This window comes from Sturnus vulgaris, unplaced genomic scaffold (genome assembly GCF_052056855.1).
Source record: "Sturnus vulgaris isolate bStuVul1 unplaced genomic scaffold, bStuVul1.hap1 Scaffold_195, whole genome shotgun sequence".
Classification (NCBI taxonomy): Eukaryota; Metazoa; Chordata; class Aves; order Passeriformes; family Sturnidae; genus Sturnus; species Sturnus vulgaris.
Genome location: NW_028276170.1, coordinates 17,109,741 through 17,179,995, shown reverse-complemented (window position 1 = coordinate 17,179,995; position 70,255 = coordinate 17,109,741). Strand labels below are relative to the sequence as shown.

Below are 70,255 nucleotides of genomic sequence, written 5' to 3'. Positions count from 1 at the left end.
AACTGCACAGCCACCAGGGCTTTTGCAACTCCCTGCCCCATGGCCTGGGCCTGTCCTGCTGCCACATTCATCCCCAGACGATTGCACGCCTCGATCATCTGGAGGATCATTGGTGGTGGTTCTCGTGGCAGGGCGTGCAAGACCTTTGGACACTCGGAGTTACCATGAGCTACTGCCAATGTCTCTAACAGCTTGTTCCTGGTCCTAGCATCAGGGATTGGTTTTTCCAATGCTTGTTTTAACCGCTCTATAAATTCCATGTATGTCTCTCCTGGCTCTTGCCTAATATTAGTATACTCCAAGTTAGGATTGCTGCCATCTGGTACATGGACCAATGCTTTAAACAAAAATCTTTAACTTCACCACGTACTTGCCTGGGGACTGCTGCTGCTTGCTCCTCAGGTTGGCTAAATTGTCCTTTCCCAGTTAGGTGGTCCATCATTAATGCTGCTCTGGCTGTGTCATTCAGACTTACCTGAAACTTAACCCAAACTTTACTGAAGCAAGCCCGCATTGGCTGCCTGTCACTGCGGTATCGCTGTTGACGAGTCCCTTCACAGAATCAGCTCTCTGATCCTGTGGTGTCCATGCATCTCCCCAGCCAATCACTGCCTCACACACGAGGTGACCACCACCCCACTCTCTGGCCATCTGACCCGCAGCTGAGCCCTTCCCAGAGTGCCTTTTGGTGGATAAAAGTGAACGGAAGTGCACAGGATTTAACAAAGATAGAAAAGGTCCTTATTCTGTAAGGCGTTCCTTCTTTCCTACAGTTATGGTCATCACCATTATCTCATGCTCATGGTCACCTAATGGTCATCTCACAGTCACCTCATGGTCACAATCATCTCACAGCCATGGTTGTGTCATGATCATCTCATGGTCTTGATCAGCACACAGCCATGGTGTGTTGTGGTCATCTCATGGCCACCTCTAGGTCAAGATCCTGTCATGGTCATCTCACAGCCTTCAGTATTTCATGGCCATGGTGGTGTCAAGGACATCTTGTGGTCATCTCATGGTCACCATCATCTTGTGGTCATCTCATGGTCATGGCCATCTCATGGTCATGGTCCTTTCCTGATCACCATCATCTTATGCATGTGGTCATCTCACTGTAATGGTCACCTCATGATCATGTCATGGTCACCTCATGGTCATCACATGGCCATGATCACATCAGGGTCACCTCAAGGCCATGGTTGTGCCATGGCCAACCCATGGTCATCTCTTGGTCCAAATCATTTCATGGTCAGGGCCGTGGTTGTGTCATGGTCACTCTCATCTCACGGCCATCTCGTGCTCGTGTCATGGCCAGGGAACTTCTCCAAGATCCCGAGCCGTGATTTTGGGACACTCAAGGACCTTTGGGGACAATGAGGCCTGGTCTGACCCCTCCCCCCATCCCACTGCCCCTCCAGGAGCCCAACGTGGCCAAACCCTCCTGGGGAGACCTGGGATATGGGACACGGAGCAGGAAATGAATCCTGGGGGATGGAGTTGGATGTGGCTGGCAAGTCCCTATTCCAATCCGGCTGTCATGGTCCTGCTCGTGCTGTTCCCAACCTGTTCCTGGTGTCCCCATTCCCGTTCTTGGTGTCCGAATGCTCTTCCTGGTGTCCCCATTCTCATTCCTGCTGTCCCCATCCCTATCCCCAGTGTCCCCATCCACGTTCCTGGCTCCCAGAGAGGAATTGCCAGACACTGGAGGAGGGAACTCAGATTTATTGCCCCAAGCAGGATTTACAGCCCCAAACCAGGATAATTTCACAGCAGAACTAAAACATTGGGAATATTTGTGGTTCCAGGCTTCAAAACACTGGAAAATCAGAAATGGATCCATTAGCAAAAGCTGTGGGTGTGTGGGAGCAGCAGGATGAGTTCTGCTGGCAGCCCTTGGTTTCCTGGGAAGAGGGAAGGGGCTGGATCCAGCTCCATGGATCGCTCAGGCGGTGATTCCTGCTGGGATGAGAAAGTGTCACGGTGCCACCCTGTCCCTGTCTGCATCCCACAGGATGGACCTGGCTGGAGCCCATGGAGAGCAGGAGCTCCTCCAGAATTCTACCTGATCCCCCTCCAATCCTGCCCGAGTAGACCTCTGGAATCCCTCCCTCATCCTGCCCCATCCATCCATCCATCCATCCATCCATCCATCCATCCATCCATCCATCCATCCATCCATCGCGATCCCTATTTCAGAATCCAGCCCCAATCCCACTCCACAATTCCATCTGATCCTGCTCTGATCCAGAATTCCTCCATGATCCCAATCAGTCCATCCTGCCCCAGTCCTCCTCTAGAATCTCACCCTGATCCCACTCTGTACCTGCATTCAAGCCGTTGGTTCCCACATCTTTTCCTGCAGAAAGAGAAGATCCATGAGATTCCAGCATGGATCACACACTGGGATTAACCCCAGGGTCCATCCTAGGATCCACAAAGAGGGGATCCAGAGCTGGATCCACCACTGGTACTCACCGGCTGCTATGTTTCATCCAGTCCTGTCCCTCCTCCCTGTGGAAAAACAGTGGGATCAGTGTTGGTGGCACAGGATTCCCAGAACAGTGCCAGGTGGATCCGTGCCCCTTCCCGGCCCCCATCCCGTGTGTTACCGGATTGGTGCTTCCAGACAAAGATTCCAATGAGGGCATTGAGGATGATGATGGCAGCGATGATGGGCACAGCGTCCACCACGATGAGATTCCTGCCAGATGTTGGATCTGGGAAATGCAGGACGGTGAGGCAAGGGAGGGAAATCACCATTTGGGAATTCCAAATTCCCAATTCCCACATTCCACATTCCCAGCCTCACCCCAAGCGTAGATCCCGGGCCCCGACATTCCGGGATGCTCCACCCGGCACCGGTACTGCTCCCGCTCCTCCGGCCGCGCCTCGATCCTGGCCCAGGTGTGGAAGGTGCCGTCGCTGTTGGGAACGATCCCGCCCCACTCCGTCTCCTGATCCCAGATTTCATCCCCCTTCATCCAGTTGACTGCGATGGAGCTGGGGTAGAATCCGTACGCGTGGCAGGACAAGATCAGCGTCCCGTGTTCCTCTTTTCCAGACACATGGACATCAGGGGGCTCTGGAATGGGATAACGGTGAGAGACATCCATGGAATTCGATTGAGTCCATGGGTGAGATCTGGCCCTGGAATTCCCACTGGAATGGGATGGGGATGACATCTCCCCATGGAATTTCCACTGGAATCAGATGGAGGAGAGATCTAACCCTGGAATTCCCACTGGAATGGGATGGGGTTAAAATCTGCCCATGGAATTCCATGGGAATGGGACAGGGGTGAGATCTGCCCATGGATTTCCCACTTGAATAGGATGGGGGTGAGACCTGCCCATGGAATTCCTACTGCCATAGCATGGGGGTGAGATCTGGACATGGAATTCCCAGTAAAACGAGATAGAGGACACATCTGCCCATGGAATTCCCACTGGAAATTGATGTGGGTGAGAACTGCCCATGGAATTCAGATTGGAATGGCATGGGGTTAAAATGTACCCATGGAATTCCTTGGGAATGGGACAGGGGTGAGATCTGTCCATGGAATTCCCACTGGAATGGGATGGGGGTGAGATCTGTCCCTGGAATTCGGGTTGGAATGGGATGGTGGTAAAATCTGCCCCTGGAATTCCATGAGAATGGGACAGGGGTGAGATTCAACCATGGAATTCCTACTGGAATAGGATGGGGGTGAGACCTGTCCATGGAATTCCCACTGCAATGGGTTGGGGGTGAGATCTTTCCCTGGAATTCCCACTTGAATGCAATGGGGGTGAGACCTGTCCATGGAATTCCCACTGGAATGGGATGGGGCTGAGTCCTGTCTGTGGAATTCCCACTGGAATGGGATGGGGGTGAGTCCTGTCTGTGGAATTCCCACTGGAAGGGAATGAGGGTGAGATCTTTCCCTGGAATTCCCACTTGAATGCAATGGGGGTGAGATCTTTCCCTGGAATTCCCACTGGAATGGGATGGGGGTGAGACCTGTCCGTGGAATTCCCACTGGAATGGGATGGGGGTGAGATCTTTCCCTGGAATTCCCACTGGAATGGGATGGGGGTGAGACCTGTCCATGGAATTCCCACTGGAATGGGTTGGGGGTGAGATCTTTCCCTGGAATTCCCACTTGAATGCAATGGGGGTGAGACCTGTCCATGGAATTCCCACTGGAATGGGATGGGGGTGAGACCTGTCCATGGAATTCCCACTGGAATGGGATGGGGGTGAGATCTTTCCCTGGAATTCCCATGGTCCCAAATCTTCCATATCCCACATTCCCACAGGAATTCTGCTCCCACCTTTGCGGTCCAGCTCCTTCTGCCCGTATCTGACGTATTTCTGGAGCCATTCCGGGCATTCGTGCCCCAGGTAATTTATCCGCCTCTCAGCCTCGTTCTCATGTTCCCAGCGCCTCCTGGTGATCTCAGCAGCGCTGTCGGCCGCCACCAATCTCCCGGATCCCAGGTCAAAGGAGATGTAATCCCGCCCATCGTAGCCATCCTGGTAGGATCCACGGATGCTCCCGTCAGACAGGAGGTCACAGCCGTAAACTATCAACAATGTGTGGAGACCTGGGGGGATTGTACCCACAGAGACCCATGGAATTGTGTCCCAGCCCCACAGAGCCCCATTCCAACCCTATGGTGCCCCAGAGTCTGATGGAGACCCACAGAGCCTCATCCTAACCCCATGGATCCACATCCCAACCCATGGATCTCAACCCCACAGATCCCATCCCAACCCTGTGGATCCCCACTCACACCCACGGACCACAAGATATCCCATACCAACCTAATGGATCCCTAAGTCAGCCCCTTGGCACCCTGTGAATCCACATTCAGGCCCTATGGATCCACACCCCAGCCCCACGGATCCACAACCCAACCCATAGATCTATCCCAGCCCCACAGATCCCATCCCAGCCCCACAGATGAGGCCACTCACCCCTGCTCTGGTTGTACCGGTCCTGCAGTGTCTCCAGGTTCCAGGCATCCATGTGCTCATTCCTCTTGCAGGTCTCAGTCATCCTATCCCAATATCCCGGCTCGACTCCATCCTTTATCCACTGTGTCAGTGGCTCCATCCGGCCCCGCTCGCTGTCGTAGCGCTCGAAGGGGATCCCATCCAGGTACCCAACGGTCACGTACTCAGGAATCCCCGGGCTGGGCTCTGACACCGCCACAGACAGGTAATACAGGGAGTGGAGAACTGGGGGGACACAGAGATTTAGGGGGGTTGAGGGGGTCATGGATCAATGAAAGAGGAACTGGGAGAGGTGGGAAGGGAGTGCATGGGGACCCAGTGTCCAGGAACGGGTGCTCAGGGGACGCCCAGTGTCAAGGAAAGGGGAATACAAGCATGGGGAGAGGTGGGATGGGGGTTCCAGGGGATTCCTGTGCTGAGGAAAGAAAGTCCAGGGGTCCCCAATGCCAAGGAAAGAGGAGTCACAAGGCAGGGAGACCCGGGATGGATGGAATGGGAAGCTCAGGGAGTCTTTGATGCAGAGGGAACGGGGAGCAAGGGGCTAAAAAAATCAGGAATGGTGGTCCAGGGGGTCTCAGTGTCAAGGAAAAGGGGAGTCTGGAAAAGGGAAAGATGGGATGGATGGGAAATGGGTGCAGGAGGGAAATGGTACTGGATAATAGAGTGCAGAGGGGTTCCAGTGCCCAGGACTTAAAATTCAGGGGGTCCCAGAGCCCAGAATCCTCCCTGAGACCCTCCACGACCCCCCAGGGGCCTTCCTGGAGCCACTGGGTCCCCCTGCAGAACGAGGAGGGGGTGAAGAACGGGGGGATGCAGAGATTGGGGGGGCAGGAAGCAGAATGGGGAGACCCAGGAGAGCTGGGAAGGGTCCAAGGTTCAAGGAAAGGTCTGGGAGAGGCGGGATGGGGGATCCAGGGGGTCCCTGTGCCCAGGAAAGAGGGTCCAGAGGTCCCCGGTGTTGAGGGAATGGGGGCCCTGGGAGCTGGGAAAGGCAGGAATGGGGGGGCAGGGGGTCCCTGGGTCACGGGAAAGGGGGGTCTGGGGATGGGAGAGGCGAGCGGATCCTGAAGGCTCAGCCTGGGAGACAGGAAAGAGACCGAGGGAGAGCGGTGGGGGAGGGGATGGGGGAAAGGGGGAATTCCAGGGAGTTCATCTGGATCCCATTGGATCCCCGCTACGACCCTCCTGAGACCCCTGGGTCACCGGGGACCCTCTGGGACGCCGTTTCGGGAAGCGGCGGGAGTGGAAAACGGGGGGGGACACGAAAGTTGGGAATTCTAGGAGGTCCAAAGATCAAGGAAAAGGGCGGGAATGGGGCCTGGGAAAAGCGGGATGCCGGAAAATGAGGCGCAGGGGGGTCCCAGGCCCGGAAATGGAGATTCAGGGATGTCCCAGTGCCCAGGAATGGGGGTCAGAAGGGCTCCCATGCTGCGATTCGGGGTTTAAAGGATCCTGATCCCTAGGGATGAGGATTCAGGGGGGTCCCGGTGCCAGATAAGGGGTTCCAGGGGGGTCCCTGTGCTGGGGAAATGTATGGGAAGCACAGGACCCAAACAGGGGATTCAGGGGATTTTCCCTACCCGGGAATGAAAGTTTAGGGGGTTCCCGCTGCCCAGGAAGGGGGGTTCAGGGGGGTTCCTGGTCTGCAATTCGGGGTTCAAAGGGATCCTGATCCCCGGGAATGGGGGTTTATGGGGGTGCCGGTGTCAGATAAGGAGGTACAGGGGGATCCCGGTGCCCGGAAATTGGTGCTCATGGGGGTCCCCGTGCCCAGGAATGGGGGTACAGGGGGGTCTCCGTGCCCAGGAATGGGGGTACAGGGGGGTCCTGATGCCGGGAAAGGGGATGGGGGGGTCATAGGACCCAAAATAGGCGAGGGGGGTATTTCCCGTACCCGAGGATGAAGGTTAAGGCGGTTCCCGGTGCCCCGAAATGGAAGTTCAGGGCGTTTCCCGGTCCGCGATTCGGGGTTCAAAGGGATCCTGATCCCCAGGAATGAGGGTTTAAGGGGGTCCCGGTGCAAGATGAGGGGGTTCAGGAGTGTCCCACTGCCCGCAAATTGGTACTCAAAAGAGTCCCCATGCCCAGAAATGGGGGTACAGGGCGGTCTTGGTGCTGGGGAAGGGGATTAAGGGGGGGTCACAGGACCCGAAATGCGGATTCCAGGCGTTCCCCTACCCGGGAATGAAGGTTTAGGGGTTTCCTGGTGCCCGGAAACGGACGTTCAGGGGGGTCGCGATTTCAAGAGTCCCACTCACCTTTCCTCGCGCTCCCCGGGCCCCCCAGGAGCCCCAAGAGCAGCCCCAGCGCTGCAGTCATGGCGCTACCCCGCTTCGAGCCCGCCCGGACCTGACCCAGTCTGGCCCCGCCCCAGCTCTGGCCCCGCCCTCAGAGCCGCCTCCTGCCTCGCCATTGGCGGCGCTCTTTCCTGTTCGCCAATGGCAGTCCGACATCTGAGTGACGTCACCCGGCGCCGGGTAGATCCCGGTCTCTCAGGTTGGGACGCGGAAGCGAAAGAGCCCGAGAGAGAGCGCGGGGGGGGAGGGGACGTCGGAATTCCACAGAATTCCTCTGGATCCCTCTGGATCCCCGCTGCGATCCCCCGGAGCCCTCTGAGAGCCACCTGGGACCCCCTTAAGAAAGCGCCGGGTAAGCCGTTTCGGATCCTTGTTATTAAAAATGTATAAATTGAGAACCAAAGCAATATTCGATTAAATGATCTGCTGTTACTGTCAGAGACAAAAAATAATTTATTGGGGAAGGATTTAATAATAGCATTGGATTTGAAAATTGAAGTATCCCAAGGGCAACTTAAAATTTATGCCTTAACCAAAAAGATGAGGAACAAATATGTGCTGAGGTGTGGTACACCCCTGGGGAAATAGGGAAATTGAAAATGAAACCTATCAAAGTGAAAATCACTGACCTCGATTTGCCAATCCGAGTTTGTCAATATCCAATATCATTAGAAGGGAACCCGGGCCTTCAGCCTGTTACAGAAAACCTTTTGCAACAAGAGATTTCAGAACCATGTATGTCCCCACATAATACTCTTATTCTGCCTGTCAAAAAGACAGACGGGAATTACAGATTGGTACAGGATTTGAGGGCTATAAATCAGCGAACTGTCATCAAATTTCCAGTAGTAGCAAACCCTTACACCCTCTTAAGCCAGCTGTCCCCTGACTACACTTGGTATAGTGTAATAGATCTAAAAGATGCCTTCTGGGCATGCCCGTTAGAGGAAAGTAGCAGAGATTGCTTTGCCTTTGAATGGGAAGATCCTGATAAAGGCAGGAAACGACAACTGCGTTGGACACTATTGCCTCAGGGCTTTACAGAATCCCCCAATGCCTTTGGGCAGCCCTAGAAGAATTAATGCAATCTTTTGAGCTACCAGAAGGGGTGAAATGGTTACAATATGTAGATGATCTATTAATAGCACAAAAAAGACCAGAAATCTACTAGAAATGGGACTATATGACTTTTAAACTTTTTGGCACAGCAGGGTTTGAAGGTATGCAAAGCTAAATTGCAATTCACAGAAGCAGAAGTAGAATATTTAGGTCATTGGTTAAGTAAAGGGAAAAAGAAATTGGATCCTAACAGAGTGTTTGGATAACTAAGCCTGGGACCTCCAAAGACTAAAAAAGAAGTGAGGAAAATGTTGGGACTGCTGGGATACTGTCATCAATGAATAGAGGGATTTAGTGAGAAAGTGAAATTTCTATATAAAAAACTTACCAGTAATCGCCTGAAATGGGCAGAGGAGGATGACAAAAGTTTTGAAAAGGTCAGACATGCTTTAATTCAAGCCCCTGTACTCAGTCTCCCAGATTTGGAGAGACCATTTCAATTATTTGTAAATACCTCTGATCAAACAGCACATGGGGTGCTCAGCCAGGAATGGGCAGGCAGTCGAAAGCCAGTGGGATTTTATTCTAAACTGCTCGACCCTGTCAGTCGGGCTTGGCCCACATGTCTGCAGGCCCCAGTGGCCACAGCACTTTTAATGGAAGAAGCCTGAAAAGTCACCTTTGGGGCGACCCTAGTGGTCCACACCCCCATAATGTGAGGGGAATTCTGAATCAAAAAGCCGAGAAATGGTTAACTGATGCCCGAATATTAAAATATGAAGCTATTCTAATCACTTCCCCAGACTTAGAGCTAAAAGCAGCAACTGCTCAAAGTCCTGGACAATTCCTGTATGGGGAACCAGGAGAAAATTTAGAATGTGATTGTGTGGACAATTACTCTTCAGTAAAAATAAGCGATAAAGAAATTAAGGGCAGAACTGTATGAGAATTAATAGGTTTCAGCAGATGGCAGGGAAAGTTTACTCAAAACCCAGGCCAGACAAATTACTGAACAATTACATCAACGAACTCTTTGGCGAACGAGAGTGCTAGCAGAACAATTTTTACATTTTTTTGGATGCATTGGCATTTTTGATATTGCAAAGCAGAGCATCCAGACTTGGTTAACTTGTTCACAAAATTAATTAAAAGTTATGCTACAAGGTCCATCAGGAGAATGGAAATTTGCTTACAGACCCTTTGAAAGAATACAAATAGATTTTACAGAATTCCCAAAAATAGGAAGATGGAACTATTTACTAGTAATGGCAACAAATTAACCCACTGGGTCGAGGCACACCCTGCAGCTAGAGCCACATCACAAGTGGCAGCCAAAATATTGTTGGAACACATAATCCCAAGGTATGGCCTGGTTCGAGCCATAGACTCAGAGCAGGGGACGCACTTTACATCAAAGGTGCTGCAGTCACTGACCCCGGCACTGGGCATCAGCTGGGAGTATCACATACCTTGGCACCCTCAGAGTTCTGGCAGGGTTGAAAGGATGAATCAAACATTAAAACAACAGCTGTCAAAATTAATGATTGAGACTAAAATGCCATGGACAAAGTGCCTCCCACCAGCCCTGTCTAATATACGAACAATGCCAAATTGGAAAACAGGGATTTCACCATATGAAATGCTGTATGGTATGCCTGACCCTAAAGGAGAACAACTTGATCCAGCTTTAGTTCAGGACCCTTCCCTCCAGAATTACGTAATAATGATCAATAAAAATTTGTAAGAATTAAGGGAGAAGGGAATTTAAGCTCAAACCGTCCCTCTAAGATTTGCCATAGATAAGATTAGGCCACGACAACCTGTGTTAATTAAAGAAGAAAATCTAGATCCAAAATGGGAAGGACTGTATTTGGTTCTGTTAACAACTGAAACAGCTGTGAGGACAGCTGGAAAGGGATGGACACGTGTGAGTAGAGTCCAGGGTCCTGTAACCCCTCCTACTGCAGGTTGGGCAGTGACATCCGAGCCTGGAGACCTCAAAGGGCGAATCCAGAGCTCTCGATGTTGGCACCGGATCAATTTGTCTCGAAGGTCTCCCAGTCAGGACTGAAAGTCACCTGTCCTGAAGCCAGGTGTGATTGTAACCTGTTCATCAAAAAGAGTTGTCCATATTGTCCTGAGCTGTGGTGGTCTCATCCCTATGGTGGGTATCTCCCATTCACATTATGTGTCCAATGTAGAAGAAAGGAACAGAAGGAAACTGTTAAGGTGCTAAATACCCTATCAGCACGAGGAAAAATCGAAATTGATGATCATAACTGGTGGGAGTTATTTGAGAGTGGAACAAGAGGAGAAAAGAGAGCCAGAGCAGAGGTATTGGCAATAGAGTGTCAGAAGGGTTGTGTATACCGAGCTGTTACTGCTGTACCTCGTACTGGAATGTTAAAGCTAAATTTGGGACAAAATTAAGAAACACTACCAAAAGAGAAAGACAAAGTGGGAGAGCCCAGGACATATTCCCTGCTGCCGAGAAGATGAAACAAACCTCGGCTACTGGCAGCAACCCCGTAGGCCTTGAGGGAGGCAGAGGGATGAAAATGGTCATGGGAGTCATCCCATTGCTAATGATGATAAAAGGAAATAATGCTGATGCTTGTTCCAAGTGTCACCAGACAATTGGGTACGGGGATGCACGGTATCCACCCTTGCCTTCCACACACACATCGATTCCTGCTAGAATCAGCAGAAGTTGGAAACGTGTACTATTATGGGAAAAAGTTATTGGGTGGCCACCAATTTGGGAAAAGGAGGGTGGGCTCCATCGGCATACCAAAGTTGCCCAGTAGGAGAGACACAGCTCTGCTTCCCAAAAGAAGGTATGTGGGGATATTCAGATGAAGGAGGAGTGCGAGATCACTACAAGGAGGAATTGATAAAACATACAACTAAAGCGTTGAAAGGAACAAGGACAAATGTTGTGTTGTTTAATGTTAATTTTCCTTCTGTGTTGATGGTTCGTCCCAGTTTCTTTCCCTTAAGTTAAGTACATAATGGTTTTTCCCTTTCATGCCTTGGGCCTACCCCTCCTCTTTATCTGGAACCTTCCCTGTCCCTCACCCTAAACCCTGCCCCACGGGATGTCCATCCTTTGTAGCCCCTCCCTTTGTTCTAGAAGTTTCTGTGTCAAGCATTCCCTCTTGTATCCATGATTGGTTATCTTGTATGTATCCCCACCCTCGGTTTGCCTTATTGGCTCAATGTACCCCTTTCCCCACCTTCTGTACCTCCCCCCGTTAACCGTTATTGGCCAGAGTTTTGTGCCTTCCCCTTGCTCCTCCCCTGTACTTAAGCCTGTGTAGAACCCCCTCAAACTGCCTTTTGAGGTTTCCCCCCAACCTCCGGACCTGTTACCTTTTCCTTCAATAAATCCCTTCCCCCAGAACCGTAAAAGGTCTCTCCTGCACCTCTTTATCCCTCCCTGACGACTCGCCCAGGCGTAGCTGTTGCTACGCCCCTTCTGCGGCTCCCAGAGTGGTGCCGGGGAGGGGCCACTCACCGACGCAGGCTTCCAGGAGCTGTTAGCCCAGGTGAGGGGGGAAGTGGGTGGAAGAAACGTCAGACAAACCGTGGGGTAGCTTTAATTTGTATGAGAAAATAAAACAACAACTCAGTGAACGGAACTTACCCCCCTTGGGAAAGAATTTATTTGTGGAATTAATGCGAGAAATTACTACTGAACTGAAGTCACTGTTGGATCACTGTGGAGGAATGCAGATGACTGAGCAATGGCCATGGAGGGGGGAGGGATTAGGCCCAGATCAATTATTACAGTGGAATCAAACAGAAATATTGATGGGAATCAATAGACCTGAAGGGTGGGTTCTGAGTCATGAGGTAACAGGAGAAGCATCTATAACACGTCAGGGAAGTAACTTTACCCAAGATGTGGGGCACACCCCCTGTAAGACTCTCCTGACTACAAATGCAAGCAATCAGTCTTGGTGGCCCAAAACTCTAAAAAAATATTGAGGAAAGCTAAGTAAGGGTAATTGTATAAAGAACAATTTTACAGGACTCTGCTGGTATAATAAGAATAGTGTAAGAATCTATTGGCAACGACCTGAATCAGTTCAGCTAAGCTGGAAAGTCCCAGATGGAATATTTTGGATCTGCAGGAAAAGAGCTTCTAATACCCTACCAAACAGATGGAGAGGGACATGTACCTGAGGGATTATCCAGCCTGCAGTTTTTACATTACCAGAAGAGAAAGACAATCAAGTGTTAGGAGCTCCCTTGTATAAAACTTTGCCTCCAAACAAAAAGAGCCCATCCATAGGGGTAACACAAATCTGGAAGGATGATGAATGGCCCCCAGAACAAATTATTGAGTACTATGGGGCTCAAGATGGAAGCTGGGGCTATCTCACTCCAATTTATATGATAAATAGAATTATCAGGCTACAAGGCCTGGTAGAAATTACTTCCAAGCAAACAGCCCGAGCAATGGAATTGATAGCTAAACAACTTACCCAAACTAGAGCAGCAGTATATCAAAATCGACGAGCCCTGGACTATCTGTTAGCTGAAGAAGGGGGAGTGTGTGGGAAGTTCAATAATTCTGAATGCTGCATAGAAATTGATGATAATGGTGAAGTAATTACTAAAATTGTAGAAGAAATATAACAAATAGCCCATGTACCTGTATAAACCTGGAACTCTGTGTTTAATGATAATTGGTGGAATAACCTGTTGGGGGGAGATTGGCGGAAGGAATTAGGGTTTATGTTAACATGTGCATTATTAGGAGAACTGTTCATCCCTTGTCTTGTTCCATGCTTCATTCGACTAATCCAGTCGGTGGTTCAAGGAATGCAAGTTGCTACAATACCAATAGACCCTGAGAAGGCAACAAAACTAATGGCAGTGAATCAATTAAATCTAGTACAAGAAGTCCTGTCAAAATTTGTAGCCAAAACATGAATCAATGGGATAAAAGAAAAGAAGTGGTGAAATTGTGATAATTAATAAAAGATTTGTGTTACTCACGAAAGAATTGGGATTTGAATGAGACAGAATACTAAGGTCTGAAGTGAAGCATGGACACTAGATAACAAAAAATATATTATTAAATCATTCTGTTTTAAATCACCGTGTTTGTTATGTTATGTTATGTTATGTTATGTTATGTTATGTTATGTTATGTTATGTTATGTTATGTTATATTATGTTTCTTATGTTATGTTATGTTTTTCAAATAAGTTACATCAACTGCCAGCTTGCAAAATCACACTTTTGGATAGTCCTTCCAGCCTTTGTTTGATCACTGCTGCCTCTCTCAAGGACCAGACTTGCAGATTTCCCTGGTGGTTGTCTACAAAGACCAGATGGTTATCTGTGAGACTGACTATCGCCCAGAGGCTTTGTGAGTTTGGATGCAGATGCTTCTTCGACCACCACTGCTTACCTGCCAAAATTATGACAGGAAAAAAACAAAAATTATTGATTACAACGAGAAAGCACAGTATAAGTAGAGACTGCAAACCAAGGTTGGAGGGAGTGTGGAGTGGACGGTGACCTCTCAGGTTCCCAGCGCTGTTTGCTCTTTCTCTATCAAATAAAGCAATCTAAATTTTGCTGAATATCGAGACTGTTGTTTCTCATTCATAACAAGCAGGAGGTGAGGAGAGTGGCAGGATCTGAGGAGATCCAGACCACAGCCGGGTCGTGGTCATCTCATGGTCACTCATGGTCATCTTATGGTCATCTCCCAATCACCATCATCTCATGCTCATGGTCACCTCATGGCCAGGATCATGTTATGGTCATGGGCATGCCGTGGTCATCTCTTGGTCACAATACCTCATGCCCATTTTCATCTCACAGTTGTCATCATGTCATGGTCACAGTCATGGACATTTCTTGATCACCTCATGGCCATGGTTGTCTCATGGTCATGGTAGGGATGCATCATGATCCTGGGCACCACATGGCTGTGTGTTGGCTATCTCATGGTCACAGCCCTGTCATGGTCCTCTCTTGGTTTCAATATCTCATGCCCATGGTTATCTCACCATCAAAGTTGTGTCATCATCACAGCCATGGTCATTTCCTGACCTTCATCATCTTATGCTCATGGTCAACTCAGCCTAATGGTCATCTCATGGTCACCTCATGGTCACCTCATGGTCATAATCATCTTATCACCATCATCTCATTATCATGGTCATCTCCTTATCACCATCATCTCATGGTTGTAGTCTTCCTGTGGCCACAATTATTTCACAGCCATGGTCATATTGTTGTCACCTCATGGTCATCTCCTGATCTCCAACATCTCATGCTAACGGTCATGGTTTTGTCACGGTCATGGTCATCTCATGGTCTTGGTCATCTCCTGATTCCCATCATCTCATGCCCATTGTCATCTCCATGTCGTGGTCATCTCATGGTCACCTCATGGTCATTTCAAGGTCGTGACTGTGTCATGGTCATTGCATGGTGTTGGGGGTTGAATTGTTCCCTTTTCTTTCTGTGGAATTTTTCCCATTGTTATGCTGAGTATTTGTGGCTACACCTTAGTAGCAGTAGTTTTCTCTCACGGGGGCGTGGGAGATAGCGGGAGACTGGAAAAGGAAAGGTGGGACAGGGGCCTGGGCTCGCTCTCATTCTCTCCTTCTCTCGCTCGCTCATGGAAAGAAGACGGTTGGGTCTCCTACCAAGCATCCTCCCCGCCATCCCAGCGCCGGGAGCCACGTTCCCTGCTGTCGGACATCGCTCTGCTGCTTTCCCACTTCATCCTACTAACTCTGGGCACTCTGCTGAGCACCACCACCAACACCGTGAGGGGGGAGTCGCTCCTCCATCCCTCTCACCCCTGGGCCGCTGCCACCATCACTCCAGCCCTCCTCAACTGCGTGGGACCTGCCCTGTCCTCAGCACCGGCAACTGAGCGCAGGGAGAGGGAGCCTGTGGCCATAAAGGGATTGGAACTGAGCTATACTGCTCTGTTTTGTTGTCAGTTTTTATAGCTGTTGTTGTTTCTGCTGTTTGCCTTGTTAGATATATCAGTAAAGAACTGTTATTCCTATCCCCATATCTTCTGCCTGAAAGCCTCTGATTTGAAACTATAATTAGAAGGGAGGGGGTTGAACTCTACATCTCAGAAAAAGGGGTTCTCGTCTTCCCTTAACAAATACCTGTCTTTGAAACCAAGACACATGGTCATGGTCATCTCATGGTCATTTCATGGTCATCTCATCGCCACAATCACATCATGGTCATCTTACAGTTGTGGTTGTGTCACAGTCATGGTTCTTCAGTGGTTGTGGTCATCTCATCATAATGATCATCTCATGGTCTTGATCACCACATGGCCATGGTGTGTTGTGGTCATCTCATGGACATCTCTTGGTCACAATCATCTCATGCTCATGGTCATCTCATTGTTACCTCATGGTCATCTCATGGACACAATCACATCATGGTCATCTCACAGCTGTGGCCATGTCATGGTCATGGTTGTCCCTTGATCAACTCATGGTCAGAATCATATCTTGACCTTGATCATTCCATGGCTGTGGTTGTATTATGGTCACAGTCATGCTCATCTCATGGTGCTGGTTCATCTGGTTTTACAATGTGGGGCTTAGCACCATTAGATGTTACCAATGGAACTCTTTTTCTATAACGAAAGCTATTGCAGTAATCCATTTGAACTGAGCCAAACAGTTCCAATTCTTGACCCTCTAATGGTGCATGTGGAAGATTGAGAGACCACGAATCCCAAAAATCTACAGGATTGTATTTCAGCTTACCAATGGGACTGTTCCTTTGTATATTACAGATGGCCTTTTTATTTACTGGCCACTCATCTATGGCCAGACATACCAGCCATGTTGAAAAGGGGTTATTTGGGGTGGCAAGAGATAAACATAAAGTCTCCTGGGGTGTTATGTTCGCTAAAGGCTCGCTGTTAGGAGTTGGGAGTACTGGAACTTTCTGGTGGGCAGTCCTTTAATGGCTGTAGGTAAGGTTTGATGGTTTTGGCTGGTATCCACCAAGGTCCTCTATCTGTGGAGACACAACCGTATCCCTCCCCCAGTTATTAACTGAAATGGTCCTAACATTTGATTTGTTTCAGGCTCTTTTACTAACACTGATGGTCATCAGCATCATCAGCTTGTGGATTTCTGTCACAGCGCGAGGCTGGCTCGTGCTCCAGTGCAAGTTTTTTTGATGGCAGCCTGGGGAAATTGCCTTTAGAAGAAAACTGTTTAGCCTGGGGTTGGTTTTGACCAGGAACTGGGTATCTCCCTTTTCTCTGTGGACAGTCTTTTCAGAAATGTCCCTGTGGAACACATCGAAAGCAAGTGGGTTGTTATTGTGATTGTGGTGTTTTAAAAGGAAACTGCACAGCCACCAGGGCTTTTGCAACTCCTTGCCCCATGGCCTGGGCCTGTCCTGCTGCCACATTCATCCCGAGACGATTGCACGCCTCGATCATCTGGAGGATCATTGGTGGTGGTTCTCGTGGCAGGGCGTGCAAGACCTTTGGACACTCAGAGTTACCATGAGCTACTGCCCATGTCTCTAACAGCTTGTTCCTGGTCCTAGTATCAGGGATTGGTTTTTCCAATGCTTGTTTTAACCGCTCTATAAATTCCATGTATGTCTCTCCTGGCTCTTGCCTAATATTAGTATACTCCAAGTTAGGATTGCTGCCATCTGGTACATGGACCAATGCTTTAAACAAAAATCTTTAACTTCACCATGTACTTGCCTGATGACTGCTGCTGTTTGCTCCTCAGGTTGGCTAAATTGTCCTTTCCCAGTTAGGTAGGTCCATCATTTATGCTGCTCTGGCTGTGTCATTCAGACTTACCTGAAACTTAACCCAAACTTGTCTGAAGCAAGCCCGCATTGGCTGCCTGTCACTGCGGTGTCGCTGTTGACGAGTCCCTTCACAGAATCAGCTCTCTGATCCTGTGGTGTCCACGCATCTTCCCAGCCCATCACTCCCTCACACACGAGGTGACCACCACCCCACTCTCTGGCCATCTGACCCGCAGCTGAGCCCTTCCCAGAGTGCCTTTTGGTGGATAAAATGAACGGAAGTGCACAGGATTTAACAAAGATAGAAAAGGTCCTTATTCTGTAAGGCGTTCCTTCTTTCCTACAGTTATGGTCATCACCATTATCTCATGCTCATGGTCACCTAATGGTCATCTCACAGCCACCTCATGGTCACAATCATCTCACAGCCATGGTTGTGTCATGATCATCTCATGGTCTTGATCAGCACACAGCCGTGGTGTGTTGTGGTCATCTCATGGCCACCTCTAGGTCAAGATCCTGTCATGGTCATCTCACAGCCTTCAGTATTTCATGGCCATGGTGGTGTCAAGGTCATCTTGTGGTCATCTCATGGTCACCATCATCTTGTGGTCATCTCATGGTCATGGCCATCTCATGGTCATGGTCCTTTCCTGATCACCATCATCTTATGCATGTGGTCATCTCACTGTAATGGTCACCTCATGATCATGTCATGGTCACCTCATGGTCATCACATGGCCATGATCACATCAGGGTCACCTCAAGGCCATGGTTGTGCCATGGCCAACCCATGGTCATCTCTTGGTCCAAATCATTTCATGGTCAGGGCCGTGGTTGTGTCATGGTCACTCTCATCTCACGGCCATCTCGTGCTCGTGTCATGGCCAGGGAACTTCTCCAAGATCCCGAGCTGTGATTTTGGGACACTCAAGGACCTTTGGGGACAGTGAGGCCTGGCCTGACCCCTCCCCCCATCCCACTGCCCCTCCAGGAGCCCAACGTGGCCAAACCCTCCTGGGGAGACCTGGGACATGGGACACGGAGCAGGAAATGAATCCTGGGGGATGGAGTTGGATGTGGCTGGCAAGTCCCAATTCCAATCCGGCTGTCATGGTCCTGCTCGTGCTGTTCCCAACCTGTTCCTGGTGTCCCCATTCCCATTCCTGGTGTCCAAATGCTCTTCCTGGTGTCCCCATTCTCATTCCTGCTGTCCCCATCCCTATCCCCAGTGTCCCCATCCACGTTCCTGGCTCCCAGAGAGGAATTGCCAGACACTGGAGGAGGGAACTCAGATTTATTGCCCCAAGCAGGATTTACAGCCCCAAACCAGGATAATTTCACAGCAGAACTAAAACATTGGGAATATTTCTGCTTCCAGGCTTCAAAACACTGGAAAATCAGAAATGGATCTGTAGAGAGCCTGGTGCAGGAATGGCTAGAAGAGAGAGGCCATAGTCAGATCAACTTGGTAAGGCTAAGAAAGTAGGCCTCAGCCTCAAGGGCACAGTGTCCTTGAATAGGGGAAGGCACGTAGAATTGAGAAAGACAGGCTGCAGAAGAGGAACTAAAAGAGCTCTGCTAGCCACAAGATTACAGAAGTGCTTAGCCAAGCAGCACAGTGACGCAAATGGCAGGTCGACCAATGAAGAGCTAAGATTTTGCACTATGCATGAGCTAATTAAGCACTGTATTTAATCACCACTCCATGTACCAATAAACGAGACTTTGCTGACGACCACCTGGTGTCCGTGTCTCCCTTCTCCGACAAATGGTGACCCCGACGCCGTCCCTCCGTCGCTAACAAGAAAACGGGGGAGAACGCGCCACGGTCGGTGAAGTAGAGTTGGGGCCTGCTGCAACCGGGTCGGTGTCAAATGACGTAGGGAAGACACCCCCAGGAGCTACAAAGGTGGTCCTGGGCCATACGTGCTGCCGAAGCCGGGGAGTTGCAACAGCGCTGACGACAAAAAATGGACAGGCAAGCAGCATATGATTTATTTATAGTACATATAGATAAGTTAGGGTTGAAAGAAATTAATCCCAGGAAGGACATACCGGGGTTGTTAGCCTGGGGTTTCGCTAAAGGCTTATTCGCTAACCCTCATACCGTGCATGATTTGAATGAGTGGCGTAAGTTAGGGGATGCACTGTGGGAGGCGGTATTAGAAGAGGATAAAACAGCAAAGAAACTAGCGAAGGTCTGGCGGGTGGTCCACAATGCACTGTTAAAGCAGCAAGCTGAGAGAAGGGCGGCACAGCAGGCAGTAGAGGCATATAAAAGAAATTCTCAGTATGGCGATAATGAGCCCCGCGCACCAAGTGCAACTAGAGTTGAAATACCTATCTCTAGGGACGTGGCAGGAATGGCAGATGGGACTAGTTGCGCCTGGCCCTCTGCACCCCCCTTTGAGGAACTGGGGGATAACGCTGCCGAAGCAGCAGAGGCAATCGCAGAGGGCGAAATACCCCAACCTCGCGGCGCAGAATCCCCTTGCCGGTCTGAGCCTAGCACCCCTAAGCCTGCCGCAGAGCCAGACCCTGTCCCTGGGGCGGAAAGCAACCTGTGGGGGGAGATGGCAAAGCGACGAAGGGAGGCGTGGAATATGCTAGCCAGACACGGTTTGGAAACCGGGGACGAGGCCGCTGTGGATGCAGCAAAAGCCTGGGCATTCCCTGCGACTTTTAACCAGGGAGTAGACCAACAGGGGCAAGCCGTCCAAGTAGGAGAATATGAACCTCTCGATTGGAAGCTGTTAGTGCAGTTACGACAGACAGTAAGTCAGTTCGGATTTCGGAGCGAGCCAGCTAAACAAATGCTAGACTTTTTATTCGACACGTACCTGCTACTGCCAAATGATATGAGAAGCATAACGAAACTGATTTTTACACAACATCAGCAGATGCTGTTTAACGCCCACTGGCAAGCTCTTGTTCATGAGGCAGTTGCGGTACAGAGGGGTGCTGGCGATCCGTTAGCTGGAATCACAATAGATGAGTTAATGGGAATGGGCCTATACCGCAGGACGGAAGCTCAATTGCTCTCAGGACCCGATAAGGTCAGGGAAGCCATGCGTCTGGTAAGAAGCGCCATCGATCAGGTTAAGGATAGCTCAGGGATACCCATGTATATGGGAATAAAACAAGGAAGGGAGGAGTCCTTCGGGGACTTTGTAGATAAAGCTGCTGCTGCTATTGAAAAGGCAGGAGTCCCAGAGTATATGAGAGGGGCGCTGTTAAAGCAATGTGCGTTGCAGAATAGCAATGAGACAACAAAAAGGGTATTATCTACTTTGGGGGCCAATTGGACGATAGAAGAGGCATTAGAAAGGATGGCGCTGCAGCCGTCAGGGGCGCAGGCCTTCTTGGTAAACGCATTAAAAGAAATAGGCTTAGGACTACAGAAACAAGCCGAGTCCACACAGTCACAGGTGTTAGCCGCTCTTGCTCCGCTCCGTGCTTCTACAGCGGCCCCGGCCACGTCGGGTGATCACCGGCCTCCTTCGGCGCGATGCTATAGATGCGGAAGCGGAGGCCACTTCCGACGGGACTGCCGAGCCTCAGGAGTGTGGTGCCAAAACTGCCAGAGCAACACGCACAACACGTCAGCTTGCCGCCGCAAGTCGGGAAACTCCCGGCGGAGCGCGCCCGGCAGCCGCGCCCGAACACAAGTAGCCGCCGTGACATCAGCGCCATCTCCTGTCTACAACCAGCCACAACAGGGAGCCTGGGACTCGACCTGGCAGCCGCAGTAAAAACATCTTTGATAACAGCTCGCCCTGTCAAAGTCCCAACTGGAGTTTATGGCCCGATAAATATCAAAGGACAAGCTTATGGAGGACTAATAGTGGGACGCTCGTCGAGCTCCATTGTAGGACTGTTTGTGCTACCAGGTGTCATCGATGCAGACTACACGGGAGAAATACAAATAATGGTTTATACTCCTTTTCCTCCTCTGACAATTGAGGCAAGTCAGCGTATTGCTCAATTTATTCCACTTCCACAGTTGAGCCGGAGTGTTCAACCACAAAGACAAACCCCACGCGGAGACCAAGGATTCAGATCATCAGGTATTGCTATGCTCACAATGGATCTCCATACCAGACCCAAAAAGAAGGTGAAACTAACCTATGCAGGACAGACAATAGAAATGATGGGACTCCTAGACACTGGGGCAGATACCAGCATTGTCTCTCCAGAAAAATGGCCCCACAACTGGCCATCACTGCAAACTACGGATACCGTGACAGGCGTCGGAGGGTTCACCCTTGCTAGAAAAACACCTCCAGTAAGGGTCACTATAGATGGACAAGATTTGGTGACTGTGTTGTCCGTAGTTGCATTACCACCATCGGTACATTGCTTGATTGGAAGGGACATCTTGGCTCAGATGGGGGTCGTTTTATCCAACGAGCACCCTTTGGGGTAATTGCCATTGCTTGGACTTTCCCGATCCCAATCACCTGGACTACCAATGAACCGGTGATGGTTAAGCAATGGCCTCTAAAAAGGGAAAGTCTAATACAAGCACACCAACTCGTGAGGGAACAATTCCAACAAGGACACTTAAAACTCTCCACGAGCCTATGGAACACGCCAATCTTTGTAATCAAAAAGAAATCAGGGAAATATCGCCTTCTGCATGATTTAAGAGCAGTAAATGATCAAATGGAAGCAATGGGAGCGTTGCAACCGGGACTCCCCAATCCAGCCATGCTCCCACAACATTGGCCTCTTTTGATTATTGATTTAAAAGACTGCTTTTTTACTATAGCCTTGCACCCCCAGGACACTAAAAGGTTTGCATTTACCTTGCCAGCAATAAACAGGGGGGAACCCGATAAAAGATATGAATGGACTGTTCTTCCACAAGGTATGAAAAATTCGCCTACTCTGTGCCAATTGTATGTTGATGCGGCCTTACAACCCCTGAGGGCAAGATGGCCCGACACAATTATTTACCATTATATGGATGACATCCTATTCGCCCAAGAAGCCGCATTTACAGATGCTCAGATGCAAGAGATCCAAGCCACCCTGGCAAGCGCGTCCCTTGTGATAGCCCCAGAAAAAATACAGCAATCCACACCATGGAAGTACCTAGGGTGGACTATTACAAATCAAATCATACAGCCGCAAAAACTTCAACTTGCAACAAAAATCACCAATCTAAATGAAGCACAGCGATTGCTAGGAGATCTGCAGTGGCTTAAACCAATTGTTGGGATACCTAACTCCCTGCTAGATTCCCTCAGGCCACTGCTTAAGGGGACCGACCCAACCACACCTGTGACCATGACCCCACAACAAAAGGACGCTCTTAACGGCATTATACGCTGTGTTAATGAAGGGTTTGTCTCCCGCCGAGATGTATCCTTACCCATAGATCTCACCATTTGGAGTACTCCTGACCACCTACTCGGAGCACTCACACAGAGGCAAAAGAAAACGGGGGAGATGCAGGTACTAGAATGGATAACCCCACCTTTACAAGCAAAAAGGACAATCAGCACAAAAATCGAACAAGTAGCCATCTTGATTCGTAAGGGTCGGGTAAGGATTATGGAAATCACCGGACTAAGCCCGACAGTAATCTATTCGCCCATGAAGAAGGAGGACTTAGATTGGTACCTCCTCAATTCAGGAGATCTACAGACGGCCTTGCTGGAAGTTGGAGCAGCCATCCACACTGGACCGCTGATGCCACGTCACCTTCAGTGGCTAGGAAATTGGGACTGGATAGCGAAGCCACTACGATCGGAGCAGCCGATAGCGGGTGCCACCACAGCCTTCACGGATGCCGGGAAAAAGACGAGAAGAGCAGCGATCACCTGGAAAGAAGGCCCTCGGTGGAGGAATAAAACAATAGATGCAGCCCCAGAGGACAGCTTACAAACATTGGAATTGCTTGCCGTTGTGTGGGCACTAAGTGAACTGCAAGGGCCTTTGAATGTGGTCACTGACTCATTTTATGTGGCAGGAGTAGCACAGAGAATTGAGGATGCCTCTGTAAAAGAGGTGCTAAACAGAAGACTTTACGAGCTTCTATTACAGCTGAAGCGGGCAGTAGGAACAAGAACGAAGCCTTATTGTATCATACATATTAGGAGCCACAAGTGGGATGTAGGCTTGGGAGAGGGCAACGCTAGGGCAGATAGACTGGTTATGAATGTAGCAGATGATAGGGGGATTGAGGCAAGGGAGTCACACACACGGTTTCATCAAAATGCTAAAGGTTTGGTGCGCGAGTTTAGAATAGGCATACAGGAGGCAAAGGCAATAGTGAGAGCCTGCCCCACCTGCAGCCATCACAATAGTGGGATAGGCCTTGGGTGTGGGGTAAATCCTCGGGGTCTGGAAAGTAATGAAATTTGGCAAATGGACGTTACACATGTAGCAGAATTTGGTAGGCTCAAGTACGTGCACGTTACAATAGACACCTATAGTAAGTATATCTGGGCTACAGCACAAACAGGAGAAAAGGCAATCCATGTAATCAGGCACCTGACAAGTTGCTTTGCAGTCATGGGGACGCCTAGGGAAATAAAGACCGACAACGGGCCAGCCTATGTCGGCAAGAGAGTAAGCCAATTTATGAGACTCTGGGGAATTAAACATATTACAGGGGTACCACACTCGCCCACGGGACAGGCCATAGTAGAAAGAGCCAATGGGACACTCAAACAATACTTACTCAAACACAAATCCGTAGATGATCCACAAGAAAGACTAGCCAAGGTTCTTTATGTTATGAATTATATGTGTGTGTTTGGGGAAGAGTCAGAGCCGCCTGCAATCAGGCACAAAGGTAAAAAAGAGGGTAACAAGAAGGGAAGCGCAAAGGCGTGGGTAAAGTACCGGGATCCAAAGACAGGAATATGGAATGGCCCCGCTGAAGTGATATACTGGGGCAAGGGTTATGTCTGTGTTTCTACCCCCACAGGAACACTTTGGGTCCCTACTCAGTGGGTAAAGCCCATTTTAGATGACCGAATTGGTGGAAAGATTCCTGAGGAGGCGACTGGCTCCAGACGATCAAGAACGGATCCAGCAGAAGTTGGCGGTGACCTTACGGCCCTATTTACAGAGACTGGCACCGTATAGCCGCGTTGCCCGCGAGGCACTGCAGCGGCCGCCGTTGAACTGGGCTGATTGGATCGAGAGCCACGCCTACCAGGAAGAACAGCCCCTCAATAGCTGTCCATGTTGCGCGTGTGGGGGGGCGTGGTGTGAGGCTTGGGTGGCTTTAAAGTGTGGGCGCTGTGGGGACTGCTCCTGGGTAAGACAAAGTGTAGTATATAGTCTATGGTGCGCAAAGTGTCAAGGTGAAGACATAAGGCGTTCAAGCTGGGGTCAGACCCTAGAGGGAGAAGCAGGGGTACCATTTGCACAGATCCGGAGCGTATATGAAGCACCAGAACAGCTTCTGTTAGCTTGGGCCCGATGGGCGACTACTAGGTGGCTCTGGAGGCAGCGCATCGGTGCGAAATCTCGCATTGTCGCTGCCAGATGTATGAAGAAGGTGCCGCACCTGCCTTTCCCTCGGGTAGGACCAGTTAAGCCAGGTACCGACCCAGAGAAGGTGTTAGATCAGTGCATAGAAGAAGTAAAGCAGTGGCACATAGCAGCAGGCAACCCAAAGCACAGAAGGAATAGGCCACCCAAGCAATCAAAATGATACTCATCACACTGCTTACGCTTACTAACTTTGCTTGCACAAACTCTTTTCCAATGCAGCATGCGCCTCGAGAAAATGTATGGGTGACATTTGCTAACGTAACAAAGCAAGAATCAATCTGCTTAAGCTTAGGAGGAGTGCAGAACCCCTTCAGAACCTGCCTTGTAGGACTGCCAGTCTGGAAGCCAGGAGAATTCGCAAGGTATGTGAGCGATGCTAGCCTACCCGCAAAGGGGGATGGCGACTTACTACAAGGCTGTGCCAACCCCGGTAGCCATCCCTCACAGCACGATGGATGCTGGCAATGTAAAATTGTCCTAGCTTTGAACAGAACCCTAGCCTCTCCTCCGGAAGAGATTGACCTCTTCGGGAGTACCGACGCCACAATAGGAAACAACACGGGAGGGTGGTTCAGTTTCAAACCCCTAAATACACAGAACCTTAACGTACATCGTAAGTACTGGGCGACCCTTGACTCGGCCCTTGAACCAACAAAAATTTACACACAACTTTACTCGCAGTGCAACGGTAGTAATATTACCGAGCCCAAAGCGTTACCCCCAGGAATATTTCTAATCTGTGGGGACCGTGCTTGGAATGGCATCCCCGTAAAACCACAAGGAGGACCTTGCTATCTAGGGAAACTAAACATGTTTCACCCCAATGTAACTACCCTCATGCAACTCGCGAATAATTCAAATAGATCAAAACGTAGCTTACACGACCTTGACTGCGCCGACATAGGGCAACCAAACTTTTGGAATGATTTCACACAGGTAGCAGTTGCCACACTCCTCCCTGGGGCAGCAGCCCTCAAAGCTATGACCCTGGCCAAGAAATTAGGGTGCTGGGCAAAAGATGAACTCAATACCACCTCTCAGGTGTTAGACATGATGGCCAAGGATGTCTCAAGCGTGAACCACGCAGTATTGCAAAACAGAGCAGCCATTGACTTCCTACTCCTAGCGCAGGGACATGGCTGTGAGGAGTTCGAAGGAATGTGCTGCATGAATTTGTCTGATCATTCTGAATCCATTCACAAAAAGATACGAGACATACAACACAAGCTACATGACCTAAAGGAGGAAGATGGTTGGGGCATTGATGAATGGCTAAAGAGTCTAGGCTTTGGGGGATGGATTCGGACCATCATTAAGTATGCTATCATGATTTTAGGTATATTCTTATGTTTAGCTTTATTGCTTCCCTGCTTGATAACTTGCTTGCAAAATTTTATCCAAAAGACTGTCAGTAAAGCTTGGCATGCCACTCTTCTAGCTCAAAAAGAAAACGGGGGAAGTGTAGAGAGCCTGGTGCAGGAATGGCTAGAAGAGAGAGGCCATAGTCAGATCAACTTGGTAAGGCTAACAAAGTAGGCCTCAGCCTCAAGGGCACAGTGTCCTTGAATAGGGGAAGGCACGTAGAATTGAGAAAGACAGGCTGCAGAAGAGGAACTAAAAGAGCTCTGCTAGCCACAAGATTACAGAAGTGCTTAGCCAAGCAGCACAGTGACGCAAATGGCAGGTCGACCAATGAAGAGCTAAGATTTTGCACTATGCATGAGCTAATTAAGCACTGTATTTAATCACCACTCCATGTACCAATAAACGAGACTTTGCTGACGACCACCTGGTGTCCGTGTCTCCCTTCTCCGACATGGATCCATTAGCAAAACCTGTGGGTGTGTGGGAGGAGCAGGATGAGTTCTGCTGGCAGCCCTTGGTTTCCTGGGAAGAGGGAAGGGGCTGGATCCAGCTCCATGGATCGCTCAGGCGGTGATTCCTGCTGGGATGAGAAAGTGTCACGGTGCCACCCTGTCCCTGTCTGCATCCCACAGGATGGACCTGGCTGGAGCCCACGGAGAGCAGGAGCTCCTCCAGAATTCTACCTGATCCCCCTCCAATCCTGCCCGAGTAGCCCTCTGGAATCCCTCCCTCATCCTGCCCCATCCATCCATCCATCCATCCATCCATCCATCCATCCATCCATCCATCCATCCATCCATCGCGATCCCTATTTCAGAATCCAGCCCCAATCCCACTCCACAATTCCATCTGATCCTGCTCTGATCCAGAATTCCTCCATGATCCCAATCAGTCCATCCTGCCCCAGTCCTCCTCTAGAATCTCACCCTGATCCCGCTCTGTACCTGCATTCAAGCCGTTGGTTCCCACATCTTGTCCTGCAGAAAGAGAAGATCCATGAGATTCCAGCATGGATCACACACTGGGATTAACCCCAGGGTCCATCCTAGGATCCACAAAGAGGGGATCCAGAGCTGGATCCACCACTGGTACTCACCGGCTGCTATGTTGTATCCAGTCCTGTCCCTCCTCCCTGTGGAAAAACAGTGGGATTAGCGTTGGTGGCACAGGATTCCCAGAACAGTGCCGGGTGGATCCGTGCCCCTTCCCGGGCCCCATCCCGTGTGTTACCGGATTGGCGCTTCCAGACAATGAATCCAATGAGGACAATGAGGATGATGACGGCAGCAATGATGGACACAGCGACCACCACGACGAGATTCCCGCCAGAACTTGGGTCTGGGAAAAGCAGGATGGTGAGGAGAGGGAGGGGAATCCCCATTTGGGAATTCCAAATTCCCAATTCCCACATTCCACATTCCCAGCCTCACCCCAAGCGTAGATCCCCGTCCCCGACATTCCGGGATGCTCCACCCGGCACCGGTACTGCTCCCACTCCTCCGGCCGCGCCTCGATCCTGGCCCAGGTGTGGAAGGTGCCGTCACTGTTGGGAACGATCCCGCCCCACTCCGTCTCCTGATCCCAGATTTCATCCCCCTTCACCCAGTTGACTGCAATGGATCTGGGGTAGAATCCGTACGCGTGGCAGGACAAGATCAGCGTCCCATATTCCTCTTTTCCAGACACATGGACATCAGGGGGCTCTGGAATGGGATAACGGTGAGAGACATCCATGGAATTCGATTGAGTCCATGGGTGAGATCTGGCCCTGGAATTCCCACTGGAATGGGATGGGGATGACATCTCCCCATGGAATTTCCACTGGAATCAGATGGAGAAGACATCTGCCCATCGAATTCCCACTATATTAGGATGAGAGAGAGATCTGCCAATGGAATTCTATGGGAATGGGATGGGGTGACCTCTACTCATGGAATTCCCACAGGAATGGGAGAAGGGTAAGATCCGGACATGGAATTCCCAGTAAAATGGGACGGGGGAGAGATCTACCCCTGGAATTCCCACTGGAAATGGATGGGGTGCGATCTGCCCATGGAATTCAGATTGGAATGGGATGGGGTTGAAATCTGCCCATGGAATTTCATGGGAATGGGACGGGGTGAGATCTGCCCCACAAATTCCCACTGGAAGGGGATGGTGGTAAAATCTGCCCCTGGAAATCCATGAAAATGGGACAGGGGTGAGATTCACCCATGGAGTTCCCAGTGGAATGGGATGTGGGTGAGATCTGTCCCTGTGTCCTAGGGTGATGTTATGGTGTTCGTATCTCCAATCGTGTGTCCTGTTTATGTTTGGTATTATGTCCTGTGCTTCCAGGACTGTAGAGAGCCTGGTGCAGGAATGGCTAGAAGAGAAAGGCCATAGCCAGATCAACTTAGTAAGGCTAGCAGAATAGGCCTCAGCCTCAAGGACGCAGTGTCCCTGATAAGAGGAAGGCATGTAGACTTGAGAAATACAGGATGCAGATGAGGAACAAAAGGAGCTCTGTTAACCACATGAATGCCGAAGTGCTTAGCTAAGCAGCACATCTAGACCAATGAGGAGCTAAGATTTTGCACTATGCATGAGCTAATTAAGCATTGTATTTAATCGCCACTCTGCGTACCAATAAACGAGACTTTGCTGACGACCACCTGGTGTCCGTGTCTCCCTTCTCCGACAAATGGTGACCCCGACGTCGCCCTCGACTGAAAGAAAACGGGGGAGGACGCGCCACGGTCGGTGAAGTAGAGTTGGGGCCTGCTGCAACCGGGTCGGTGTCAAACGACGGAGGGAAGACACCCCCAAGAGCTATAAAGGTGGTCTTGGGCCATACGTGCTGCCGAAGCCGGAGAGTTGCAACAGCGCTGACGACGAAAAATGGACAGGCAAGCAGCATATGATTTATTTATAGTACATATAGATAAGCTAGGGTTAAAAGAGATTAATCCCAGGAAGGACATACCGGGGTTGTTAGCCTGGGGTTATGCTAAGGGATTGTTTGCTAACCCACATACCGTGCATGATCTAAATGAGTGGCGTAAGTTGGGAGATGCGTTGTGGGAGGTGGTGTTAGAGGATGATAAAACGGCAAAAAAGCTGGGAAAGATCTGTCGGGTAGTTCATAACGCGCTACTGAAGCAGCAGGCGGAGAGAAGGGCGGCTCGGGAGGCAGTAGAGGCATATAAGAGGAACGCTCAGTATGGCGATAACGAGCCCCGAGCGCCAAGCACAACCAGAGTTGAAATACCTATCTCTGGGGAGACGGCAGGAATGACAGACATGGCTAGCTGCGCTTGGCCCTCTGCACCTCCCTTAGAAGAGCTTGAGGAGGATTCCGCCGCGGCGGCGGAGACAATTGCAGAAGGCGGAGTACCCCCGCCTTACGAGGGCAAAGGACCTCAGCCCAGCGACGAAAAATCCCCTTGCCGGTCTGAGCCTAGCGCCCCTAAGCCTGCCGCGGAGCCAGACCCTGTCCCTGGGGCAGAAAGCGACCTGTGGGAGGAGATGGCTAAACAGCGGAGGGAGGCGTGGAATATGCTGGCCAGACACGGTCTGGAGTCCGGGGATGAAGCCGCTGTTGACGCAGCGAAAGCCTGGGCCTTTCCTGTAACGTACACCCAGGGAGTAGACCAGCAGGGACAAGTTGTGCAAGTGGGAGAATATTCGCCCCCCGATTGGAAGTTGCTAGCCCAGCTGAGACAAACAGTGAGTCAGTTCGGTTTCCGGAGCGAGCCAGCTAGGCAGATGCTAGATTTCTTGTTTGACACATATTTGTTGCTGCCAAATGATTTACGGAGCATAGTGAAGCTGATTTTCACGCAACATCAGCAGTTGCTCTTTAACGCCCACTGGCAGGCTCTTGTCCAGGAATCAGTCGCGGTGCAGAGAGGTGCTGGAGATCCGCTAGCTGGAATTACAATAGATGAGTTAATGGGGTTAGGACAGTACCGCAGAACAGAGGCTCAAATGATTTCAGGGCCCGACAAGGTTAGGGAAGCCATGCGTCTAGTAAGGAGTGCCATCGATCAGGTCAAAGATAGCTCAGGCATACCCATGTATATGGGAATAAAGCAAGGAAGGGATGAATCCTTTGGGGACTTTGTAGATAAGGCTGCTGCTGCTATTGAAAAGGCAGGAGTCCCAGAGTATATGAGAGGGGCGCTGCTAAAGCAATGTGCGTTGCAGAATAGCAATGAGACAACAAAAAGGGTATTATCTACTTTGGGGGCCAATTGGACGATAGAAGAGGCATTGGAAAGGATGGCACTACAGCCGACAGGGGCGCAGGTTTTCTTGGTTAATGCACTAAAAGAATTAGGCTTGGGGCTGCAGAAACAAGCCGAGTCCACACAGTCACAGGTGTTAGTCGCTCTTGCTCCGCTCCGTGCTTCTACGGCGGCCCCGGTCACGTCGGGGGACCACCGACCCCCTTCAGCGCGATGCTATAGATGCGGAGGCGGAGGCCACTTTCGGCGAGACTGCCGTGCCTCAGGGGTATGGTGCCAAAACTGCCAAAGCAACACGCATAACACGTCAGCTTGTCGCCGCAAGTCGGGAAACTCCCGGCGGAGCGCGCCTGGCAGCCGCGCCTGGACACAAGTAGCCGCTGTAACATCAGCGCCATCTCCTGTCTACAGCCAGCCACAACAGGGAGCCTGGGACTCGACTTGGCAGCCGCAGTAAAAACATCATTGATGACAACACGGCCCGTCAAGGTTCCAACTGGAGTTCAGGGCCCGGTGACTATCAAAGGACAAGCCTATGGAGGTTTAATAGTGGGACGTTCCTCGAGTTCAATTGTAGGACTGTTTGTGTTACCAGGTGTTATTGATGCGGACTACACAGGAGAAATACAAATAATGGTTTACACTCCTTTTCCTCCTCTTACAGTTGAGGCAGGTCAGCGCATTGCTCAATTTATTCCACTCCCACAACTAAGCCGGGGCATACCACCACAGAGACAGACCCCGCGCAGTGACCAAGGTTTCGGATCCTCTGGTATCGCTATGCTTACAATGGACCTCCATACTAGACCCAAAAAGAAAGTGAAATTGACCTATGCAGGACATATGGTAGAAATGATGGGTCTCTTAGACACTGGAGCAGACACCAGCATTGTTTCTCCAGAAAAGTAGCCCCAAAATTGGCCATCGCTGCAGACCACAGATACTGTGACGGGCGTCGGAGGGTTCACCCTCGCCAGAAAAACGCCCCCAATAAGGGTCACTATAGATGGGCAAGACTTGGTGACTGTGCTGTCGGTAGTCGCGTTGCCACCCACGGTACATTGCCTGATCGGATGGGACATTCTCGCCCAACTTGGAGTCGTTCTATCCAACGAGCACCCTTTGGAGTAATCGCCATTGCTTGGACTTTCCCGATCCCAATCACCTGGACCACCAATGAACCGGTAATGGTTAAGCAATGGCCTCTAAAAAGGGAAAGTCTAATACAAGCACACCAACTCGTGAGGGAACAATTCCAACAAGGACACTTAAAACTCTCCACGAGCCCATGGAACACGCCAATCTTTGTAATCAAAAAGAAATCAGGGAAATATCGCCTCTTGCATGATTTAAGAGCAGTAAATGAACAAATGGAAGCAATGGGAGCATTGCAACCAGGACTCCCCAATCCAGCCATGCTCCCACAACATTGGCCTCTTTTGATTATTGATTTAAAGGACTGCTTCTTTACTATAGCCCTACACCCCCAGGATACTAAAAGATTTGCATTTACCCTACCAGCAATAAATAGGGGGGAACCTGATAAAAGATACGAATGGACTGTCCTTCCACAGGGTATGAAAAACTCACCTACTTTGTGCCAACTGTATGTTGATGCGGCCTTGCAGCCTCTGAGAATCAAGTGGCCTGACACAATCATTTACCATTACATGGATGACATCCTATTCGCGCAAGAAGCAGCATTTACAAATGTTCAAATGCAAGAGATTCAAGCCACCCTGGCGAGAGCATCCCTCGTGATAGCTCAAGAAAAGATACAGCAATCCACACCATGGAAGTATCTAGGGTGGTCTATCACAAATCAGATTGTGCGACCGCAAAAGCTTCAGCTCGCCACAAAAATCACCAATTTGAATGAAGCACAACGACTGCTAGGGGATTTGCAGTGGCTCAAACCGATTGTTGGGATACCCAACTCGTTACTGGACTGCCTCAGGTCACTACTCAAGGGGACTGATCCAACCGCACCTGTGACCGTCACCCCACAACAAAAAGACGCCCTCGAAGGGATCATACGCTGTGTTGAAGAAGGATTTGTCTCCCGCCGGGACATATCTCTACCCATAGATCTTACCATTTGGAGTACTCCCGATCACTTACTAGGGGCACTTACGCAACTACAAAAGAAAACGGGGGAGACACGGGTACTAGAGTGGATGACACCACCTTTACAGGCAAGAAAGACAATTAGCACAAAAATTGAACAAGTAGCTACCCTGATCCGTAAGGGCCGTATAAGAATCATGGAAATCACCGGAATAAGCCCGACAGTAATCTATTTGCCCATGAAAAAGGAGGACTTAGATTGGTACCTCCTCAACTCTGGAGACCTGCAAACGGCCTTGCTGGAAGCTGGAGCAGTCGTCCACACCGGACCGCTGACGCCATGTCACCTTCAGTGGTTAGAAAATTGGGACTGGGTATCAAAGCCAATACGATCGGAGCAGCCAATAGCGGGCGCCATCACAGCCTTCACGGACACCGGAAAAAAGACAAGAAGAGCAGCCATCACCTGGAAAGAAGACCCTCGATGGAAAAAGCAGATAATAGACGCTGCTCCAGAGGACAGTTTGCAAACATTGGAACTGCTTGCCGTTGTGTGGGCACTAAGTGAACTGCAAGGGCCTCTGAATGTGGTCACTGACTCATTCTATGTAGCAGGAGTAGCGCAAAGAATTGAGGATGCCTCTGTGAAAGAGGTGCAAAACAGGAGACTATATGAGCTCCTGCTACAACTGAAGCGAGCAGTAGGAGCAAGAACAAAGCCTTATTGTATCATACATATCAGGAGTCACAAGTGGGATGTAGGCCTGGGAGAGGGCAACGCCAGGGCAGATAGATTGGTCATGAATGTAGCAGATGACAGGGGGATTGAAGCAAGAGAGTCACATACGCGATTTCACCAGAATGCTAAAGGGTTGGTGCGCGAGTTCAAAATAGGCATACAAGAGGCAAAAGCAATAGTGAGAGCCTGCCCCATTTGCAGTCATCACAATAGTGGGATAGGCCTTGGGTGTGGGGTAAATCCTTGGGGTTTGAAGAGTAACGAAATTTGGCAAATGGACGTTACACATGTAGCAGAATTTGGTAGGCTCAAGTACGTGCACGTTACAATAGACACCTATAGTAAGTATATCTGGGCTACAGCACAAACAGGAGAAAAGGCAATCCATGTAATCAGGCACCTGACAAGTTGCTTTGCAGTCATGGGGACGCCTAGGGAAATAAAGACCGACAACGGGCCAGCCTATGTCGGCAAGAGAGTAAGCCAATTTATGAGACTCTGGGGAATTAAACATATTACAGGAGTACCACACTCACCCACGGGACAGGCCATAGTAGAAAGAGCCAATGGGACACTCAAACAATACTTACTCAAACACAAATCCGTAGATGATCCACAAGAAAGACTAGCCAAGGTTCTTTATGTCATGAATTATTTGTGTGTGTTTGGGGAAGAGTCAGAGCCGCCTGCAATCAGGCACAGAGGAAAAAGAGAAGGTAACAAGGAGGGAAGCGCAAAGGCGTGGGTAAAGTACCGGGATCCAAAGACAGGAATATGGAATGGCCCCGCTGAGGTGATATACTGGGGCAGGGGTTATGTCTGTGTTTCTACCCCCACAGGAACACTTTGGGTCCCTGCTAGGTGGGTAAAGCCCGTTTTAGATGACCGAACTGGTGGAAAGATTCCTGAGGAGGCAGCTGGCTCCAGTCGACCAGGAGCGGATCCAGCAGAGGTTGACGGTGACCATACGGCCCTATTTACAGAAGTTGGGACGCTATAACAGCGCTGCCCGTGAGGCACTAAAGCAGTCGCCACCGAATTGGGCTGATTGGATTGAGAGCCACGCCCACCAGGAAGAACAGCCTCTCAGCAGCCGTCCTTGTTGCGCGTGTGGGGGGCCGTGGTGTGAAGCCTGGGTAGCTCTGAAGTGCGGGGGCTGTGGGGACTGCTCGTGGGTGGAACAGAGAACGGTGTTTAGATTGTGGTGTCGAAAGTGCCAAGGTGAAGACCTAAGACACTCAGATTGGGGCCTGGCACTAGAGGAAGAAGCAGGAGTGCCATACGCACAGCTTCGGAGCCTATACGAGACGCCAGAACAGCTCCTGTTAGCTTGGGCCCGGTGGGAACTTAAGAATTGGATTCGAAGGCAGTACATCACTGCAAATTCAAATATCATCGCTGCACGGTGCAGATACAAGGTGCCGCACCTGCCCTGGACCCGAATAGGGCCATTCAAACCCGATGCGGACCCGGAGGAAGTATTAGAGCAAAGTATAGCGAAGGTAAAGCAGTTGCAGATAACAAAAGGTAATACAGGGCGCAAAAAGAATAGACCACCAAAGAAATCAAAATAGAGATGCTTGCTATACTGCTTACGCTCGCTCACCTTGCTTATGCACAAGCTCCCCCGCCACAGCACGCGCCTCGGGAGAATGTGTGGGTAACATTCGCTAACATAACAAAGCAAGAATCAATCTGCTTAAGTCTAGGGGGAGTACAAAACCCTTTTAGAACCTGCCTAGTCGGATTACCAGTATGGAAACCAGGCGAGTTTAAGGGATATGTAAGCAATGACAGTCTGACTACATTGACCGATGCCAACCTAACACAGGGCTGTGCCGTAACTGGTAGCACACGCGAACAGCACGATGGGTGTTGGCAATGCAAAATTGTCTTGGCCCTAAACCAAACTCTAGCTTCTCCTCCGGAAGAGCTTGACCTCTTCGGGAGCACTAGCACCACTATTGGAAAAGAGACAGGGGGATGGTTTAGTTTCCTACCACTAAGGCATGAAGATTTTAACAGGAACCGTAAGTACTGGGCGACCCTTGACTCCGCCCTTGATTCGGGCCAAATTTTTCAGCAACTTTACTCCAATTGCAACAGTAGTAGCATCACCGAGGCCAAAGCATTGCCCCCAGGTATATTTTTAATTTGTGGGGATCGTGCTTGGAATGGCATCCCCGTGAAGCCACAAGGAGGACCTTGCTACCTAGGGAAACTAAACATGTTTCACCCCAATGTAACCACCCTCATGCAGCTCACGAACAAAACAAGCAGAGGGAAGCGTAGCCTACATGACCTCGATTGCACCAGCATAGGGTCACCACAGTTTTGGAGTGAATTCAAACAAGTAGTAATTGGCACCATCTTCGCTGGGGCAGCAGCCATGAAGGCTATGAACCTGGCCAAGCAATTAGGGTGCTGGGCAAAAGATGAACTCAACACCACCTCCCAAGTGTTAGACATGATGGCCAAAGACGTCTCAAGCGTGAATCACGCAGTATTACAGAACAGAGCGGCCATTGACTTTTTACTCCTAGCCCAGGGGCATGGGTGTGAGGAGTTCGAGGGAATGTGCTGCATGAATTTGTCTGATCACTCTGAGTCCATCCACAAAAAGATACGAGACATGCAACAAAAGCTACACGACCTAAAAGAGGAAGATGGCTGGGGCATAGATGAATGGTTAAAAGGCCTAGGCCTTGGGGGATGGATTCGGGCCATCATTAAGTATGCTATTATGATTTTAGGGATATTCTTATGCTTGGCCTTAGTGTTACCCTGCTTAATAACCTGCTTGCAGAACTTTATACAAAAGACAGTTAACAAAGCTTGGCATGCCACTCTTCTAGCTCAAAAAGAAAACGGGGGAACTGTAGAGAGCCTGGTGCAGGAATGGCTAGAAGAGAAAGGCCATAGCCAGATCAACTTAGTAAGGCTAGCAGAATAGGCCTCAGCCTCAAGGACGCAGTGTCCCTGATAAGAGGAAGGCATGTAGACTTGAGAAATACAGGATGCAGATGAGGAACAAAAGGAGCTCTGTTAACCACATGAATGCCGAAGTGCTTAGCTAAGCAGCACATCTAGACCAATGAGGAGCTAAGATTTTGCACTATGCATGAGCTAATTAAGCATTGTATTTAATCGCCACTCTGCGTACCAATAAACGAGACTTTGCTGACGACCACCTGGTGTCCGTGTCTCCCTTCTCCGACACAGGACTGACTCTGAGAGTGAAGCTTTGTTTTGTCCTGTTTTCAGCCGGCTCACCTCCCCCATGGTCTATGTTTAGGAGAGGTTTTAGCTCGGCTTGCTTGCCTGCTTGCTTGCTTCTGCCTCTTTTTCTTTCCATCGCTTTGCCCTTGCTTTTTGCTTATTAGTTAGTTCAGCTAGGCAATCCAACTTTTTCCCTGGACTGTTTTCTCTTCCACCCCGTCCCCTCCCTCTCCTGGATACCATCTGAACCTGTTCCAGACGGGGACCTGGGAAACCCCAAGAAACACCGGGAGTCTACACTCTGTCACCTGTAGCAGTCATCCCCAGCGCCAGAGACTGATAACTGAGCGACCACTCGCCAGAGAGACTGAGTTTGTCATCCCTTCAGAACGGTGAAAGAGTTTTTTTGTCAGCTGGTGTTGTCTTTTTCCCTGTGCTGGGGAGTGTCTTGCTTGTTAAATAAACAGGTTTTTTCTCCCACTCTTCTCTGAGGAAATTTTTCCGAACCCGGTGGGGTGGGAGGGAGGAGTCGTGGGGTTTGCTGTCTGGGGGCTCCTTCTGGAGGTTTTCCCCCAAATTTGCCCAAAACCAGGACACCCTGGAATTCCCACTGGAATGGGATGGGTGAGAACTGCCCATCGAATTCCCACTGGAATGGGACAGGTTTAAATCTGCCCATGGAATTCCATGGGAATGGGACAGGGGTGAGATCTGCCCATGGATTTCCCACTTGAATGGGATGGGGGTGAGACCTGCCCATGGAATTCCTACTGCAATAGCATGGGGGTGAGATCTGGAAATGGAATTCCCAGTAAAACGAGATGGAGGAGACATCTGCCCATGGAATTCCCACTGGAAATTGATGTGGGTGAGAACTGCCCATGGAATTCAGATTGGAATGGCATGGGGTTAAAATGTACCCATGGAATTCCTTGGGAATGGGACAGGGGTGAGATCTGTCCATGGAATTCCCACTGGAATGGGATGGGGGTGAGATCTGTCCCTGGAATTCGGGTTGGAATGGGATGGTGGTAAAATCTGCCCCTGGAATTCCATGAGAATGGGACAGGGGTGAGATTCAACCATGGAATTCCTACTGGAATAGGATGGGGGTGAGACCTGTCCATGGAATTCCCACTGCAATGGGTTGGGGGTGAGATCTTTCCCTGGAATTCCCACTTGAATGCAATGGGGGTGAGACCTGTCCATGGAATTCCCACTGGAATGGGATGGTGGTGAGTCCTGTCTGTGGAATTCCCAGTGGAAGGGAATGAGGGTGAGATCTTTCCCTGGAATTCCCACTGGAATGGGATGGGGCTGAGTCCTGTCTGTGGAATTCCCACTGGAATGGGATGGGGGTGAGACCTGTCCATGGAATTCCCACTGGAATGGGATGGGGGTGAGATCTTTCCCTGGAATTCCCACTGGAATGGGATGGGGGTGAGACCTGTCCATGGAATTCCCACTGGAATGGGATGGGGGTGAGATCTTTCCCTGGAATTCCCACTGGAATGGGATGGGGGTGAGACCTGTCCATGGAATTCCCACTGGAATGGGATGGGGGTGAGTCCTGTCTGTGGAATTCCCACTGGAATGGGATGGCGGTGAGACCTGTCCATGGAATTCCCACTGGAATGGGATGGGGGTGAGATCTTTCCCTGGAATTCCCACTGGAATGGCATGGGGGTGAGACCTGTCCATGGAATTCCCACTGGAATGGGATGGGGGTGAGACCTGTCCATGGAATTCCCACTGGAATGGGATGGGGGTGAGATCTTTCCCTGGAATTTCCATGGTCCCAAATCTTCCATATCCCACATTCCCACAGGAATTCTGCTCCCACCTTTGCGGTCCAGCTCCTTCTCCGCATATCTGACGTATTTCTGGAGCCATTCCGGGCAGACCTGCCCCAGGTAATTTATCTGCCTCTCAGCCTCGTTCTCATGTTCCCAGCGCCTCCTGCTGATCTCAGCAGCGCTGTCGGCCGCCACGAATCTCCCGGATCCCAGGTCAAAGGAGATGAAATCCCACCCATCGTAGCCATACTGCTCAGATCCACGGATGCTCCCGTCAGACAGGAGGTCACAGCCAATAACTCGCAACCATGTGTGGAGACCTGGGGGGATTGTACCCACAGAGACCCATGGAATTGTGTCCCAGCCCCACAGAGCCCCATTCCAACCCTATGGAGCCTCAGAGTCTGATGGAGACACACAGGGCCTCATCCTAACCCCATGGATCCACATCCCAACCCATGGATCTCAACCCCACAGATCCCATCCCAACCCTGTGGATCCCCACTCACACCCATGGATCACAAGATATCCCATACCAACCTAATGGATCCCCATCTCAGCCCCTTGGCGCCCTGTGAATCCACATTCAGGCCCTATGGATCCACACCCCAGCCCCACGGATCCACAACCCAACCCATAGATCTATCCCAGCCCCACAGATCCCATCCCAGCCCCACAGATGCCCCCACTCACCCCTGCTCTGGTTGTACCGGTCCCGCGCTGTCTCCAGGTTCCTGGCATGCACGTGCTGGTTCTGCTCACAGATCTGGGTCCCCCTATCCCAATATCCCTGCCCGACTCCATCCTTTATCCACTGTGTCAGCGGCTCCATCCGGCCCCGCTCGCTGTCATAGCGTGTGAAGGGGATCCCATCCAGGTACCCAATGGCCATGAACTGGGGGATCCCCGGGCTGGGCTCTGACACTGCCACGTGCAGGTAATGCAGGGAGTGGAGAACTGGGGGGACACAGAGATTTGGGGGGATTGAGGGGGACATGGATGAATGAAAGGGGAACTGGGAGAGCCGGGAATGGGATGCATGGGGACCCAGTGTCCAGGAATTGGGGCTCAGGGGACTCCCAGTGTCAAAAAAAGGGGGATACAAAGACTGGGAGAGGTCGGATGGGGTTTCCAGGGGATCCCTGTGCCCAAGAAAGGGGGGCCAGGAGGCTCCAGTGATAAGGAAAGGGGGTCACAAGGTGGGCACACCTGGCATGGCTGGAATGGGGGGCTCAGAGGTCCTTAATGCAGACAGAAATCAGGGCTGGGCCTGAGAGAAGCAGGAATGGGGGTCCAGGAGGTCTCAGGGTCAAGGGAAAGGGGAGTCTGAGGCTGGAGAGGGTGGGATAGATGGGAAAGGGAGTGTAGTGGGGATTGGTACTGGATAAGGGAGTGCAGGGTGCACCAGTGCCCAGGATAGGAAATTCAGGAGCATCCCAGAGTCCAGAATCCTCCCTGGGACCCTCCACGACCCCCCAGGGACCTTCCTAGAGCCCTGGGACCCCCTGCAGGAGGAGAAGGAGGTGAAGAACGGGGGGGATGCAGAGACTGGGGGGGCAGGAAGGTGAACGGGGAGAGCCGGGAAGGGTCCAAGGTTCAAGGAAAGGTCTGGGAGAGGCGGGATGGGGGATCCAGGGGGTCCCTGAACCCAGGAAAGTGGTCCAGAGGTCCCCGGTGTTGAGGGAAAGGGGGCCCTGGGAGCTGGGAAAGGCAGGAATGGGGGTTCAGGGGTTCCCTGGGTCACGGGAAAGGGGGGTCTGGGGATGGGAGAGGCGAGTAGATCCTGAAGGCTCAGCCTGGGAGACAGGAAAAAGACCGAGGGAGAGCGGTGGGGGAGGGGATGGGGGAAAGGGGGAATTCCAGGGAGTTCATCTGGATCCTATTGGATCCCCGCTGCGACCCTCCTGAGAGCCCTGGGACACCGGGGACCCTCTGGGACGCCATTTTGGGAAGCATTTGCAGTGGAAAACGGGGAGGGACACTAAAGTTGGGAATCCTAGGAGGTCCAAAGATCAAGGAAAAGGGCGGGAATGGGGCCTGGGAAAAGCGGGATGCCGGAAAATGAGGTGCAGGGGGGTCCCAGGCCCGGAAATGGAGATTCAGGGATGTCCCAGTGCCCAGGAATGGGGGTCAGAAGGGCTCCCATGCTGCGATTCGGGGTTTAAAGGATCCTGATCCCCAGGGATGAGGATTCAGGGGGGTCCCGGGGCCAGATAAGGGGTTCCAGGGGGGTCCCGGTGCTGGCGAAGTGTATGGGAATCACAGGACCCAAACAGGGGATTCAGGGGAGTTTTCCTGCCTGGGAATGAAAGTTTAGGGGGTTCCCGGTACCCAGGAAGGGGGGTTCAGGGGGGTTCCTGGTCTGCAATTCGGGGTTCAAAGGGATCCTGATCCCCAGGAATGGTTCAGGGAAGTGCTGGTGCCAGTTAAGGGGGTACAGGGGGGTCCTTATGCCGGGAAAGGGGATGGGGGGAGGGTCACAGGTCCCAAAATGGGGCGATGGAGTGTTTCCCGTACCCGGGAATGAAGTTTAGGGGGATCCCGGTGCCCGGAAATTGGTGCTCATGGGGGTCCCCGTGCCCAGGAATGGGGGTACAGGGGGGTCCCCGTGCCCAGGAATGGGGGTACAGGGGGGTCCTGAAACCGGGGAAGGGGATGGGGGGGTCATAGGACCCAAAATAGGCGGGGGGGAGGGGGGGGGGGGGTCCCGTACCCGAGGATGAAGGTTAAGGGGGTTCTCGGTGCCCGGAAATGGAAGTTCAGGGCGTTTGCCGGTCTGCGATTCGGGGTTCAAAGGAATCCTGATCCCCAGGAATAAGGGTTTAAGGGGGTCCCGGGGCCAGATGAGGGGGTTCAGGAGTGTCCCGGTGCCCGGAAATTGGTACTCAAAAGAGTCCCCATGCCCAGAAATGGGGGTACAGGGGGGTCTTGGTGCTGGGGAAGGGGATTAAGGGGTGGTCACAGGACCCAAAATGCGGATTCCAGGCGTTCCCCTACCCGGGAATGAAGGTTTAGGGGTTTCCTGGTGCCCGGAAACGGACGTTCAGGGGGGTCGCGATTTCAAGAGTCCCACTCACCTTTCGTCGCGCCCCCCGGCCCCGCCAAGAGCAGCCCCAGGAGCCCCAAGAGCAGCCCCAGCGCTGCAGCCATCGCGCCGCTCCGCTTCGAGCCCGCCCGGACCTGACCCAGTCTGGCCCCGCCCCAGCTCTGGCCCCGCCCTCAGAGCAGCCTCCTGCCTCGCCATTGGCGCCGATATTTCCTGTTCGCCAATGGCAGCCCGACAGCTGAGTGACGTCACCCGGCGCCGGGTAGGTCCCGGTCTCTCAGGTTCGAACGCGAAAGCGAAAGAGACCGAGGGAGCGCGGTGGGGGGAGGGGACGTCGGAATTCCACAGAATTCCTCTGGATCCCTCTGGATCCCCGCTGCGATCCCCCGGAGCCCTCTGAGAACCACCTGGGACCCCCTTAAGAAAGCGCCGGATAAGCCGTTTCGGATCCTTGTTATTAAAAATGTATAAATACAGACCCTATTAAAAAATAGATTAAATGATCTGCTGTTACTATCAGAGACAAAAAATAATTTATTGGGGAAGGATTTAATAATAGCATTGGATTTGAAAATTGAAGTATCCCAAGGGCAACTTAAAATTTATGCCTTAACCAAAAAGATGAGGAACAAATATGTGCTGAGGTGTGGTACACCCCTGGGGAAATAGGGAAATTGAAAATGAAACCTATCAAAGTGAAAATCACTGATCCTGATTTGCCAATCCGAGTTTGTCAATATCCAATATCATTAGAAGGGAGACGGGACCTTAAGCCTCTCATAGAAAACCTTTTGCAACAAGAGATTTCAGAACCATGTATGTCCCCACATAATCCTCCTATTCTGCCTGTCAAAAAGACAGACGGGAATTACAGATTGGTACAGGATTTGAGGGCTATAAATCAGCGAACTGTCATCAAATTTCCTATAGGAGCAAACCCTTACACCCTCTTAAGCCAGCTGTCCCCTGACTACACTTGGTATAGTGTAATAGATCTAAAAGATGCCTTCTGGGCATGCCCGTTAGAGGAAAGTAGCAGAGATTGCTTTGCCTTTGAATGGGAAGATCCTGATAAAGGCAGGAAACGACAACTGCGTTGGACACTATTGCCTCAGGGCTTTACAGAATCCCCCAATGCCTTTGGGCAGCCCTAGAAGAATTAATGCAATCTTTTGAGCTACCAGAAGGGGTGAAATGGTTACAATATGTAGATGATCTATTAATAGCACAAAAAAGACCAGAAATCTAGTAGAAATGGGACTATATGACTTTTAAACTTTTTGGCACAGCAGGGTTTGAAGGTATGCAAAGCTAAATTGCAATTCACAGAACCAGAAGTAGAATATTTAGGTCATTGGTTAAGTAAAGGGAAAAAGAAATTGGATCCTAACAGAGTGTCTGGAATACTAAGCCTGGGACTACAAAGACTAAAAAAGAAGTGAGGAAAATGTTGGGACTGCTGGGATACTGTCATCAATGAGTAGAGGGATTTAGTGAGAAAGTGAAATTTCTATATAAAAACTTACCAGTAATCGCCTGAAATGGGCAGAGGAGGATGACAAAAGTTTTGAAAAGGTCAGACATGCTTGAATTCAAGCCCCTGTACTCAGTCTCCCAGATTTGGAGAGACCATTTCAGTTATTTGTAAACACCTCTGATCAAACAGCATATGGGGTACTCACCCAGGAATGGGCAGGCAGTCGAAAGCCAGTGGGATTTTATTCTAAACTGCTCGACCCTGTCAGCCGGGCTTGGCCCACATGTCTGCAGGCCCCAGTGGCCACAGCACTTTTAATGGAAGAAGCCTGAAAAGTCACCTTTGGGGTGACCCTAGTGGTCCACACCCCCATAATGTGAGGGGAATTCTGAATCAAAAAGCCGAGAAATGGTTAACTGATACCCGAATATTAAAATATGAAGCTATTCTAATCACTTCCCCAGACTTAGAGCTAAAAGCAGCAACTGCTGAAAGTCCTGGACAATTCCTATATGAGGAACCAGGATGAAAATTTAGAATGTGATTGTGTGGACAATTACTCTTCAGTAAAAATAAGCGATAAAGAAATTAAGGGCAGAACTGCATGAGAATTAATAGGTTTTAGCAGATGGCAGGGAAAGTTTACTCAAAACCCAGGCCAGACAAATTACTGAACAATTACATCAACGAACTCATTTTGGAACCAGAGTGCTAGAAGACCAATATTTAAATTTTTTTGGATGCATTGGCATTTTTGATATTGCAAAGCAGAGCATCCAGACTTGGTTAACTTGTTCACAAAATTAATTAAAAGTTATGCTACAAGGTCCATCAGGAGAATGGAAATTTGCTTACAGACCCTTTGAAAGAATACAAATAGATTTTACAGAATTATGAAAAATAGGAAGATGGAAATATCCACTGGTGAAAATAGACCAATTAACCCACTGGGTCGAGGCATACCCTGCAGCTAGAGCCACATCACAAGTGGTAGCCAAAATATTGATGGAACACATAATCCCAAGGTATGGCCTGGTTTGAGCCATAGACTCAGAGCAGGGGACGCACTTTACATCAAAGGTGCTGCAGTCACTGACCCCGGCACTGGGCATCAGCTGGGAGTATCACACACCTTGGCACCCTCAGAGTTCTGGCAGGGTTGAAAGGATGAATCAAACATTAAAACAACAGCTGTCAAAATTAATGATTGAGACTAAAATGCCATGGACAAAGTGCCTCCCACCAGCCCTGTCTAATATAGGAACAATGCCAAATTGGAAAACAGGGATTTCACCATATGAAATGCTGTATGGTATGCCTGACCCTAAAGGAGAACAACTTGATCCAGCTTTAGTTCAGGACACTTCCCTCCAGAATTACATAATAATAATCAATAAAAATTTGTAAGAATTAAAGGAGAAGGGAATTTAAGCTCAAACCGTCCCTCTAAGATTTGCCATAGATAATATTAGGCCAGGACAACATTTGTTAATTAAAGAAGAAAATCTACATCCAAAATGGGAAGGTCTGTATTTGGTTCTGTTAACAACTGAAACAGCTGTGAGGACACCTGAAAAAGGATGGACACGTGTGAGTAGAGTCCAGGGTCCTGTAACCCCTCCTACTGCAGGTTGGGCAGTGACATCCGAGCCTGGAGACCTCAAAGGGCAAATCCAGAGCTCTCGATGTTGGCACCAGATCAATTTGTCTCGAAGGTCTCCCAATCAGGACTGAAAGTCACCTGTCCTGAAGCCAGGTGTGATTGTAACCCCTTCATCAAAAAGAGTTGTCCATATTGTCCTGAGCTGTGGTGGTCTCATCCCTATGGTGGGTATCTCCCATTCACATTATGTGTCCAATGTAGAAGAAAGGAACAGAAGGAAACTGTTAAGGTGCTAAATACCCTATCAGCACGAGGAAAAATCGAAATTGATGATCATAACTGGTGGGAGTTATTTGAGAATGGAACAAGAGGAAAAGAGAAAGCCAGAGCAGAGGTTTTGGCAATAGAGTGTCAGAAGGGTTGTGTATACCGAGCTGTTACTGCTGTACCTCGCACTGGAATGTTAAAGCTAAATTTGGGACAAAATTAAGAAACACTACCAAAAGAGAAAGACAAAGTGGGAGAGCCCAGGACATATTCCCTGCTGCCGAGAAGATCAAACAAACCTCGGCTACTGGCAGCAACCCCGTAGGCCTTGAGGGAGGCAGAGGGATGAAAATGGTCATGGGAGTCATCCTATTGCTAATGATGATAAAAGGAAATAATGCTGATGCTTGTTCCAAGTGTCACCAGACAATTGGGTACGGGGATGCACGGTATCCACCCTTGCCTTCCACACACACATCAATTCCTGCTAGAATCAGCACAAGCTGGAATCGTGTACTATTATGGAAAGAAGTTATTGGGTGGCCACCAATTTGGGAAAAGGAGGGTGGGCTCCATCAGCATACCAAAGTTGCCCAGTAGGAGAGACACAGCTCTGCTTCCCAAAAGAAGGTATGTGGGGATATTCAGATCAGGTGCGAGATCACTACAAGGAGGAATTGATAAAAAATCCAACTAAAGTGTTCAGAGGAACAAGGATAAACTGTGGGGAAATTTTAACTTGTATGAGAAAATAAAGCAACAACTCAGTGAACGGAACTTACCCACCTTGGGAATAAATTTATTTGTGGAATTAATGTGAGAAATTACTACTGAACTGAAGTCACTGTTGGATCACTGTGGAGGAATGCAGATGACTGAGCAATGGCCATGGAGGGGGGAGGGATTAGGCCCAGATCAGTTATTACAGTGGAATCAAACAGAAATATTGAGGGGCATCAATAGACCTGAAGGGTGGGTTCTGAGTCATGAGGTAACAGGAGAAGCATCTATAACACGTCAGGGAAGTAACTTTACCCAAGATGTGGGGCACACCCCCTGTAAGACTCTCCTGACTACAAATGCAAGCAATCAGTCTTGGTGGCCCAAAACTCTAAAAAAGTACTGAGGAAAGCTAAGTAAGGGTAATTGTATAAAGAACAATTTTACAGGACTCTGCTGGTATAATAAGAATAGTGTAAGAATCTATTGGCAACGACCTGAATCAGTTCAGCTAAGCTGGAAAGTCCCAGATGGAATATTTTGGATCTGCAGGAAAAGAGCTTCTAATACCCTACCAAACAGATGGAGAGGGACATGTACCTGAGGGATTATCCAGCCTGCCTTTTTTACATTACCAGAAGAGAAAGACAATCAAGTGTTAGGAGTTCCCTTGTATGAAACTTTGCCTGCAAACAAAAAGAGCCCGTTCATAGGGGGAACACAAATCTGGAAGGATGATGAATGGCCCCCAGAACAAATTACTGAGTACTATGGGACTCAAGATGGAAGCTGGGGCTATCTCACTCCAATTTATATGATAAATAGAATTATCAGGCTACAAGGCCTAGTAGAAATTACTTCCAAGCAAACAGCCCGAGCAATGGAATTGATGGCTAAACAACTTACCCAAACTAGAGCAGCAGTATATCAAAATCGACGAGCCCTGGACTATCTGTTAGCTGAAGAAGGGGGAGTGTGTGGGAAGTTCAATAATTCTGAATGCTGCATAGAAATTGATGATAATGGTGAAGTAATTACTAAAATTGCAGAAGAAATAAAACAAATAGCCCATGTACCTGTATAAACCTGGAACTCTGTGTTTAATGATAATTGGTGGAATAACCTGTTGGGGGGAGATTGGTGGAAGGAATTAGGTTTTATGTTAACATGTGCATTATTAGGAGAACTGTTCATCCCTTGTCTTGTTCCATGCTTCATTCGACTAATCCAGTCGGTGGTTCAAGGAATGCAAGTTGCTACAATACCAATAGACCCTGAGAAGGCAACAAAACTAATGGCAGTGAATGAATTAAATCTGGTACAAGAAGTCCTGTCAAAATATGTAGCCAAAACATGAATCAATGGGATAAAAGAAAAGAAGTGGGGAAATTGTGATAATTAATAAAAGATTTGTGTTACTCACAAAAGTATTGCGATTTGTATGAGCCAGAATACTAAGGTCTGAAGTGAAGCATGGACACTAGATAACAAAAAATATATGATTAAATCATTCTGTTTTAAATCACCATGTTTGTTATGTTATGTTACGTTATGTTATGTTATGTTATGTTATATTATGTTTCTTATGTTATGTTATGTTATGTTTTCCAAATAAGTTATATCTACAGCCAGCTTGCAAAATCACACTTTTGGATAGCCCTTCCCGCCTTTGTTTGATCACTGCTGCCTCTCTCAAGGACCAGACTTGCAGATTTCCCTGGTGGTTGTCTACAAAGTCCAGATGGTTATCTGTGAGACTGACTATCGCCCAGAGGTTTTGTGAGTTTGGATGCAGATGCTTCTTCGACCACCACTGCTTACCTGCCCAAATTATGACAGCAAAGTACTAAAAATTATTGATTACAACAAGAAACCACAGTATAAGAAGACACTACAAAATAGGGTTTGGTGGAGCGTGGAGTGGACGGTGACCCCTCACATTCCCCATCGCTGCATGCTCCGTCTCTATCAAATAAAGCAATCTAAATTTTGCTGAATATTGAGACTGTTGTTTCCCATTCATAATAAGCGGGAGGTGAGTGACAGGATCTGAGGAGATCCAGACCATGGCCGGGTCATGGTCATCTCATGGTCATCTTCAAGGTCAGCTCATGTTCACTCATGGTCACTCATGGTCATCTTATGGTCATCTCCCAATCACCATCATCTCATGCTCATGGTCACCTCATGGCCAGGATCATGTTATGGTCATGGACATGCCGTGGTCATCTCTTGGTCACAATACCTCATGCCCATGGTCATCTCACAGTTGTCATCATGTCATGGTCACAATCATGGACATTTCTTGATCACCTCATGGCCATGGTTGTGTCATCGTCATCTCATGGTCACAGTCCTCTCATGGTCATGGATATGGTCATCTCATGGTCATCTCTTGGTCATCTCACAGTCACAGTCATGTCATCAGCACAGTCATGGTCGTTTATTTCCTGATATCCATCATGTCATGCTCATGGTCAGCTCACCCTAATGGGCATCTCATGGTCACCTCATCGTCATGGTCATCTCGTGGTCATGGTCATCTCCTTATCACCATCATCTCATGGTCGTGGTCATCCTGTGGCCACAATTATTTCATAGCCGTGGTCATATTGTGGTCACCTCATGGTCATCTCCTGATCCCCATCATCTCATGTCCATTGTCATCTCACTGTAATGGTCATCTCAAGGTGATGGTTGTGTCATGGTCACCTCATGGCCATAGTTCTGTCATGGTCATCTCATATCAGGGGTCAAGGGTGGTCCCCAACAATCCTTTTTAGGCACTGCAGATATCAGGGCAGAAATGGCAAAAATTAAAGAAGAGCGGAACGACAACCACGACTCAGAAACATAAAACACTTTAATAATAATGAAAGGAAACGTGGGATGAGGCCCAAAAATCCAAATTCAACAACCGAGAGGACAAGGTCACTTTAGGAGCCTGGGGTTGAAGACAAAGATACAGGGAGCTCCAAGGTGTAAATATGGGGTAAGAGAGGGGGTGGAGTTGAGCTTAGGGTCCAATGGGGATAGGGGAAAGTGGGGCAGAGGTGGAGTAAGGGAAGGTAGGATCCAATGGGGTAGGTTGGGTGGAACACTGCATCAGCTGAGGGCCAATGGGGATACAAGGAAGGGAGAACATTCTGGAACTGGGAGAGGTGATAATTAACTGGGAAATGAGGGTTAGGAATATGCATGAGGTATTCACACAGGCAATCCCATAACTCTTTGTTACTTTTTTCTGGGGTCACCACAGCTTAACAAATGCCTCCCAAGGTTTAGGGTTGGGATATCATTCTTCTTTGGTGATGGTTGCCTGTCCTGGGATATTGGTCAGGCTGACCCCCACATCTCCCCCTTTCTGCTTAACAGTAAAAATAGAACTGAAAGATTTTTGTAAAACTCTGTAGAAACATTCTAACAGACAAGGAAAAACTAACACTACAAAATGACAATTATGAAGATAAGTAACCCCGTTTTCATTATGGACAACACCCACCCCTTGGTTACCCAACTTTTAAAGACTCCATCAAACCAGTCTTTGTCTTCATTAATTTGTAACTCTTTGACTCTCTCTCTGAGGACTTGAATACTTACCACCATTACATCTTACCAATTGAATTCTTTATCCATAACAAAAGGTATTGCAGTAATCCATTTGAACTGAAACACTTCCTATTCTTGAGCCTCTAATGGTGCATGTGGAAGATTGAGAGGCCACGAGTCCCAAAAATCTACAGGATTGTATTTCAGCTTACCAATGGGACTGTTCCTCTGCATATTACAAATGGCCTTTTTATTTACTGGCCACTCATCTATTGCCAGACCTACCAGCCATGTTGAAAAGGGGTTATTTGGGGTGGCAAGAGATAAACATAAAGTCTCCTGGTGTGTTATGTTCGCTAAATGCTCGCTGTTAGGAGTTGGGAGTACTGGAACTTTCTGGTGGGCAGTCCTTTAATGGCTGTAGGTAAGGTTTGATGGTTTTGGCTGGTATCCACCGAGGTCCTCTATCTGTGGCGACACAACCGTATCCCTCCCCCAGTTATTAACTGAAATGGTCCTAACATTTGATTTGTTTCAGGCTCTTTTACTAACACTGATGGTCATCAGCATCATCAGCTTGTGGATTTCTGTCACAGCGCGAGGCTGGCTCGTGCTCCAGTGCAAGTTTTTTTGATGGCAGCCTGGGGAGATTGCCTTTAGAAGAAAACTGTTTAGCCTGGGGTTGGTTTTGACCAGGAACTGGGTGTCTCCCTTTTCTCTGTGGACAGTCTTTTCAGAAATGTCCCTGTGGAACACATCGAAAGCAAGTGGGTTGTTATTGTGATTGTGGTGTTTTAAAAGGAAACTGCACAGCCACCAGGGCTTTTGCAACTTCCTGCCCCATGGCCTGGGCCTGTCCTGCTGCCACATTCATCCCAAGACGATTGCACGCCTCGATCATCTGGAGGATCATTGGTGGTGGTCCTCGTGGCAGGGCGTGCAACACCTTTGGACACTTGGAGTTACCATGAGCTACTGCCAATGTCTCTAACAGCTTGTTCCTGGTCCTAGCATCGGGAATTTGTTTTTCCAATGCTTGTGTGAACTGGTCTACAAATTCCAATAGGCTCTTGCCTAATATTAGTATACTCCGAGTTAAGATTGCTGCCATCTGGTACATGGACCAATGCTTTAAACAAAAAATTTTAACTTCACCGCATACTTGCCTGGGGACTGTTGCTGTTTGCTCCTCAGGTTGGCTAAATTGTCCTTTCCCAGTTAGGTGGTCCATCATTTATATTGCTCTGGCTGTGTCATTCAAACTTAACTGAAACTTAACCCAAACTTGTCTGAAGCAAGCCCGCATTGGCTGCCTGTCACTGCGGTGTCGCTGTTGACGAGTCCCTTCACAGGATCAGCTCTCTGATCCTGTGGTGTCCACGCATCTTCCCAGCCAATCACTGCCTCACACACGAGATGACCACAAACCCACTCTCTGGCCATCTGACCCACAGCTGAGCCCTTCCCAGAGTGCCTTTTGGTGGATAAAATGAACGGAAGTGCACAGGATTTAACAAAGATAGAAAAGGTCCTTATTCTGTAAGGCGTTCCTTCTTTCCTACAGTTATGGTCATCACCATTATCTCATGCTCATGGTCACCTAATGGTCCTCTCACAGTCACCTCATGTTCACAATCATCTCACAGCCATGGTTGTGTCATGATCATCTCATGGTCTTGATCAGCACACAGCCATGGTGTGTTGTGGTCATCTCATGGCCACCTCGAGGTCAAGATCGTGTCATGGTTGTCTCACAGCCTTCAGAATTTCATGGCCATGGTGGTGTCATGGTCATGTTGTGGTTATCTCATTGTCACCATCATCTTATGGTCATCTCATGGTCATGGCCATCTTATGGTCGCGGTCCTTATCACCATCATCTTATGCTTGTGGTCATCTCACTGTAATGGTGTGTTGGTTTGAAAGTAAAACCAGTGCGAGACTCCAAGTCAGTAATACAATTTAATAAGAGAAAAGAGAAAAAATAAAAGACATGCAATAATATAAAAGAAACAACCACCAACACAGTCAGAAATACAACCTGACACCCTGTCAGTCAGGGTGTTGGTAGCAGTCCCTATAAATGGTGGCTGCAGTCCTCCTGGATGACAGATGTGGTTCTGTTGAAGCAGTGCTCCTGTAGAAGGTGCAGTTTTCCTCCGAAGATCCAGCAATGATGTGGAAAAAGGTCCGACTTTCCTCTGGGATCCAGTAGAAAGGTCTGCCCTCGGGTCCCAAACCCCAGTTTTTTATCTAGGTAGGAAAGGCTTGGCTCCTGCCCCGGGTTGGGGCATCTCCCAATGGGATGATGTAATCTTATCAGTCACACAATAGGACTTAATGGCCCATTAACGGAATATATCTTCTGGAGGAAGGATGGGTTGTGAATAGATAACGATGATCATCCCCCGATCTTATCAGATGGCACATCAGCAGAGGATATCTCCCACAGAGATAAGGATCACCACCCCTCCCACATTTTAAGAGATGGTGATAGAATACACATTTTTGCATTGTACACCAGGACATCATTGCATGGTGTTGGGGGTTGAATTGTTCCCTTTTCTTTCTGTGGAATTTTTCCCATTGTTATGCTGAGTATTTGTGGCTACACCTTAGTAGCAGTAGTTTTCTCTCACGGGGGCGTGGGAGATAGTGGGAGACTGGAAAAGGAAAGGTGGGACAGGGGCCTGGGCTCGCTCTCATTCTCTCCTTCTCTCGCTCGCTCGTGGAAAGAAGACGGCTGGGTCTCCTACCAAGCATCCTCCCCGCCATCCCAGCACCGGGAGCCACGTTCCCTGCTGTCGGACATCGCTCTGCTGCTTTCCCACTTCATCCTACTAACTCTGAGCACTCTGCTGAGCACCACCACCAACACCGTGAGGGGGGAGTCGCTCCTCCATCCCTCGCACCCCGGGCCGCTGCCACCGTCACTCCAGCCCTCCTCAACTGCGCGGGACGTGCCCTGCCCTCAGCACCGGCAACTGAGCGCAGGGAGAGGGAGCCTGTGGCCATAAAGGGATTGGAACTGAGCTATACTGCTCTGTTTTGTTGTCAGTTTTTATAGCTGTTGTTGTTTCTGCTCTTTGCCTTGTTAGATATATCAGTAAAGAACTGTTTTTCCTATCCCCGTATCTTCTGCCTGAAAGCCTCTGATTTGAAACTATAATTAGAAGGGAGGGGGTTGAACTCTACATCTCAGAAAAAGGGGTTCTCGTCTTCCCTTAACAAATACCTGTCTTTGAAACCAAGACACATGGTCATGGTCATCTCATGGTCATTTCATGGTCATCTCATCGCCACAATCACATCATGGTCATCTTACAGTTGTGGTTGTGTCACAGTCATGGTTCTTCAGTGGTTGTGGTCATCTCATCATAATGATCATCTCATGGTCTTGATCACCACATGGCCATGGTGTCTTGTGGTCATCTCATGGACATCTCTTGGTCACAATCATCTCATGCTCATGGTCATCTCATTGTTACCTCATGGTCATCTCATGGACACAATCACATCATGGTCATCTCACAGCTGTGGCCGTGTCATGGTCATGGTTGTCCCTTGATCAACTCATGGTCAGAATCATATCTTGACCTTGATCATTCCATGGCTGTGGTTGTATTATGGTCACAGTCATGCTCATCTCATGGTGCTGGTTCATCTGGTTTTACAATTTGGGGCTTAGCACCATTAGATGTTACCAATTGAAGTCTTTTTCTATAACAAAAGCTATTGCAGTAATCCATTTGAACTGAGCCAAACAGTTCCAATTCTTGACCCTCTAATGGTGCATGTGGAAGATTGAGAGACCACGAATCCCAAAAATCTACAGGATTGTATTTCAGCTTACCAATGGGACTGTTCCTTTGTATATTACGAATGGCCTTTTTATTTACTGGCCACTCATCTATGGCCAGACCTACCAGCCATGTTGAAGAGGGGTGATTTGGGGTGGCAACAGATAAACATAAAGTCTCCTGGGGTGTTATGTTCGCTAAAGGCTCGCTGTTAGGAGTTGGGAGTACTGGAACTTTCTGGTGGGCAGTCCATTAATGGCTGTAGGTAAGGTTTGATGGTTTTGGCTGGTATCCACTGAGGTCCTCTATCTGTGGAGACACAACCCCATCCATTCCCCCAGTTATTAACTGAAATGGTCCTAACATTTGATTTGTTTCAGGCTCTTTTACTAACACTGATGGTCATCAGCATCATCAGCTTGTGGATTTCTGTCACAGCACGAGGCCAGCTCACACTCTGGTGGTAGTTTTTTTGGTGGTTGCCTGGGGAAATTGCCTTTAGCCTGGGGTTGGTTTTGACCAGGAACTGGGTATCTCCCTTTTCTCTGTGGACAGTCTTTTCAGAAATGTCCCTGTGGAACACATCGAAAGCAAGTGGGTTGTTATTGTGATTGTGGTGTTTTAAAAGGAAACTGCACAGCCACCAGGGCTTTTGCAACTCCCTGCCCCATGGCCTGGGCCTGTCCTGCTGCCACATTCATCCCCAGACGATTGCACGCCTCGATCATCTGGAGGATCATTGGTGGTGGTTCTCGTGGCAGGGCGTGCAAGACCTTTGGACACTCGGAGTTACCATGAGCTACTGCCAATGTCTCTAACAGCTTGTTCCTGGTCCTAGCATCAGGGATTGGTTTTTCCAATGCTTGTTTTAACCGCTCTATAAATTCCATGTATGTCTCTCCTGGCTCTTGCCTAATATTAGTATACTCCAAGTTAGGATTGCTGCCATCTGGTACATGGACCAATGCTTTAAACAAAAATCTTTAACTTCACCACGTACTTGCCTGGGGACTGCTGCTGCTTGCTCCTCAGGTTGGCTAAATTGTCCTTTCCCAGTTAGGTGGTCCATCATTAATGCTGCTCTGGCTGTGTCATTCAGACTTACCTGAAACTTAACCCAAACTTTACTGAAGCAAGCCCGCATTGGCTGCCTGTCACTGCGGTATCGCTGTTGACGAGTCCCTTCACAGAATCAGCTCTCTGATCCTGTGGTGTCCATGCATCTCCCCAGCCAATCACTGCCTCACACACGAGGTGACCACCACCCCACTCTCTGGCCATCTGACCCGCAGCTGAGCCCTTCCCAGAGTGCCTTTTGGTGGATAAAAGTGAACGGAAGTGCACAGGATTTAACAAAGATAGAAAAGGTCCTTATTCTGTAAGGCGTTCCTTCTTTCCTACAGTTATGGTCATCACCATTATCTCATGCTCATGGTCACCTAATGGTCATCTCACAGTCACCTCATGGTCACAATCATCTCACAGCCATGGTTGTGTCATGATCATCTCATGGTCTTGATCAGCACACAGCCATGGTGTGTTGTGGTCATCTCATGGCCACCTCTAGGTCAAGATCCTGTCATGGTCATCTCACAGCCTTCAGTATTTCATGGCCATGGTGGTGTCAAGGACATCTTGTGGTCATCTCATGGTCACCATCATCTTGTGGTCATCTCATGGTCATGGCCATCTCATGGTCATGGTCCTTTCCTGATCACCATCATCTTATGCATGTGGTCATCTCACTGTAATGGTCACCTCATGATCATGTCATGGTCACCTCATGGTCATCACATGGCCATGATCACATCAGGGTCACCTCAAGGCCATGGTTGTGCCATGGCCAACCCATGGTCATCTCTTGGTCCAAATCATTTCATGGTCAGGGCCGTGGTTGTGTCATGGTCACTCTCATCTCACGGCCATCTCGTGCTCGTGTCATGGCCAGGGAACTTCTCCAAGATCCCGAGCCGTGATTTTGGGACACTCAAGGACCTTTGGGGACAATGAGGCCTGGTCTGACCCCTCCCCCCATCCCACTGCCCCTCCAGGAGCCCAACGTGGCCAAACCCTCCTGGGGAGACCTGGGATATGGGACACGGAGCAGGAAATGAATCCTGGGGGATGGAGTTGGATGTGGCTGGCAAGTCCCTATTCCAATCCGGCTGTCATGGTCCTGCTCGTGCTGTTCCCAACCTGTTCCTGGTGTCCCCATTCCCGTTCTTGGTGTCCGAATGCTCTTCCTGGTGTCCCCATTCTCATTCCTGCTGTCCCCATCCCTATCCCCAGTGTCCCCATCCACGTTCCTGGCTCCCAGAGAGGAATTGCCAGACACTGGAGGAGGGAACTCAGATTTATTGCCCCAAGCAGGATTTACAGCCCCAAACCAGGATAATTTCACAGCAGAACTAAAACATTGGGAATATTTGTGGTTCCAGGCTTCAAAACACTGGAAAATCAGAAATGGATCCATTAGCAAAAGCTGTGGGTGTGTGGGAGCAGCAGGATGAGTTCTGCTGGCAGCCCTTGGTTTCCTGGGAAGAGGGAAGGGGCTGGATCCAGCTCCATGGATCGCTCAGGCGGTGATTCCTGCTGGGATGAGAAAGTGTCACGGTGCCACCCTGTCCCTGTCTGCATCCCACAGGATGGACCTGGCTGGAGCCCATGGAGAGCAGGAGCTCCTCCAGAATTCTACCTGATCCCCCTCCAATCCTGCCCGAGTAGACCTCTGGAATCCCTCCCTCATCCTGCCCCATCCATCCATCCATCCATCCATCCATCCATCCATCCATCCATCCATCCATCCATCCATCGCGATCCCTATTTCAGAATCCAGCCCCAATCCCACTCCACAATTCCATCTGATCCTGCTCTGATCCAGAATTCCTCCATGATCCCAATCAGTCCATCCTGCCCCAGTCCTCCTCTAGAATCTCACCCTGATCCCACTCTGTACCTGCATTCAAGCCGTTGGTTCCCACATCTTTTCCTGCAGAAAGAGAAGATCCATGAGATTCCAGCATGGATCACACACTGGGATTAACCCCAGGGTCCATCCTAGGATCCACAAAGAGGGGATCCAGAGCTGGATCCACCACTGGTACTCACCGGCTGCTATGTTTCATCCAGTCCTGTCCCTCCTCCCTGTGGAAAAACAGTGGGATCAGTGTTGGTGGCACAGGATTCCCAGAACAGTGCCAGGTGGATCCGTGCCCCTTCCCGGCCCCCATCCCGTGTGTTACCGGATTGGTGCTTCCAGACAAAGATTCCAATGAGGGCATTGAGGATGATGATGGCAGCGATGATGGGCACAGCGTCCACCACGATGAGATTCCTGCCAGATGTTGGATCTGGGAAATGCAGGACGGTGAGGCAAGGGAGGGAAATCACCATTTGGGAATTCCAAATTCCCAATTCCCACATTCCACATTCCCAGCCTCACCCCAAGCGTAGATCCCGGGCCCCGACATTCCAGGATGCTCCACCCGGCACCGGTACTGCTCCCGCTCCTCCGGCCGCGCCTCGATCCTGGCCCAGGTGTGGAAGGTGCCGTCGCTGTTGGGAACGATCCCGCCCCACTCCGTCTCCTGATCCCAGATTTCATCCCCCTTCATCCAGTTGACTGCGATGGAGCTGGGGTAGAATCCGTACGCGTGGCAGGACAAGATCAGCGTCCCGTGTTCCTCTTTTCCAGACACATGGACATCAGGGGGCTCTGGAATGGGATAACGGTGAGAGACATCCATGGAATTCGATTGAGTCCATGGGTGAGATCTGGCCCTGGAATTCCCACTGGAATGGGATGGGGATGACATCTCCCCATGGAATTTCCACTGGAATCAGATGGAGGAGAGATCTAACCCTGGAATTCCCACTGGAATGGGATGGGGTTAAAATCTGCCCATGGAATTCCATGGGAATGGGACAGGGGTGAGATCTGCCCATGGATTTCCCACTTGAATAGGATGGGGGTGAGACCTGCCCATGGAATTCCTACTGCCATAGCATGGGGGTGAGATCTGGACATGGAATTCCCAGTAAAACGAGATAGAGGACACATCTGCCCATGGAATTCCCACTGGAAATTGATGTGGGTGAGAACTGCCCATGGAATTCAGATTGGAATGGCATGGGGTTAAAATGTACCCATGGAATTCCTTGGGAATGGGACAGGGGTGAGATCTGTCCATGGAATTCCCACTGGAATGGGATGGGGGTGAGATCTGTCCCTGGAATTCGGGTTGGAATGGGATGGTGGTAAAATCTGCCCCTGGAATTCCATGAGAATGGGACAGGGGTGAGATTCAACCATGGAATTCCTACTGGAATAGGATGGGGGTGAGACCTGTCCATGGAATTCCCACTGCAATGGGTTGGGGGTGAGATCTTTCCCTGGAATTCCCACTTGAATGCAATGGGGGTGAGACCTGTCCATGGAATTCCCACTGGAATGGGATGGGGCTGAGTCCTGTCTGTGGAATTCCCACTGGAATGGGATGGGGGTGAGTCCTGTCTGTGGAATTCCCACTGGAAGGGAATGAGGGTGAGATCTTTCCCTGGAATTCCCACTTGAATGCAATGGGGGTGAGATCTTTCCCTGGAATTCCCACTGGAATGGGATGGGGGTGAGACCTGTCCGTGGAATTCCCACTGGAATGGGATGGGGGTGAGATCTTTCCCTGGAATTCCCACTGGAATGGGATGGGGGTGAGACCTGTCCATGGAATTCCCACTGGAATGGGTTGGGGGTGAGATCTTTCCCTGGAATTCCCACTTGAATGCAATGGGGGTGAGACCTGTCCATGGAATTCCCACTGGAATGGGATGGGGGTGAGACCTGTCCATGGAATTCCCACTGGAATGGGATGGGGGTGAGATCTTTCCCTGGAATTCCCATGGTCCCAAATCTTCCATATCCCACATTCCCACAGGAATTCTGCTCCCACCTTTGCGGTCCAGCTCCTTCTGCCCGTATCTGACGTATTTCTGGAGCCATTCCGGGCATTCGTGCCCCAGGTAATTTATCCGCCTCTCAGCCTCGTTCTCATGTTCCCAGCGCCTCCTGGTGATCTCAGCAGCGCTGTCGGCCGCCACCAATCTCCCGGATCCCAGGTCAAAGGAGATGTAATCCCGCCCATCGTAGCCATCCTGGTAGGATCCACGGATGCTCCCGTCAGACAGGAGGTCACAGCCGTAAACTATCAACAATGTGTGGAGACCTGGGGGGATTGTACCCACAGAGACCCATGGAATTGTGTCCCAGCCCCACAGAGCCCCATTCCAACCCTATGGTGCCCCAGAGTCTGATGGAGACCCACAGAGCCTCATCCTAACCCCATGGATCCACATCCCAACCCATGGATCTCAACCCCACAGATCCCATCCCAACCCTGTGGATCCCCACTCACACCCACGGACCACAAGATATCCCATACCAACCTAATGGATCCCTAAGTCAGCCCCTTGGCACCCTGTGAATCCACATTCAGGCCCTATGGATCCACACCCCAGCCCCACGGATCCACAACCCAACCCATAGATCTATCCCAGCCCCACAGATCCCATCCCAGCCCCACAGATGAGGCCACTCACCCCTGCTCTGGTTGTACCGGTCCTGCAGTGTCTCCAGGTTCCAGGCATCCATGTGCTCATTCCTCTTGCAGGTCTCAGTCATCCTATCCCAATATCCCGGCTCGACTCCATCCTTTATCCACTGTGTCAGTGGCTCCATCCGGCCCCGCTCGCTGTCGTAGCGCTCGAAGGGGATCCCATCCAGGTACCCAACGGTCACGTACTCAGGAATCCCCGGGCTGGGCTCTGACACCGCCACAGACAGGTAATACAGGGAGTGGAGAACTGGGGGGACACAGAGATTTAGGGGGGTTGAGGGGGTCATGGATCAATGAAAGAGGAACTGGGAGAGGTGGGAAGGGAGTGCATGGGGACCCAGTGTCCAGGAACGGGTGCTCAGGGGACGCCCAGTGTCAAGGAAAGGGGAATACAAGCATGGGGAGAGGTGGGATGGGGGTTCCAGGGGATTCCTGTGCTGAGGAAAGAAAGTCCAGGGGTCCCCAATGCCAAGGAAAGAGGAGTCACAAGGCAGGGAGACCCGGGATGGATGGAATGGGAAGCTCAGGGAGTCTTTGATGCAGAGGGAACGGGGAGCAAGGGGCTAAAAAAATCAGGAATGGTGGTCCAGGGGGTCTCAGTGTCAAGGAAAAGGGGAGTCTGGAAAAGGGAAAGATGGGATGGATGGGAAATGGGTGCAGGAGGGAAATGGTACTGGATAATAGAGTGCAGAGGGGTTCCAGTGCCCAGGACTTAAAATTCAGGGGGTCCCAGAGCCCAGAATCCTCCCTGAGACCCTCCACGACCCCCCAGGGGCCTTCCTGGAGCCACTGGGTCCCCCTGCAGAACGAGGAGGGGGTGAAGAACGGGGGGATGCAGAGATTGGGGGGGCAGGAAGCAGAATGGGGAGACCCAGGAGAGCTGGGAAGGGTCCAAGGTTCAAGGAAAGGTCTGGGAGAGGCGGGATGGGGGATCCAGGGGGTCCCTGTGCCCAGGAAAGAGGGTCCAGAGGTCCCCGGTGTTGAGGGAATGGGGGCCCTGGGAGCTGGGAAAGGCAGGAATGGGGGGGCAGGGGGTCCCTGGGTCACGGGAAAGGGGGGTCTGGGGATGGGAGAGGCGAGCGGATCCTGAAGGCTCAGCCTGGGAGACAGGAAAGAGACCGAGGGAGAGCGGTGGGGGAGGGGATGGGGGAAAGGGGGAATTCCAGGGAGTTCATCTGGATCCCATTGGATCCCCGCTACGACCCTCCTGAGACCCCTGGGTCACCGGGGACCCTCTGGGACGCCGTTTCGGGAAGCGGCGGGAGTGGAAAACGGGGGGGGACACGAAAGTTGGGAATTCTAGGAGGTCCAAAGATCAAGGAAAAGGGCGGGAATGGGGCCTGGGAAAAGCGGGATGCCGGAAAATGAGGCGCAGGGGGGTCCCAGGCCCGGAAATGGAGATTCAGGGATGTCCCAGTGCCCAGGAATGGGGGTCAGAAGGGCTCCCATGCTGCGATTCGGGGTTTAAAGGATCCTGATCCCTAGGGATGAGGATTCAGGGGGGTCCCGGTGCCAGATAAGGGGTTCCAGGGGGGTCCCTGTGCTGGGGAAATGTATGGGAAGCACAGGACCCAAACAGGGGATTCAGGGGATTTTCCCTACCCGGGAATGAAAGTTTAGGGGGTTCCCGCTGCCCAGGAAGGGGGGTTCAGGGGGGTTCCTGGTCTGCAATTCGGGGTTCAAAGGGATCCTGATCCCCGGGAATGGGGGTTTATGGGGGTGCCGGTGTCAGATAAGGAGGTACAGGGGGATCCCGGTGCCCGGAAATTGGTGCTCATGGGGGTCCCCGTGCCCAGGAATGGGGGTATAGGGGGGTCCTGATGCCGGGAAAGGGGATGGGGGGGTCATAGGACCCAAAATAGGCGAGGGGGGGATTTCCCGTACCCGAGGATGAAGGTTAAGGGGGTTCCCGGTGCCCCGAAATGGAAGTTCAGGGCGTTTCCCGGTCCGCGATTCGGGGTTCAAAGGGATCCTGATCCCCAGGAATGAGGGTTTAAGGGGGTCCCGGTGCAAGATGAGGGGGTTCAGGAGTGTCCCACTGCCCGCAAATTGGTACTCAAAAGTGTCCCCATGCCCAGAAATGGGGGTACAGGGGGGTCTGGATGCTGGGGAAGGGGATTAAGGGGGGGTCACAGGACCCAAAATGCGGATTCCAGGCGTTCCCCTACCCGGGAATGAAGGTTTAGGGGTTTCCTGGTGCCCGGAAACGGACGTTCAGGGGGGTCGCGATTTCAAGAGTCCCACTCACCTTTCCTCGCGCTCCCCGGGCCCCCCAAGAGCAGCCCCAAGAGCAGCCCCAGCGCTGCAGCCATGGCGCTGCTCCGCTTCGAGCCCGCGCGGACCTGACCCAGTCTGGCCCCGCCCCAGCTCTGGCCCCGCCCCCAGAGCCGCCTCCTGCCCCGCCATTGGCGCCGCTATTTCCTGTCCACCAATGGCAGCCCGACATCTGAGTGACGTCACCCGGCCCGGGTAGGTCCCGGTCTCTCAGGTTCGAAGAGGAAAGTGAAAGTGACCGAGGGAGCGCGGTGGGGGAGGGGACGGCGGAATTCCACAGAATTCCTCTGGATCCCTCTGGATCCCCGCTGCGATCCCCCGGAGCCCTCTGAGAACCACCTGGGACCCCCTTAAGAAAGCGCCGGGTAAGCCGTTTCGGATCCTTGTTATTAAAAATGTATTAATTGAGAACCAAAGCAAAATTCGATTAAATGATCTGCTGTTACTGTCAGAGACAAAAACTAATTTATTGGGGAAGGATTTGATAATAGCATTGGATTTGAAAATTGAAGTATCCCGAGGGCAACTTAAAATTTATGCCCTAACCAAAAGGATGAGGAACAAATATGTGCTGAGGTGTGGTGCACCCCTGGGGAAATAGGGAAATTAAAAATGAAACCCATCAAAGTGAAAATCACTGATCCTGATTTGCCAATCCGAGTTTGTCAATATCCAATATCATTAGAAGGGAGCCCGGGCCTTCAGCCTGTTACAGAAAACCTTTTGCAACAAGAGATTTCAGAACCATCTATGTCCCCACATAATCCTCCTATTCTGCCTGTCAAAAAGACAGACGGGAATTACAGATTGGTACAGGATTTGAGGGCTATAAATCAGCGAACTGTCATCAAATTTCCTATAGGAGCAAACCCTTACACCCTCTTAAGCCAGCTGTCCCCTGACTACACTTGGTATAGTGTAATAGATCTAAAAGATGCCTTCTGGGCATGCCCGTTAGAGGAAAGTAGCAGAGATTGCTTTGCCTTTGAATGGGAAGATCCTGATAAAGGCAGGAAACAACAACTGCGTTGGACAGTATTGCCTCAGGGCTTTACAGAATCCCCCAATGTCTTTGGACAAGCCCTAGAAGAACTGATGCAATCTTTTGAGCTACTAGAAGGGGTGAAATGGTTACAATATGTAGATGATCTATTAATAGCAGAAAAAAGACCAGAAATCTAGTAGAAATGGGACTATATGACTTTTAAACTTTTTGGCACAGCAGGGTTTGAAGGTATGCAAAGCTAAATTGCAATTCACAGAAGCAGAAGTAGAATATTTAGGTCATTGGTTAAGTAAAGGGAAAAAGAAATTGGATCCTAACAGAGTGTCTGGAATACTAAGCCTGGGACTCCAAAGACTAAAAAAGAAGTGAGGAAAATGTTGGGACTGCTGGGATACTGTCATCAATGAATAGAGGGATTTAGTGAGAAAGTGAAATTTCTATATAAAAAAATTACCAGTAATCGCCTGAAATGGGCAGAGGAGGATGACAAAAGTTTAGAAAAGGTCAGACATGCTTGAATTCAAGCCCCTTGTACTCAGTCTCCCAGACTTGGAGAGACCATTTCAGTTATTTGTAAACACCTCTGATCAAACAGCACATGGGGTGCTCAGCCAGGAATGGGCAGGCAGTCGAAAGCCAGTGGGATTTTATTCTAAACTGCTCGACCCTGTCAGCCGGGGTTGGCCCACATGTCTGCAGGCCCCAGTGGCCACAGCACTTTTAATGGAAGAAGCCTGAAAAGTCACCTTTGGGGTGACCCTAGTGGTCCACACCCCCATAATGTGAGGGGAATTCTGAATCAAAAAGCCAAGAAATGGCTAACTGATGCCCGAATATTAAAATATGAAGCTATTCTAATCACTTCCCCAGACTTAGAGCTAAAAGCAGCAACTGCTGAAAGTCCTGGACAATTCCTATATGAGGAACCAGGATGAAAATTTAGAATGTGATTGTGTGGACAATTACTCTTCAGTAAAAATAAGCGATAAAGAAATTAAGGGCAGAACTGCATGAGAATTAATAGGTTTTAGCAGATTGCAGGGAAAGTTTACTCAAAACCCAGGCCAGACAAATTACTGAACAATTACATCAACGAACTCATTTTGGAACCAGAGTGCTAGAAGACCAATATTTAAATTTTTTTGGATGCATTGCCATTTTTGATATTGCAAAGCAGAGCATCCAGACTTGGTTAACTTGTTCAGAAAATTAATTAAAAAGATATGCTACAAGGTCCATCCAAGGAGAATGGAAATTTGCTTACAGACCCTTTGAAAGAATACAAATAGATTTTACAGAATTATGAAAAATAGGAAGATGGAAATATCCACTGGTGAAAATAGACAAATTAACCCACTGGGTCGAGGCATACCCTGCAGCTAGACCCACATCACAAGTGGTAGCCAAAATATTGTTGGAACACATAATCCCAAGGTATGGCCTGGTTCGAGCCATAGACTCAGAGCAGGGGACGCACTTTACATCAAAGGTGCTGCAGTCACTGACCCCGGCCCTGGGCATCAGCTGGGAGTATCACACACCTTGGCACCCTCAGAGTTCTGGCAGGGTTGAAAGGATGAATCAAACATTAAAACAACAGCTGTCAAAATTAATGATTGAGACTAAAATGCCATGGACAAAGTGCCTCCCACCAGCCCTGTCTAATATACGAACAATGCCAAATTCAAAAACAGGGATTTCACCATATGAAATGCTGTATGGTATGCCTGACCCTAAAGGAGAACAACTTGATCCAGCTTTAGTTCAGGACACTTCCCTCCAGAATTACATAATAATAATCAATAAAAATTTGTAAGAATTAAGGGAGAAGGGAATTTAAGCTCAAACCGTCCCTCTAAGATTTGCCATAGATAATATTAGGCCAGGACAACATTTGTTAATTAAAGAAGAAAATCTAGATCCAAAATGGGAAGGACTGTATTTGGTTCTGTTAACAACTGAAACAGCTGTGAGGACAGCTGGAAAGGGATGGACACGTGTGAGTAGAGTCCAGGGTCCTGTAACCCCTCCTACTGCAGGTTGGGCAGTGACATCCGAGCCTGGAGACCTCAAAGGGCGAATCCAGAGCTCTCGATGTCGGCACCGGATCAATTTGTCTCGAAGGTCTCCCAGTCAGGACTGAAAGTCACCTGTCCTGAAGCCAGGTGTGATTGTAACCCCTTCATCAAAAAGAGTTGTCCATATTGTCCTGAGCTGTGGTGGTCTCATCCCTATGGTGGGTATCTCCCATTCACATTATGTGTCCAATGTAGAAGAAAGGAACAGAAGGAAACTGTTAAGGTGCTAAATACCCTATCAGCACGAGGAAAAATCGAAATTGATGATCATAACTGGTGGGAGTTATTTGAGAATGGAACAAGAGGAAAAAAGAAAGCCAGAGCAGAGGTTTTGGCAATAGAGTGTCAGAAGGGTTGTGTATACCGAGCTGTTACTGCTGTACCTCGCACTGGAATGTTAAAGCTAAATTTGGGACAAAATTAAGAAACACTACCAAAAGAGAAAGACAAAGTGGGAGAGCCCAGGACATATTCCCTGCTGCCGAGAAGATCAAACAAACCTCGGCTACTGGCAGCAACCCCGTAGGCCTTGAGGGAGGCAGAGGGATGAGAATGGTCATGGGAGTCATCCCATTGCTAATGATGATAAAAGGAAATAATGCTGATGCTTGTTCCAAGTGTCACCAGACAATTGGGTACGGGGATGCACGGTATCCACCCTTGCCTTCCACACACACATCAATTCCTGCTAGAATCAGCACAAGCTGGAATCGTGTACTATTATGGAAAGAAGTTATTGGGTGGCCACCAATTTGGGAAAAGGAGGGTGGGCTCCATCAGCATACCAAAGTTGCCCAGTAGGAGAGACACAGCTCTGCTTCCCAAAAGAAGGTATGTGGGGATATTCAGATCAGGTGCGAGATCACTACAAGGAGGAATTGATAAAAAATCCAACTAAAGTGTTCAGAGGAACAAGGATAAACTGTGGGGAAATTTTAACTTGTATGAGAAAATAAAGCAACAACTCAGTGAACGGAACTTACCCACCTTGGGAATAAATTTATTTGTGGAATTAATGTGAGAAATTACTACTGAACTGAAGTCACTGTTGGATCACTGTGGAGGAATGCAGATGACTGAGCAATGGCCATGGAGGGGGGAGGGATTAGGCCCAGATCAGTTATTACAGTGGAATCAAACAGAAATATTGAGGGGAATCAATAGACCTGAAGGGTGGGTTCTAAGTCATGAGGTAACAGGAGAAGCATCTATAACACGTCAGGGAACTAACTTTACCCAAGATGTGGGGCACACCCCCTGTAAGACTCTCCTGACTACAAATGCAAGCAATCAGTCTTGGTGGCCCAAAACTCTAAAAAAATACTGAGGAAAGCTAAGTAAGGGTAATTGTATAAAGAACAATTTTACAGGACTCTGCTGGTATAATAAGAATAGTATAAGAATCTATTGGCAACGACCTGAATCAGTTCAGCTAAGCTGGAAAGTCCCAGATGGAATATTTTGGATCTGCAGGAAAAGAGCTTCTAATACCCTACCAAACAGATGGAGAGGGACATGTACCTGAGGGATTATCCAGCCTGCAGTTTTTACATTACCAGAAGAGAAAGACAATCAAGTGTTAGGAGTTCCCTTGTATGAAACTTTGCCTGCAAACAAAAAGAGCCCATCCATAGGGGGAACACAAATCTGGAAGGATGATGAATGGCCCCCAGAACAAATTACTGAGTACTATGGGGCTCAAGATGGAAGCTGGGGCTATCTCACTCCAATTTATATGATAAATAGAATTATCAGGCTACAAGGCCTAGTAGAAATTACTTCCAAGCAAACAGCCCGAGCAATGGAATTGATGGCTAAACAACTTACCCAAACTAGAGCAGCAGTATATCAAAATCGACGAGCCCTGGACTATCTGTTAGCTGAAGAAGGGGGAGTGTGTGGGAAGTTCAATAATTCTGAATGCTGCATAGAAATTGATGATAATGGTGAAGTAATTACTAAAATTGTAGAAGAAATAAAACAAATAGCCCATGTACTGTACAAACCTGGAACTCTGTGTTTAATGATAATTGGTGGAATAACCTGTTGGGGGGAGATTGGTGGAAGGAATTAGGTTTTATGTTAACATGTGCATTATTAGGAGTACTGTTCATCCCTTGTCTTGTTCCATGCTTCATTCGACTAATCCAGTCGGTGGTTCAAGGAATGCAAGTTGCTACAATACCAATAGACCCTGAGAAGGCAACAAAACTAATGGCAGTGAATGAATTAAATCTGGTACAAGAAGTCCTGTCAAAATTTGTAGCCAACACATGAATCAATGGGATAAAAGAAAAGAAGTGGGGAAATTGTGATAATTAATAAAAGATATGTGTTAATCATAAAATATTGGGGTTTGTATGAGCCAGAATGCTATGTTCTGAAGTGAAGCATGGACACTAGATAAAGAAATATATATGATTAAATAATTCTGTTTTAAATCACCATGTTATGTTATGTTATGTTATGTTATGTTATGTTATGTTATGTTATGTTATGTTATGTTATGTTATGTTATGTTATGTTATGTTATGTTATGTTATGTTATGTTATGTTATGTTATGTTATGTTATGTTATGTTATGTTATGTTATGTTTCTTATGTTATGTTATGTTATGTTATGTTATGTTATGTTATGTTATGTTTGTTTTCCAAATAAGTTACATCAACTGCCAGCTTGCAAAATCACACTTTTGGATAGTCCTTCCTGCCTTTGTTTGATCACTGCTGCCTCTCTCAAGGACCAGACTTGCAGATTTCCCTGGTGGTTGTCTACAAAGACCAGATGGTTATCTGTGAGACTGACTATCGCCCAGAGGCTTTGTGAGTTTGGATGCAGATGCTTCTTCGACCACCACTGCTTACCTGCCAAAATTATGACAGGAAAAAAACAAAAATTATTGATTACAACGAGAAAGCACAGTATAAGTAGAGACTGCAAACCAAGGTTGGAGGGAGTGTGGAGTGGACGGTGACCTCTCAGGTTCCCAGCGCTGTTTGCTCTTTCTCTATCAAATAAAGCAATCTAAATTTTGCTGAATATCGAGACTGTTGTTTCTCATTCATAACAAGCAGGAGGTGAGGAGAGTGGCAGGATCTGAGTGGATCCAGACCACAGCCGGGTCGTGGTCATCTCATGGTCACTAATGGTCAGCTTATGGTCATCTCCCAATCACCATCATCTCATGCTCACGGTCACCTCATGGCCAGGATCATGTTATGGTCATGGGCATGCCGTGGTCATCTCTTGGTCACAATACCTCATGCCCATGGTCATCTCACAGTTGTCAGCATGTCATGGTCACAGTCACGGACATTCCTTGATCACCTCATGGCCATGGTTGTGTCATCGTCATCTCATGGTCACAGTCCTCTCATGGTCATGGATATGGTCATCTCATGGTCATCTCTTGGTCATCTCACAGTCACAGTCATGTCATCAGCACAGTCATGGTCGTTTATTTCCTGATATCCATCATGTCATGCTCATGGTCAGCTCACCCTAATGGGCATCTCATGGTCACCTCATCGTCATGGTCATCTCGTGGTCATGGTCATTTCCTTATCACCATCATCTCATGGTCGTGGTCATCCTGTGGCCACAATTATTTCATAGCCGTGGTCATATTGTGGTCACCTCATGGTCATCTCCTGATCCCCATCATCTCATGTCCATTGTCATCTCACTGTAATGGTCATCTCAAGGTGATGGTTGTGTCATGGTCACCTCATGGCCATAGTTCTGTCATGGTCATCTCATATCAGGGGTCGAGGGTGGTCCCCAACAATCCTTTTTAGGCTTTGCAGATATCAGGGCAGAAATGGCAAAAATTAAAGAAGAGCGGAACGACAACCACGACTCAGAAACATAAAACACTTTAATAATAATGAAAGGAAACGTGGGATGAGGCCCAAAAATCCAAATACAACAACCGAGGGGACAAAGTCACTTTAGGAGCCTGGGGTTGACGACAAAGATACAGGGAGGTCCAAGGTGTAAATATGGGGTAAGAGAGGGACTTAGAATCCAATGGGGATAGGGGAAAGTGGGGCAGAGGTGGAGTAAGGGGAGGTAGGATCCAATGGAGTAGCTTGGGTGGAACATTGCATCACCTGAGGGCCAATGGGGATACAAGGAAGGGAGAACATTCTGGAACTGGGAGAGGTGATAATTAACTGGGAAATGAGGGTTAGGAATATGCATGAGGTATTCACACAGGCAATCCCATAACTCTTCCTAACATTCCTCTGGGGTCACCACAACTTAACAAATGCCTCCCCAGGTTTAGGGTTGGGATATAATTCTTCTTTGGTGATGGTTGCCTGTCCTGGGATACTGGTCAGGCTGACCCCCACATCTCCCCCTTTCTGCTCAACAGTAAAAATAGAACTGAAAGATTTTTGTAAAACTCTGTAGAAACATTCTAACAGACAAGGAAAAAGTAACATTATAAAATGACAATTATGAAGATAAGTAACCCCGTTTTCATTATGGACAACACCCACCCCTTGATTCCCCAACTTTTAAAGACTCCATCAAACCAGTCTTTGTCATCATTAATTTGTAATTCTTTGACTCTCTCTCTGAGGACTTGAATACTTACCACCATTACATCTTACCAATTGAATTCTTTATCCATAACAAAAGGTATTGCAGTAATCCATTTGAAATGAGCCAAACAGTTCCAATTCTTGAGCCTCTAATGGTGCATGTGGAAGATTGAGAGGCCACGAGTCCCAAAAATCTACAGGATTGTATTTCAGCTCACCAATGGGACTGTTCCTTTGCATATTACAGATGGCCTTTTTATTTACTGGCCACTCATCTATTGCCAGACCTACCAGCCATGTTGAAGAGGGGTTATTTGGGGTGGCAAGAGATAAACATAAAGTCTCCTGGGGTGTTATGTTCGCTAAAGGCTCGCTGTTAGGAGTTGGGAGGACTGGAACTTTCTGGTGGGCAGTCCTTTAATGGCTGTAGGTAAGGTTTGATGGTTTTGGCTGGTATCCACCGAGGTCCTCTATCTGTGGAGACACAACCGTATCCCTCCCCCAGTTATTAACTGAAATGGTCCTAAAATTTGATTTGTTTCAGGCTCTTTTACTAACACTGATGGTCATCAGCATCATCAGCTTGTGGATTTCTGTCACAGCACGAGGCCGGCTCGTGCTACAGTGCAAGTTTTTTTGATGGGAGCCTGGGGAAATTGCCTTTAGAAGAAAACTGTTTAGCCTGGGGTTGGTTTTGACCAGGAACTGGGTGTCTCCCTTTTCTCTGTGGACAGTCTTTTCAGAAATGTCCCTGTGGAACACATCGAAAGCAAGTGGGTTGTTATTGTGATTGTGGTGTTTTAAAAGGAAACTGCACAGCCACCAGGGCTTTTGCAACTCCTTGCCCCATGGCCTGGGCCTGTCCTGCTGCCACATTCATCCCGAGACAATTGCACGCCTCGATCATCTGGAGGATCATTGGTGGTGGTTCTCGTGGCAGGGCGTGCAACACCTTTGGACACTCAGAGTTACCATGAGCTACTGCCAATGTCTCTAACAGCTTGTTCCTGGTCCTAGCATCGGGAATTTGTTTTTCCAATGCTTGTGTGAACTGGTCTACAAATTCCAATAGGCTCTTGCCTAATATTAGTATACTCCGAGTTAAGATTGCTGCCATCTGGTACATAGACCAATGCTTTTAATAAAAAATTTTAACTTCACCGAGTACTTGCCTGATGACTGCTGCTGATTCCTCCTCAGGTTGGCTAAATTGTCCTTTCCCAGTTAGGTGGTCCATCATTTATGCTGCTCTGGCTGTGTCATTCAAACTTAACTGAAACTGAACCCAAACTTGTCTGAAGCAAGCCCGCATTGGCTGCCTGTCACTGCGGTGTCGCTGTTGACGAGTCCCTTCACAGAATCAGCTCTCTGATCCTGTGATGTCCATGCATCTTCCCAGCCAATCACTGCCTCACACACGAGGTGCCCACCACCCCACTCTCTGGCCATCTGACCCACAGCTGAGCCCTTCCCAGAGTGCCTTTTGGTGGATAAAAGTGAACAGAAGTGCACAGGATTTAACAAAGATAGAAAAGGTCCTTATTCTGTAAGGTGTTCCTTATTTCCTACAGTTATGGTCATCACCATTATCTCATGGTCATGGTCACCTAATGGTCATCTCACAGTCACCTCATGGTCACAATCATCTCACAGCCATTGTTGTGTCATGATCATCATCTCATGGTCTTGATCAGCACACAGCCGTGGTGTGTTGGGGTCATCTCATGGCCACCTCTTGGTCAAGATCCTGTCATGGTCATCTCACAGCCTTCAGTATTTCATGGCCATGGTGGTGTCAAGGTCATCTTGTGGTCATCTCATGGTCACGGCCATGTCATGGTCATGGTCCTTTCCTGATCACCATCATCTTATGCTTGTGGTCATCTCACTGTAATGGTCACCTCATGATCATGTCATGGTCACCTCATGGTCATCTCATGGCCATGACCACATCAGGGTCACCTCAAGGCCATGGTTGTGCCATGGCCAACCCATGATCATCTCTTGGTCCAAATCATCTCATGGTCAGGGCCGTGATTGTGTCATGGTCACTCTCATCTCACGGCCATCTCGTGCTCGTGTCATGGCCAGGGAACTTCTCCAAGATCCCGAGCCGTGATTTTGGGACACTCAAGGACCTTTGGGGACAATGAGGCCTGGCCTGACCCCTCCCCCCATCCCACTGCCCTTCC

The 70,255-nt window shown here is 49.3% G+C and overlaps 4 protein-coding genes across 7 annotated transcripts; 1 reads left to right on the top strand and 3 right to left on the bottom strand.

The window, feature by feature from the left end:
- Window positions 1-1,709: 1,709 nt before the first annotated feature.
- LOC148218147 (class I histocompatibility antigen, F10 alpha chain-like) lies at window positions 1,710-7,356 on the bottom strand. Its single transcript, XM_088158245.1, has 8 exons — window positions 7,260-7,356; window positions 4,963-5,226; window positions 4,317-4,589; window positions 2,813-3,085; window positions 2,613-2,720; window positions 2,479-2,514; window positions 2,327-2,359; window positions 1,710-1,962 (listed from the first exon to the last, which is right to left on the bottom strand). Exons 1-6 carry the CDS (start codon window positions 7,318-7,320, stop codon window positions 2,492-2,494), a joined length of 1,002 nt encoding a protein of 333 aa, XP_088014371.1. The 5' UTR covers window positions 7,321-7,356; the 3' UTR covers window positions 1,710-1,962; window positions 2,327-2,359; window positions 2,479-2,491.
- Window positions 7,357-26,388: 19,032 nt separating this feature from the next.
- LOC148218145 (class I histocompatibility antigen, F10 alpha chain-like) lies at window positions 26,389-41,276 on the bottom strand. 3 transcript variants are annotated; one of them, XM_088158225.1, is made up of 8 exons: window positions 41,161-41,276; window positions 38,777-39,040; window positions 38,131-38,403; window positions 27,464-27,736; window positions 27,264-27,371; window positions 27,130-27,165; window positions 26,960-27,010; window positions 26,389-26,610 (listed from the first exon to the last, which is right to left on the bottom strand). In XM_088158225.1, exons 1-8 carry the CDS (start codon window positions 41,231-41,233, stop codon window positions 26,597-26,599), a joined length of 1,092 nt encoding a protein of 363 aa, XP_088014351.1. In that variant the 5' UTR covers window positions 41,234-41,276; the 3' UTR covers window positions 26,389-26,596. The 3 variants fall into 3 exon arrangements, with proteins under 3 accessions (XP_088014351.1, XP_088014352.1, XP_088014353.1); XM_088158226.1 differs by having other exon boundaries at window positions 26,389-26,613; window positions 26,978-27,010; XM_088158227.1 differs by having other exon boundaries at window positions 26,978-27,010.
- Window positions 27,981-35,360, top strand: LOC148218146 (endogenous retrovirus group K member 8 Gag polyprotein-like). The gene is made up of 4 exons (XM_088158022.1): window positions 27,981-27,991; window positions 29,477-30,644; window positions 35,152-35,209; window positions 35,329-35,360. Exons 1-4 carry the CDS (start codon window positions 27,981-27,983, stop codon window positions 35,358-35,360), a joined length of 1,269 nt encoding a protein of 422 aa, XP_088014148.1.
- A 13,604-nt stretch (window positions 41,277-54,880) lies between the features above and the next one.
- On the bottom strand, window positions 54,881-60,502 carry LOC148218144 (class I histocompatibility antigen, F10 alpha chain-like). 2 transcript variants are annotated; one of them, XM_088158244.1, is made up of 8 exons: window positions 60,403-60,502; window positions 58,138-58,401; window positions 57,492-57,764; window positions 55,988-56,260; window positions 55,788-55,895; window positions 55,654-55,689; window positions 55,502-55,534; window positions 54,881-55,137 (listed from the first exon to the last, which is right to left on the bottom strand). In XM_088158244.1, the coding sequence occupies exons 1-6, from the start codon at window positions 60,464-60,466 to the stop codon at window positions 55,667-55,669; spliced, it is 1,005 nt and encodes a 334-aa protein (XP_088014370.1). In that variant the 5' UTR covers window positions 60,467-60,502; the 3' UTR covers window positions 54,881-55,137; window positions 55,502-55,534; window positions 55,654-55,666. The 2 variants fall into 2 exon arrangements, with proteins under 2 accessions (XP_088014370.1, XP_088014369.1); XM_088158243.1 differs by having other exon boundaries at window positions 54,881-55,134.
- Window positions 60,503-70,255: the final 9,753 nt, after the last annotated feature.

Bases quoted from the DNA above. Each gene is read 5' to 3' on its own strand.
- LOC148218147 (XM_088158245.1), bottom strand. From the start codon at position 7,320: ATGACTGCAGCGCTGGGGCTGCTCTTGGGGCTCCTGGGGGGCCCGGGG. The intron at 5,227-7,259 runs GTGAGTGGGACT...GTGTCCCCCCAG, and splicing joins CCCGGGGAGCGCGAGGAAAG to TTCTCCACTCCCTGTATTAC. The intron at 2,721-2,812 runs GTGAGGCTGGGA...TGCATTTCCCAG, and splicing joins GCCCGGGATCTACGCTTGGG to ATCCAACATCTGGCAGGAAT.
- LOC148218146 (XM_088158022.1), top strand. The intron at 30,645-35,151 runs GTAACATCAGCG...CAAATTTTTCAG, and splicing joins CCTGGACACAAGTAGCCGCT to CAACTTTACTCCAATTGCAA. The intron at 35,210-35,328 runs GTATATTTTTAA...ACCCTCATGCAG, and splicing joins GGCCAAAGCATTGCCCCCAG to CTCACGAACAAAACAAGCAG.
- LOC148218145 (XM_088158225.1), bottom strand. From the start codon at position 41,233: ATGGCTGCAGCGCTGGGGCTGCTCTTGGGGCTCCTGGGGCTGCTCTTG. The intron at 38,404-38,776 runs GTGAGTGGGGGC...CAATCCCCCCAG, and splicing joins CCGGTACAACCAGAGCAGGG to GTCTCCACACATGGTTGCGA. The intron at 27,737-38,130 runs GTGGGAGCAGAA...ATCCCATTCCAG, and splicing joins GAAGGAGCTGGACCGCAAAG to AGCCCCCTGATGTCCATGTG.
- LOC148218144 (XM_088158244.1), bottom strand. From the start codon at position 60,466: ATGGCTGCAGCGCTGGGGCTGCTCTTGGGGCTGCTCTTGGGGGGCCCG. The intron at 57,765-58,137 runs GTGAGTGGCCTC...CAATCCCCCCAG, and splicing joins CCGGTACAACCAGAGCAGGG to GTCTCCACACATTGTTGATA. The intron at 55,896-55,987 runs GTGAGGCTGGGA...TGCATTTCCCAG, and splicing joins GCCCGGGATCTACGCTTGGG to ATCCAACATCTGGCAGGAAT.